This window comes from Pinus tabuliformis, chromosome 5_1 (genome assembly GCF_031772625.1).
Source record: "Pinus tabuliformis cultivar Carrire ecotype Pingquan chromosome 5_1, CPIR1, whole genome shotgun sequence".
In the NCBI taxonomy this organism is placed as follows: domain Eukaryota; kingdom Viridiplantae; phylum Streptophyta; class Pinopsida; order Pinales; family Pinaceae; genus Pinus; species Pinus tabuliformis.
The window spans coordinates 664,061,269-664,133,357 of record NC_142305.1 but is presented as its reverse complement, the minus strand read 5'-3'; the positions used below and the strand labels follow the sequence as shown (position 1 = coordinate 664,133,357).

General features: G+C 36.3%; 1 pseudogene; it reads left to right on the top strand.

The window, feature by feature from the left end:
• The first annotated feature begins 42,404 nt into the window (after positions 1–42,404).
• On the top strand, positions 42,405–44,280 carry LOC149166734 (uncharacterized; annotated as a pseudogene).
• Positions 44,281–72,089: the final 27,809 nt, after the last annotated feature.

The following is a 72,089-nucleotide window of genomic DNA, read 5'->3' as shown; positions in this document are numbered from 1 at the left end:
TAGATTCCTTAAATTTACTATTGGGTTAATTATTTAACTAAGTAAATAAATAGGTTATCCATTTAATAAACTTTTATTAATTTTTCTTATTATTTCATATAATATTAATAGTATAAATTTTTATTTATTTATATAGTTTTAATAAATAAAAGAAGTTCTATTAATAAGTTATTGATTTATACTCTTGGTAGTTAAATACAAACAATTACTTTTAATCAAATATCGTAATAAATATAAGAAAACTAACTTATAAATTAATTAATTAATTCTTTTTTCTTTGTTCCTATCGCTTGGTCCAATCCACTTTCCAAGTCAAATATAGTCGTTTCCTAGTCAAATATAGCCATTGGATAATGTGCTCTTTCTATTTAAAGTGCAGCTATGATGTGGTTCCTCAACTTGTGATGACTATGAACCACACTTGTTGGTTCTAAACACTTCCACAAATGAATTATAATGTGATTTTCGCCAAAAACTCTTCTCAACAAAGTTAATATCTTATTATTATTTATAAAAAGAATCAAGATATGTGTTAAATGTATATATATTTGAAAATAACATATAAGATTTTTAACTATAGAAATTTCTGGAGCTTATTATAGAGATTCTTAATTTTTCAATGGGCTCTCTTATGAGACCATAGGTCAAGACTATGATTTACTAATACAACATGCCAAAAAATTTATAAGTCATATTCATATAACACATATTCACATAATATTTTATTTTATAATTAATTAATTCAAAGGTAGAAACTACACAATTACTTTGAAAATAAATCTTAACCTTCAATCTATGAATAATACTATTTTTTTTTTAATATTTTGTGGACATTAAATTCTTACTATCTATCTAATAATGAATGATAATTAGATTAAAATTCTACTCTTCCTATTCCTTTTGATGTAATTACAAAATATTACACTTTAAATTAAATGAAAATAGTGTTAATAATAAACCTTCGTGTTATAGTGATAATGTACCTGTCTCAAATGACAATAGCTGCCTTTCATGTGCTTTGTGTTTCATGATCAGAGATAGAGTCAAATACAGATAGAAGGATAAACTTTCCGGAATCTTATTGACGGGAATGCGTGTGGTGTCACTACAGGTCCCCACTTCTTATTATTTCAGTATTATTTCATCTGGATCTTTCCTCTGGTTAGGCAACTTGGAGCCTCAAGAATTTTTGGACCTTGGCTCTGAGCTTCACTCGATTTGTCTTCGTCTGTTTCTACGGCAGTGGGATCTGATCTTGTTTGGTTTTGTGGTGAATTCACTTTGGCTCCACCAAACCGTACCTCTTATGATATTTGATTTGTGCTTTTTGGTTTTTCTAGAGATTGGATTTTATGATTTACGTGATGGGTGGAAAGATTGTTAGAAATAATTTGATAATTACAAGTTAATTTATAGTTTTCGCTAGTTTATGTTTCTCCTTAGCATATTTATCGTTAGTAGTTTTGAGTCTTAATCATGTAATTTTAAACAATTAATTAAATCAATTTATGGAGTAGCATCTCTCTAGTGCAGTGGCATGAAATACCAAAAACATAATAAAGTCGGATTTGATTTTCCAAACAGAAAGAAATCAAACGATAATGGTTTGTAAAACCACCACATTTAAAAAATATTTCACTGTGTCGTTTATAGGGCAGTTGTCATGCTCAGTATTCATTAAGCGAGTTGTATGTTTGTTGAGGTAGCTATAAGCAACATCTTGCATTTGAAACCACAGCCAAAGGATTAAGGAGAAGCTGCAACTGCCGTGAACGACCATCGCCACATCCTCCAAGAAGAGAGCGTCCCTATGGGGAATGCTAGGGAATGCTAATGCTAGGGAATGCTAGTTAGAAGAATTTTTGGGTGAGAGATTTTTGTGGAGTTCAAATTTTTATTTTTATTTTATACTGATAATAATTGAGTTGAGAGGGTTATTCTACAGGTCAGAAAAATAAAAGTTTTATGTTTATAGCTTTTTTTCTTTTTAGTTTTAGGAAAATTAGTTTTTTTTTTAAGATTTTTGGTATTGCTCTTTTATATGAGAACCAGATTATAAATGGACGAGTTATGAGATATTGTTTTGCATAGGTTTGAAGAACCCTAAATCAAGAAATTTATTCAATTACATCACAAGATCAAAAGGATTAGCTATTTGTGAAGAAGAAGGATGATGTAGTAGTATCATTTCTCATTTAATAAGGTTGGGATGAAAACATTCTTCCCATGATTGTAGGGACCACTATATCCACTTGGCATATTTTGGAAGTGACATATAGTGAATGGCGCAGAAACCCATTCACTAGACTGTTGTAATTATTAATGAAACAAGAAGTGGAGTATTTCTATATAGAAAATGTAATTGGAGATGTTGTAGAAAAGATTTATGATATAGAAGAAGTGTATCAACATGATGTAAAAAATGAGCTCCACATTAGAGATTCATCTCTTGAATATGAAACTCGAACTACTATTACAACGCCAGCAATGAGTGAGAAGAACCCATAGGCTAAAAATTAATGTTGAATTTGATTATGACACTGAATTAAAGTTTTTGGAGTGGATTGGAAAGTCAATGTGCCATGGAGAAAAAAGTGAGTTTGAAGCAAATGAAAAAGAACAAAATTCTATGGGATAGATTGGAAAGCCAATGTGTGATAAAGATAAAAGTGAGTATAAGGATGAAAATCTAGCAATGACACAAGTAGATTCATCATGAAAATTAACACAAGGTTGAACTCTAATGGTGAGGCGGCCATGAGTTAGGCAGCACTAGGAATAACCACACACTGCAGCAAGCGACAGACACAGAAACCAAGAACCAGAAGAAATGACAGAAGAGGAGAGGGGAGAGATCCCCTCCTATCGAGATGTAGCGGCAGGAGAAGGCCAGAACACCAACAACCAGGCAGGAGAAACAAGAAAACCAGGACATGTCCTTAGAGCACGATGGTAGGCAGGCAGGAGAGGCAAGTGTTTACCATGTGCAATGGGGAAACCAAGATTCATAATCCCAATGAAAAAACTCGAGCGATATAGAAGCTACATGAAAGACCATGTGCTCATATGCAAGTTCATTGTAGTATGGCCGACAGAAAAGGACCTCACCAAATGGATCCAGCAAAAATGGAAACCCCATGGCCACATCGAGCTAAAACTGGGAGCAAGAGGCTTCTTCACGGTAATATTCTCAAACTTGCAAGATAAAGAAAAAGTTTTTGAGAATGGCCCTTACTTTCATTATAATGTTGGATTGTTCATGAGATACTAGGAAGAATGTTATAACCCAGACAAGGAAAAATTCTTGGTAGCCCCGGTATGGGTTAGGTTATTCAGGCTTCCAATGGACTTCTAGGATCTGGAGATCCTAGAGGGCATAGGAAACACAATAGGCAGTTTTGTTAAAATAGTAGAAACGACAAAAAAAGGAAGATACACCTCATATGCTAGAATTTGTGTTTATATGAATATAGTTGACCCTATTCGAGACACAGTTGAGCTAGAGTATCATGAAGAGGTATGGTAGCAAACCTTCGACTATGAACATATTCCATTCAGATGCAAAAAATGTCATGAGTATGGACATCTATTTAAGGAATTCCCACTAATATAGAAGAAGAGGAGCACAAGAATAAACAACAAAGAAAAACGAAGAAGACAAGGAAGGGTTTCAAGAAGTGAAAAACAAAAGAAGACAAACAAGAGAGAACACCAGTGAAGGAAAGAAAGAACAACAAACGTAGCCAAGTAATACAAATAGTTTTGAAATCCTACAAGAAGAAGAAGAAGATAACAACGAGACCCTAATAATGGACTATCAGGGGGAAAAAAGGAAAGGAAGGCAGCACAAGCCAAGGCAAATCAAAACCCAAGAGGAAGGCACAGACCAACCTGACAAAGAAGGAGGAAAAGGAAGAGAGGGAGAAGATGGATAACACAATAATGGAAATTGATACAAGCAAAGGAGAAGAACTAAGCTCAAAAGAAGAAGTATTGCAGAAACTATTAAATGAGTGGAGACACCTTGACGAAAGATTCATTCCAAAAGAGCAAAAAAGACTGTACAAGGAAACATTTCAACAATACCAAGCGAAATAGGGACAAGGGAAAATGGAGCTGGTAGAACAACTAGGCCTTCAACAGGATACCACTCAAGACCATCAGAGCAAAGAAAAAGGCAGAAAGAAAAGAGGTCGAAGAAACCTACAGGAATCGATACGGATCATGGGAGAGATGTTAGTGAACACAAGGAGAGTAGTACGTCTATCAGCGGTATTCCACCAAACTAGCCAAGTACCCCAATGATAATTACATATTGAATATAAGAGGCCTTAACGGTAAAATAAAACAGAGACACTTAGCGGAAAGGTTAAGAAAAGAAAGACCTCAACTAATGTTGTTACAGGAAACAAAAATCTCAGGAAGGAAAATGGAGGAAATCTTAAATAAAATAAAACCGAAATATGAATGCATGTCCATAGATGCGAAAGGCAGTGTGGGAGGCATAGCAATACTATGGAACCCTGCAGAAATAATAGCAGATTATTGCATAGGCATGAAAAGAATACTCAAACATAGAATGGTTTCTAGTCTCTGCAGTATATGGCCCTCACACCCCAGCGAAAAGAGGAAGCTTCCTCCTCCAACTACACCAGCTTGGAAAACTTCACGAGGAGAAACTGACAACATCAAAAGATGAGAAGAAAGGCAGACTACAAAGAGAAGAGCCGGAGATGGAGAGGTTCAGGGACCTTCAAGTAGAACTGAAAATGGTAGATATTCCAACCATAAATGGAAAATATACGTGGAACAACCGAAGAGGAGGGGGAAAACAAATAGCATCCAAGTTAGATAGATTATTAGCAGTAGAACACTTCATTGGAAAAGATATCTTCTATGAAGCAACAATCCTCCCGTGTTTAGGGTTGGACCACTGGCTCATTAAACTAGAAATAGCTTTGAATTGACAGAACCAGAATAGACCCTTTAGGTTTGAGTCATTCTCGTTAAGAGAACCCACCTTTATTGATAAATGAAGAATTGGTGGAAGGAGACTGAGACTGGGATGGAAGGAAGAAACAAAATGCACACCCTCCAACTCAGATTACAAAACTTAAAAGGAAGGATAAAGAAGTGGAACAGAGAAGAATTCAGAAACATTCAGAAGGAACAAAAAACACTCGAGATAAAGCTGAAACAAATACAACAGAAAATCATAGATGAATGAAGAAGTGAAGAGCTCGCAGAAGTGGAAGGATTGGTGCTAAATAATCTGGAAGAAAGAAGAAAACAAGAGGAAATCCTATGGAAACAGAAATCAAGAATCCAATGGCTAAAAGAAGGAGAAAGAAACATGAAATTATTCCATAAGGTGATGGTACATCATAGACAGAAAAATCGTATCTTCTCCCTAAGGGACCACCAAGGCAATAGGTTAACTCAGAAAGTTGAAATGGAGAAACTGCTGGTGAAACATCTTAAAGAGCTCCTCACAGAACCCAATATCAAAAGGGAGGACAACATTGGTAAAATTAGTCAACATATCCCTAAACTAGTAACGAAAGATCAGAATTTGGATCTCCAAGAGTCATCATGAAAGAGGAGGTGGAGGAGGTAATAAAAAAGATGAAAAAAAATAAAGCACCTGGGCCTAATGGATTCACTTCAGAATTTTATCAAGCTATGTGGAACTTCATGAGCCAATACATAGTGAATGGAGTAGAAGAATCTAGATGCACTAAATGAATGCATCTGGCCTTGAACGCTACATTCCTAGCCCTAATACCAAAGATGGAGAACTTAGAAGAACCACAAGGATTTTGACCTATACCACTTTGAAATGTTATATAAAAAATATTAGCTACAATTATGGTGAATTGACTAAAACCAGTACTACCAGAGTTGATATCCCAGGAGCAGACAGGGTTTGTTAAAGGCAAACGAATAACAGATGGCATAGTGGTAGCACAAGAAACAATTCACTCACTGAAAAATTCAAAGACCAAAGGGATGCTGATAAAATTAGACTTAGCCAAATCTTATGACCGACTAAACTGGGGATACCTCCAAAAAATCTTAAAGGCATTCGGCTTCGATGACAAGTGGATAAGTTGGGTACAAGGATAATTTTAGGGGCGAATGTTCGCCCTTTGGTGAAATTAAGGGGTTTTAAATTTTTAATGGGCGAATATTTTGTATCATAGTACATTTTTACAAATCACCTCAAATAGCCCACCTTATTTTAAGGGAGAGGGTAAAAAAGGTAAATTTAGCCCTTGAAATTAGGACTTACAACCTTCCATTCGCCCATTTTCAAGAATAGGTTTTATTTAAGTGAATCCATTCGCCCATTTTCAAGAATAGGTTTTATCTAAGTGAATCCTATGGGCCAAATACCATATTTATAAAAGAGGTATGGTAAATTAATAAAAATATAAATAAATGAGAGGTATGGTAAATAAATAAAACATTTTTTATATTTACTCCATAAGTCACCTTATATACATGTAAGGGTGTAAACAAATAAAAATATAAGTAAAGTGGAGGTATGGTAAATAAATAAAACGTCTTTTTATACTTACTCAAAAGGTATGGTAAATAAATAAAAATAAAAATAAACTAGACGTATCGTAAATAAATAAAACCTCTTTTTGTATTTAGTCTATGACCCTCGTTCTATTTATGAAGGCTCAAGAAAGAGGTTTTATTTAAGTGAATCCTATGGGACAAATACCATATTTGTAAAAGAGGTATGGTAAATTAATAAAAATATAAATAAACGAGAGGTATGGTAAACAAATAAAACATTTTTTTTATATTTACTCCATAAGTCACCTTATATTTACGAACACTCAAAAAATGGGTTATATTTAGGTGAAACCTATGGCCAAAATACTATGGGACAAATACCATGGACTAGATTGTTATTAATACCATGCAAAAAACCATTATTAACCCTAATATTAGAATTAATAAAAATAAAAATGGCACATGGTATTGACCCATGGTATTCACCAAAATGGCACATCGTATTGACCCATGGTATTCACCTGGAATGTAGCCTATTTAAATGGGGGAATTAAACCAGCATGTAGCCTATGCTAAGATTCACTAGGACTTTACAAAGTTTTATTATTTAGTGAAAGACTCACCAAGATCGTACAAGATTTTATAATTTAGTAAAATATTCGCCATGCCTGGTGAGAGATTCGCCAAAAAATTATATATACATATTATATTATTGATAAAATCTCCTTCAATTTTTCTTATATACCATGGAGATTCGCCCATTTATTATATTTATAAATTTAGGGGGGTTCTTAAAATTTTCCCTGGTTGGGTAATGTCAACAATAACCATGTAAGTCTTGTCAGTACTACTAAACAGGTCACCTACAGAAGCTTTCAATGCGTCCAGATGGCTCAGGCAAGGTGACTCGCTACCCCTGTTCCTATTTATCCTCGCAGAGGATGGACTAGGAAGACTGATAAAAGCTAAAGTTAACAATGAACCAATGAAGAGCCTAAGACTATGGGGAAATGACCTCCCTCTAACCCACCAAAAATTTTTCAATGCGTCATGCTATATGGACACACAATGCTCAAAGAAGCAAATAACATAATGGAAATTCTCACTAATTTCACAGGGGCCTTTGGGACATAGATAAGTAAAGAGAAATCGGAAAATTTTTTCTTCAATACTCAAGCTTCCTTCCAAGCCTTCCTGGCAAGAACCATGGGATTTAGAATTGGAAATTTCCCTAGTAAGTATTTAGGCATCCTGTTAAATGATCAACAATATAGAGTGGCCAACTAGAGTACCCTGATGGGAAAGATTCAACAGAGAATGCAAAACTAGACATTCAGGGCGTTGAATATCCCAAGCACATCATTTTTTTAAAATTTGTGCTTCAATCCATTCCTATATATCAACATACCAGCCAAGCCACACCTAAAACAATATGCGAGAAAATGGTAGATATGTTTAAAAAATTCCTATGGCAAGGGTCTAGCAAGACAAAGAAATGGGTGCTCATATCATGTAGCTGGCTAAGTAGATCCCTAAAAGAAAGAGGACTCGGTCTAAGAGATCCATACATCTTGAACCAGGTAATGGGGGCGAAGTTTTGGTGGAGATGGACATAGGTAGGGGAAAACCTGTGGAAAAAACTATGGGAGAGAAAATATGAGATGCCCAGGTCTCCAGAAGGAAAGATGATAAGTCAAAACGAGAAGAAAGGCTTTGCAATATGGAATTTAACCAGTGCCAACAAGGATTTGACTATGGAGCACAGCTTCTGGGAAGTCAGAGGAGGGGATAAAGCCAACTTCTGGGAAGAAGCGTGGCAACAGAGAGAAAAACTCAACAACCAGCTACAGCTCAAAGAGATCAACCAATTCACCAGCCTAAATGAGGGCAACATAGTACAAAACTACCAGTGCCCAGAATCTGATGGATATTGGAGAAAGTGGAAACAACAGGAAAACTAGCGAGAAGCGCCAGCAACAACGCAATGGGAAATCTATGAGAAGGAAATGGCAACAAGGAAAGTAGCGATCAAAGAAGGGACAAATACTCTAAGATGGGGCCACAGAATCAAAGGTATGTTCACAATAGGAGAAGGCTACCAATTAAAAGAAGGATACAATAGACATCCAGAAGCAAAAAAATGGTAAAGTATATGGAAAACCAAAACTTGGCCAAAGGTAGCGTTCTTTACCTGGATCCTGAGCCATGGGAGAGCACTAACATGGGACCAGCTGAGAAAAAGAGGAATGCAAGGCTAGTTGAGATGTGTCCTCTGCAGAGAACAGGAAGAGACAATAGAGAATCTAACCAATGCCTGCAAAGTGAGCATAAAACTGTGGAGAAAACATCAGCAAATATTTGAAATCAGTGACAAAAATATAGATAACATGAGAACAACGATAGAGATCTGGAGGAAAAAACCTTACCAGAACACGATCCTGAAAAAGGAATGGAGACTCTCACTAGGCTTTGTTATGTGGAACATTTGGAAAGAGAGAAACTTCCTGATATTGAAGAAGGAAGGTAGAGAAAGAACAGAGATATGGAACCAAATTATACAAAATATCAGAGAGACCATTCTTACCGACAGGTGATATAAGGAGGATTGGAAAACTGACCCAACAGAAACAAAAATAATGAGACGCCTGAATCTAAAGCCAAACATGACACACAAGACAACCATGATACACTAAAACAATGAGGAGGAGGAGGCCAACCACTTCAGAAGTCCTCAGGAGGGGTTTATTAAGTTAAAATTAGATGAGGCTATGAAAGGGAACCTAGGCAAGGCAGGGACTGGTGGAGTATTCGGAGACGACACAGGAAGGACTCTCAGAATCTACGAGATGGACTACAGTAATGCTACAAACAATGAAGCAGAGGTCCATGCATTGAAAAAAGGGCTGGAAATTTCCATAAGGGGGAAATCCCAAAATCTACAGGTTGAAGGAGACTCGAAAATAGTAATTGATATAGTCAAACAACTATAGCAAGGAACCCAATCAGAGAAAATCAGCGACAGCTAGAGAACCACCTGGCTGGTGCAGGGGATCGGAAAACTCATAAGACAGATAGGCTACATCCTTCCCACCCATGTGAGAAGGAAAGGCAATGAACCAGCAAACAACCTGGCAAACTAGGGATTCAGGCAGGGAGGAAGAACTCTGGATGCAAGGGAGGAAGAGTTATTCTAGATGGAGGAGATGGAAAACTTAGTGCAACTCCTCGAACAAGACAAAGGAGGAGAGAGGAAACGCAGATTGAGGAACATCATAGGAAATCTAGAGAGACTAGGGAGACATGACCGGGAAGGGGGAGGAAGAGGACAAGAGGGGGAAAGGACAGAAGCGGCAAATGAAGTGAGTAGACAGGTTAGCTGGTAGGTGATGGAGTAGGGCAGAGAGGGTACAACTCCCAAGAGTATGAGGGCGGTGACGGATGAGAATGATAGAGAAGAGGGTAGGGCAGTGGGCAAAAGAATGTTAGCAAGTGGCAGGACAAGGACAACACATACACAACAAGAGCGGCCATGAGAAAGTGTGGACTAATGAGAGGAGATGGCAGTAAGGACAAAGGGGTAGCATCCAAAGAGGATGTTGTAGGGATCTGTAAAGGTAATAATGCCAGACAGGTGGTAGTAAAGGCAAGGGAAGGGAGGGGGAAGGACATAAAACTTAACGGAAATCAGGATGTAGCTAAATGAATGCAGATGACAACGAGAAGAATTGGTGAGAGGAAAGGTGGCCGAAGAGCGAAGATCCAGACTATAGACGAAAGCGGCATCAGACCTGCAAGTTGGTATGTAGTTCCTATGCTCTCCATCCTCATTAGGTCCAGGATTATTATCGATAGGAGAATAGGATATCTGAGATGGAACATGCATAAGTCTGTTAAGAAGAAAACCAGAACCTCCTACATCACTGTCATAAACAATATAGAAGTGCTTATGAACTCCCGGGGTAGGGATATCAAGAGGGAGGGTCTCACACCCAGGAAGGGAGGGGACCATAAATTGACAAAATTCTGTAGTAAACCCCGATAGAGCGTGACCCTAGGCAGCCCAGTGGGAATCAATGGGAGGGAACCAGAAAGCATAAAGGAAGCAGCTCGGGGGAAATATCCAATGAATATAGTGAACGAGGGAAACAAGTAACCTTGGGGGGAGGGATTTAGAGCTAACACCTAGAGGGAAGCTATTGACAAGCCAGGGAGACCCTGGGAATGGAGGAATAAAAAGCCAACCTCATCCAGGGAGGAACCCATGAGACTGGCCAAAATAGATAGGTCGTGCACAGACTGTTGCCACGGTAGGAAAATGGTAGGATATCCAAGCAAGGAACAAACCCTTAACAAAAAGAGGACTTGCTCTAAACCCCTTCCAACAAGAATACTGAAGGCAACAAACCCTGGAAAGGGAATTAAAATGGGTAAATGGGATATAGTTTTGATTTACTATTGTAATTGTGATAAATGTGATGGCATTGTGATAGGTATCTTATCATATCGAGGATAGTACAGGGAGGAGCACAAAGAACAACAAGAAGATGAAATTTGTATACAGGAGGGAGTAACATCACCCCTAGGAGTGGCAAGAGAGAAAACAAGAAGGAGGAAGGAACAAGCAGACTGACCAGGAAAAGAGGGAGGAAACCGGGCAGTGAACACATGAAGACTATTATTGACGCATACATGGTAGGGAACACACCGGACATCAAAGCCCAAATTGCGAGTTGGGAGAGGGAATTGAATGACAGTATCAAGCACCAAGACATCCCCATGGAGGAGTGGGAATACATGGTTCCCGATCCAGGGAATTCTCATGGAAGGAACTCCCTATTTAGGCAAACCATACAACAATATTGGGTAATGAAGAATGTGGTGGCTCGGGCCATGACCCTGAATCGAGAGCAAGCAGTGGGCGATGGAATAGAGGAACAAGAGAAGAACAAGGAGAAGGATCTAGTCAAGGCTAAACTACTCAAGGAAGTAGCGACAATTTAGATATAGAGCTATAGAAATAACATGGCCTTGGGAATAATAGAACAGACTCTAAAAGAGCTGAAGTGGATAATTGATGAGAGGATTGAGATGCCAAGCTCCAATCCCAAAATACCAGTCCCAGTAATATCCTCGGATGAGGATTGATGCAGTGGTCGAGTTCGAATTTGATTTTTTTCTAAATGCACTTACTTGTTTAATTTGTTTTATCTAAATAGTAATATATACAATGAAAACAATGATGCTAGATGGATAGCAATAAACATTTTTAAATTTTGGACACGGTTTAATGCAGACAAGTGGCTATCTGGTTTCCTTCGGGCAGGTATGCCACTTGGAACAAATGGAATTTAATGATTTTGGAAAAGTAATATAAATAGAGGAAGCACTGCCAAGTTTACAAAAAAAAAAGTGAGTATGGAGCAATAAAAAAAGGAACAAAATAAATGAGGGAAACCATCATAGTTTTGGAATACTCTATAAAAATAGAAGGGGAGATGAAAGGAATCAAAGATGTTATTTTCAATCCTAAAATGGTTGCTAAAAAAGTCACCAGTATTGTAACAAGAGTAAATGTGGAAAAATATCCAGATGAAAATGACAATAAAGATCATGAAATATTGAAGAAGAACATAAGAGAAAAGCCAAATCTAAAGAACAATATAATTCTTTGAAAATATAAAGATTTGATAAAAACCAACAGAAAACGACGACAACCTACATCAACATGCAAAAGTAAAACACACTTTTGTCTAGATCTCATGTATTGTAAGCTCACGGGAGATGTAGATTAGTAGGCACTAGTAATCTATATTAAGGGGGACTGTTAGAGGTAATTAGTATTCATAAATACGAGTTAACTTGTACTTTTTGGAACTTTACATTTAGTTCAAATTTATAAAGCGTTTGCTACTCATGTTCAAGATAAGATTATTCGACAATAGTCAACCATAATCAACCATGTTCAAGCATGGTCCAACATTGCATTGTGACAAGGATTGTCTCAATATGAAAATCAACCTTGCTCAACCATGTTTATTTTAGTATTTTTAATATTTATCTTAGGGTTTTTATACATTGGGTTTATCTTGCATTTAATATTATTCCATTGGGTTCATAATCCCTTGGGGTTTTAGTGTTAATTCCTTGGGTTTATTATTCCAGTGGGTCTATAATATCAATCCCTTAGATTTATAATTCCCTTATGTTTATAATATCACTCATGGTAAACCATTGTCAATCATAGCCAACCATGGTCAATGATGGTTGAATGTCACATTGTGACAAGTATTGTCTCACCATGAAAATAAACCATGTTTATTTTAGTGTTTGTAATATTTATATTAGGGTTTACCAATGTTCGGTTTATAATATTAGTCCCTTGGGTTTAATATTATTCCCTTGGTTTCATAATCCCTTCGGTTTTTAAATCTAAAGAAATTATTTCCCATTCCCATTCTGAGATCGGTAGTGGATTTACATTTTATCACATGTTGGGCTCATAATATTAGTAGTGGATTTAGCTTTTAGCACACGTTGGGTTTATAATATTAGTCCATTAGGTTTAATATTATTCCCTATGGGTTCATAATCCCTTCTAGTTTTAGTGTTAATCTCTTGGGTTTATTATTCCATTGGGTTTATAATATCAATCCCTTGGGTTTATTATTCCCTTAGGTTTATAATATCAATCATTGTCAACCATTGTCAATCATAGCCGACCATGGTCAACCATGATTGAATCACACATTGTGACAAGGATTATCTTACCATGAAAATAAACCATGTTTATTTTAGTGTTTTTAATCTTTATATTAGGGTTTACCAATGTTGGGTTTACAGTATTAGTCCCTTGGGTTTAATATTATTCCCTTGGTTTCATAATCCCTTGGGGTTTTAGTATTAATCGCTTTGGTTTTACTTTTCCCTTGGGTTCATAATATCAATCCCTTGGGTTTATTATTAACCTAGGTTTATAATATCAATCATGATCAACCATGACCAACCATGGTCAATCATGGTTGGATCTCACATTATGACAAAAATTGTCTCCATAAGAAAGTTATGGAGAATCATGTATAATCATGGTCAAGCATGCTCAGCGATGGTTGATCATGGTCAACCATGGTTAATCATGGTCAAACATGTTCGAATGTTGCCTTGTGACAAAGATTGTCTCGATATGAAAATAAACTACATTTAACAATGTGGACAGTCTTTTGGAATGTCTCATTGTGACAAATATTTTCTCCATATGAAAATCAACCATGGTCAACTATGGTCCAACATGGCATTGTGATAAGCATTGTATCCAAATGAAAATCAACCATGGTCAATCATGTTTATTTTAGTGTTTATAATGTTTATCTTAGGGTTTATATACATTGGCTTTATAATATTAGTCCCTTGGGTTTAATATTATTCCCTTGGGTTCATAATCTCTTGGCGTTTTAGTATTAATCCCTTCGGTTTATTATTCCCTTGAGTTTATAATATCAATCCATTGAGTTTATAATATTAATCATTGTCAATCATAACCAACCATGTTCAACCATGGTCAAACCATATGGATATGGAAATAAACCATGGTAAACCATGCTCCAATGTTGTGTTCTGACGAAGATTATCTCGATATGAAAATCAATCATGGTCAACCATGGTTAGCCATGGTCCAACGTTGCATTGTCACAAGGATTGTCTTTATAGGAAATCAACCATGGTCAACCATGTTTATCTTATGGTCTATAATATTCATGTTAGGGTTTATATACCTTGAGTTTATAATTTTATCCCTTAGGTTTATTATTCCCTTGGGTGTATAATATTCATCCCTTGGTTTTATTGATCTAAGGGTTCATATTCCTAGGGTTCAATACTATTCAACAATGGTAAAAAATAATCAACCATGTTCAATGATGGTCATCCGTTGCATTGTGACAAGGATTGTTTCAATATGAAAGTCAATCGTTCTCAAACATGTTTATTTTAGAATTTTTAATATTTATCTTAGGGTTTTTATACCTCAGGTTTATAATATTAGTCCCTTGAGATTTTTGTATGAATCCCTAGGGTTTATTATTCCTTTGGGTTTATAATATCATGGTTAACCATGGTCCAATGTTGCATTGTGACAAGGATTGTTTCTATATGGAAATCAACCATGGTCAACCATGTTTATCTTTTGTTTATAATATTCATGTTAGGGTTTATATACCTTCGGTTTATAATTTTTATCTCTTAAGTGTATTATTCTCTTGAGTTTATAATATCAATCGCTTGGGTTTATTGATCTATGGGTTCATATTCCTAGTGTTTAATATTATTGCCTCGGGTTCATAATCCCATGGGATTTTAGTATTAATCCCTTGGGTTTATTAGTCCCTTGTGTTTATAATATCAATCCATTGGGTTTATAATATTAATCATGGTCAACAATGGTCAATCATAGCCAACCATGTTCAACCATGGTAAACCATATGGATATGGAAATCAACCATGTTAAACCATGGTCCAACGTTGTGTTTTGAGAAATATTGTCTCGATATGAAAATAAATCATGGTCAAACATTGCTAACCATGTTCCAACATTGCATTATGATATGTATTGTCTTTATATGCAAATCAACCATGGTCAACCATGTTTATTTTAGGGTTTATAATATTCATGTTAGGGTTTGTGAACCTTCGGTTTATAATTTTTATCCCTTAGTTTTACTATTCCCTTGGGTTTATAATATCAATCCCTTGGGTTTATTGATCTAAGGGTTCATATTCCTAGGGTTTAATATTATTGAACAATGGTCAACCATTATCAACCATGTTCAACCAAGGTCAACCATGGTCCAATGTCACATTGTGACAAGGATTGTCTCAATATGAAAATCAACCATTCTCAGCCATGTTTATTTTAGAGTTTTTTATATTTATCTTAGGGTTTTTATACCTTAGATTTATAATATTAGTCCCTTGGGTTTAATATTATTCCCTTGGGTTTAGTATTCCTTTAGGTTTATAATATCACGGTTAACCATGGTCTAATGTTGCATTGTGACAAGGATTATCTCTATATGGAAATCAACAATGGTCAACCATGTTTATTTTAGGGTTTATAATATTCATGTTAGGGTTTATATACCTTTGGTTTATAATTTTCATCCCTTAGATTTATTATTACCTTAGGTTTATAGTACCAATCCCTTGGGTTTATTGATCTAACATTTCATATTCCTAGGGTTCAATATTATTCAACAATGGTCAACCATGGTCCAACATTGTGAGAGGGATTGAATCAATATGAAAATAAATCATTCTCAACCATGTTTATATTAGTATTTTTAATATTTATCTTAGGGTTTTTGTACCTTGTGTTTATAATATTAGTCCATTGGTTTTAATATTATCCCTTTGGGTTTATAATATCAATCCCTTGGGTTTATTATTCATTTAGGTTTATAATATCAATCATGGTCAATCATTTTCAATCATAGCCAACCATGGTTGACCATGGTTGAGTCTCGGATTGTGACAAGGATTGTCTCACCATGCAAATAAACCATGTTTATTTTAGTGTTTGTAATATTTATATTAGGGTTTACCAATGTTGGGTTTATAAAATTAGTCCCTTGGGTTATTTTTCCTTTGGGTTCATAATATCAATCCCTTGGGTTTATTATTAGCTTGGATTTATAACATAAATTATGGTCAACAATGGTCAATCATAACCAACCATGGTCAATCATGGTCGAATCTCGCATTATGAGAAAAATTTTCTCGATACAAAAATCATAGACAATCATTGTTGATCATGGTCAACCATCACCAATTGTGGTCAAACATTAACAATCTTGGGTTTTTAGTATTAATCCCAATGGTTTGTTATTCCTTTGGGTCAAGCATGGTGAATCATAGTCAACCATGGTCAAATGTCGTTTTGTGACAAAGATTGTCTTAATATGAAAATCAACCATGACCAACCACGGTGAACCATGGTCCAACGTGACATTGTGACAAAGAATTAATTATTATTATTAATTATTACAATGTAAAAATGAATTAATTATTAATTTATTTGTTTAGTTAATTAATATTAATATTAATATTATTTAATAATATTTAATTAAAAAATATTATTATTGTTTAACAGTAATTAACTATTATTTATTGTTTATTATTATTATTATCAATGGTTTGTGACATAGATAGAAATGAAGCCTTATGCGTATATCAACCACATTTACTAAAATAATTATTTTTATTATTAAATATTTATTGTTATTAAAATTGTTATTGCTAATTAATATTACTAATATTATTTGAATTACTATTATTATTAAATATTTAAATTATATTAAATAATTCAAAACTAAATAGGGTTATAAAGGGCTTTAATAAGTTTTTATTAATCAACTTATTAGTTTGTAATATCAAAAAAAAAAATTATTTCTTAAATTAGATTCTCTTACCTTTTCTGGTCAAAACCCTTTCTAATTTCTGCCCTTAGTCAAACTAGCTGTTAACCCTAACGGCTAGTTAGGAGCCCTCTACATCTATTTATTAAAATTCTTGGATCTGGTTCCTCATCTTGTCGTGAAGATGAACCACACTGGCTAGCTCGAAACGCGTCGACGAGAATTTTTCTTATGTGATTTTTACTGAAAGATGCTGGTACAATTATCATGGATCACAGAAGCCTTAATTAAAAAAAGTATTATAGAATAACTTAATATTATTTTAATATATAATATAATAATAATAAATATATAAGAATATGGTTGTTATTATTTATATAGTTATTAATAATCATAAATAGTTGGTCTTTAAAAAAATACACATAATAATTATTAATGTGGTTGATATATGTATATTTACGTATATCAACCACATTGATAAACATAATTGTATATATACTTCATATAAGACTATCCGCATATATCAACCACATTATCAAGATTAATTACCTCTAACATTCCCCCTTACCAATGCGGTTGTGCTAGTAGTAATTAAGGGGGAATGTTAGAGATAATTAATCTTAGTAACTACCATTTAACTTCTACTTTTTGGAAATTTACATTTAGTTCAAATTTATAGTGTTTGTTACTCATGTTTAAGATAAGATTACCATATCTATTTTTAACAATTTTGATTCTATCTAATCATATAACTTCAAATATTTAATTAAAGAGTTTATCTAATCATATAATTTTAAGTAATTAGTTAAATTAATTCAAATTATAGAGAAACAATTCTATTATATTGTTATATTATTTTATTGTGTGATTTCCTCCTCTGTCTATTATATTATTATAGTGTGTGATTTCCTCGTTTACCTATTAAAAATAAGTTCATATTTTCCCAAAAACCAGAGTTATTCCAATTATGCTACATTCTGAAAATAACAGGCGTCTATCATGTGAAATTAAGTATATAAAGAAAGGAGTAAATTATTCTAGAGGGAGATAGCAAAAGCACACAGTGGTGTGATTACTCCCCCTACATCGATAGACCAAGAGATGTTGTAGATCGAATGAACTCAGAGAAAGAGATGGATGTAATTATGGATATTCATCTCCACAGGAATATAATGGAGATATAATTACTGGTTGATTATATTAACCAGCTGCTCCGAAGAATGACATCTGATGTGAGAGTTCTAAAATCAACCCTAGTCCCCTCTTCATTGTCATATTATTATGTCAGAATCTTCTTGGGCATCTACAACCCTCTACAACTCTGTTCTCCTGTAGGTCAAAAAATCATACGGTAGACATCTTGGGAACATGGAAGGAAAAGACTAGGACAAAGAGTTGAGTTAGGGTGGTTCAGAAGAACTCATTTTCGGTTTCTATTTTAGATTTCTCTATTTTGGCATGTATTTTTGGATAGCTAACTTGTGAAGAGCTTTAATGATCATTTGTTTATCCATCATTTGTTTTTTCATAAAGTCTCCGTGGTGACCTCTATTTCCTCCTACCTTTTCTTGGTTTATTCATTATTCAATTTTTTCGTTTTTCATTTTTCTGTCGTGAACTTGTTAAAAATCTGAAACTTTACATTCAGAGATAGAAATTCATATGAACGATGTAAGATTGATAGTGAAACATGTAATTAGTACATGGGAAAACATTCATTCATATGAGCCTTCAAATTGGGCTTTTAATGTATTTTTTTGAGATTTTGTTTTGTTGTTTTAAGTTTTTTCAAAATTATAATTACTTTAGATTCTTCTAGTTAGTTTTACATACGGTTTTGATTTTTCTATTGTAGATAAAATGGGTTTATTTTTTATTGTAAAATATGGAAAAATAATAGGTTAAGGAAAAAAGAAGATTATTAAAATATATACACAAAAATTTTGACTAATAAAATTTGGAAATTTATTCTCCCGTATATATTTGATGGCTTAACCCAATAGAAATTGCAATTGATTTTTTTTACTACATTGAAAAATATATTTATATCATATCCAAGTTTTTCTAGAATATTGTTGTCATGTACGAAGCAATTTGGTTGGAATTTTTTGCAGTGCTCTAAGATAGTTTGAGGTTGTTACTATGACTCAATTAATAGATATTGGCTTCTCTCACGTCCCCGAGTGAGAGGAAGACTTAATTAATTTATTTTCTACAATTGTCTCCCATTAACATCACACTTTCCACTCTAGAATGTTCATTGCAACATTAGTTATTAATTGACTTGTTATGAGAATGGTCCAAGGTTATTCTTATTCTTGAATCTTCATATGTATGTCACAATTTTTTTATAGTCTCCTTGTTTAGAAACTATTTTATAACCTTCATAGATCATACACATGAAATAATGAGAATGTTTTACGAACTCTCGCGATGTGATCACCTACCATATAGCTATTTGAAGTTCTCGGGATTGGAAAATCTAATCTACAGCTCATAGCACCTAGGGTTTCCTCAGAATATTTGATGTGGACAAGGCGATTTTAGAGTAACCACCATCTCCCCCAGTGTTAGAGACAACTCATTCATCTTCTCGCTCCCCGCTACTCTCCGCTCCGCAACTACGGTGGAAAGAAAAATCTCCACATGACCAAACTCCTGGTTCAAATTCTCGTTTGGCATAGACTATAACAACTAACATTCATTCTCTTGAATTTTCTTTTCAACTTCTAGGGTGTTTTTTTTTAATTTCGAGTTCTAATCTTATTGTCCTTGTGCCAATAAGTTAATACCCATCTTTTTGTACAAGGGAGGACAACGATGCTGGGATTCCTGGAACAATTAAGCCATGACTGGGTTTCGAGAGTTCTTGCAAAGTTATAGTACTGAATGAATTCCATTACGGTATTATACGCCTTCCTTTAGTCCTTATTATTTGATATGAAACTTTGTATCATCTCTAAGGAACCCTAACTACTATTTTTCAAGGTTTGCATTGGAGGCGTCACAAGGACGAGAGGGCATTGCACACGTATCTCACTACTCAGAACAAATTATCACTTGCTTCAATGCATTACATGAGGCATGCAATGATTTCTAATCTTTCCCACTTCTTTCTATTATTTCTCATAGGTAAGCTATAGTTGGCAACAACGACAATATCATCCTTGGACAATTACATCTTGTTTCCAGCTTCCTCTTAACACCTGCACTTTAAAATTTATTGTAGTAGCTTGGAGAACTCATGTAGTTAGAGTTATTTCACGTGAATTTCATGTAAGTCCCTCCAAGAGTTTGAATCTTGAGTTGGGACTCACTAGGGTATATAATTGAGTCCTAAATTTAGATACTTGTCATGCATTGAGTTTTGAGTCATGATGGTCAGCCACCCTAACCCATATGCAAGTTAGTTTCTCGTTTCTGACTTAAATTATATTTACCCTTTGAAGGGGAGTTTCTTTTCAAGTTTATATATACTCTGACTGTGAGATTTCAGCACGGAGTTTCCAATGTTTTTGTTTAGTTTTACTTTCAATTGCATACTTGTAATGTTACAATCCAACTTTGAAATATATATCTTTTCCTCGAGTATAATGTTTCAATATAAATATATGTGTATTCAGGAAAAATCTTGTTTCTGAGACTTCTGTTTCGTTATCTTGTTATTCCTGAGGGTTCTATCATGGTTTTTGGCTTGAATTAGGCTCACGACCTCTTAAGATTGTAAGGAATCGAGCTATTAACTTCATAAATTGTTTCAGGTCCAAGGGTTATTTAAGTTTGTCGGCTATAATAGAATCTCCTAGGTGAGTTTCTGGTCTCCATCCTGAATGAGCCTATGAATTTTGTATTACCATTGAAGCTCTTTTATGGACTAAACTATTTTTAATACCTTTGATTGTAATTTCGTCGAATTATTTTTTTTCACTCGCATTAACTTTCAAACCTGAAATAACTGGTGTTTTGGTAGTTAATTTGAAATTCTTGTTTATATATATATAAATATTTGATGTTGTTGGAATATTAGTTTTGACTTAGTTACCAATGAAGAGATTTCTTAGTGATGTCGACCTATCCTACCTCATTTTATGTTATTATGGCATTGTATTTTACTACAAGTTTTCAGATTCCAACCTTACTTTACAGTTATACAAATATTTTGTAACACATAGGCACAGATTTTTGGAACACGTAAATACTTCTTTGCTGTAATATATATTTATAAATAGTTGAGTTTATATATCGATTTCAACATATTGTTTTCGTAAATCCAAGAATTCTCTGGGCTACTCTTAACAACTGGCATGATGTTAACGTACTTTATGGATTGGATTAGTTCCCTAGTAAGTTTGAGTCTTTTTATTTACACACAGTGCACATAATGAACATAAATAAAAACAACTTATATGTATAAGACAAAATAAAATAAATTATTGCAAAAACATTAAGTCAAATACTTGTTTCTAATGTTTCTAATCAATAGTCTGATCGAACCGTAAAACTACTAGGATAGAGGTGCTCCTCCCAACCAATGAGTACTCTATTTTCCAAGAGGACTCCCCTAAGCTATTTTAGTTTCCTCACATTGACCTAACAAGTTATGTCCATGGCATCAAGACTTTACCAGTATAGCCTAGGTATTCTAGACTCATAATTTTTTCTTAGGGATTCCACTAGCCACCTACCACCTCAAGAATGCCCTAACTAGCAATGTCCTGTCAACCTTCAACAACGTCATGTTTCATGTTCCATGGCTTGAAGCCTCCATTCATCCCTTGGACCTTTTACAACTAGGTACTAAGTTTCCAACATAGCCTCATGTTTTCTTCTCTCTCCCCTCTTGGTTCCCTTTTCTCGAGTTGAGACTATTTATTTGTAGGGAGAGGATAATTGTCTTCTAACTGTCTCGTAAGTGAAATTCTCATACAACACTTTTTTCCATATTTTTTTGGACCACAATTCATATTATTTATAAAAATAAAAAAACAATTATCATCTATGTTTGGCCTTTCACATGGCCGACGATTTTACCAAATCATCTACAGTAAAAAAAATTAATTACATCATTTTACTGAGGGGAGTTACATCTCCTCCCCTTGAGAGAAACACCATTCTCTGTGTCTAATTTGACTTTAAATGGTTGGAACATGCCTTGCGCATTTATTCTTCATCACCTCAGGTATCCCTTCTGAAGTTCTTCCACAACACTTAACCTAGGTAAATGTTTTCTTTTGTAGCTTAATATCACTCTGATGGAGAATGCACAGAGGTTTAACCAGGATTACTCCCCCTCGTTCCACCTACATCATAATTTATTATAGTCATTAGTTTCCATCAATTCATTTTTCCTTTATTTATTTATTTATTTATTTTCTAATAAATAAAAAATACATATACATCTTGTTTCAATCTTTGTTACAGCACCATCAATGGCTATTTATATACCCAAAAAGGGTTATTAATATGTATCACAACCCAGCAAGGGTTGGTAGCCCATACTCCAATACAAATTAACAATATCATTGGACACTTATCATTGTAAATTCTTTCCTTACCCAATGGTTATGTCAATCTACAAAGACCTCACATTCTGGTTCCATTATCAGTTTTAGATCCTGGAGGTATCAGTTTCATCTATACTATTTGCTTCACAATAATAATAATATGGTTTAGAAACTATTTATAATGTTTATCTTTTATGAGGGATTACAACTAGTGCATTCTAGTAATAAATAGCACTTTTTCTTACATCAAATATTACACATATATTAGTCATTCATACATAGCATTTAATATAACTTACTTTATCTTTCCATATAAAAAATGGCCATATTGTTGTCTACTTTTCCCAATTAAACTTAAATAGTCCCGCCTTGGTCACTTTGCTATTTTCCTTAGTGCCAATCAAGGGTCCATTTTGCGATATTCCTTTTGTTTTTGGTTCCCCTATCATCCTCTAGTACAGGTTGTTGATGCAATTTATATGCAATTTTTCTTCCAGTTACAGGCACCATCATACTATAATGAAACATTATCAAGTTATAAGATAATTACTTCATATTTTTCTTACCAATTTATTTTTTCCATAGCTTGAATGGACCTAATTGTGTCCACGTTACAAAGTAGGGTGACATAAGTTAGTTGGTTTCCTTATTTATTTATTTATTTTCTTCATTTTTTTGTGTAGTTCGAGTTACATCCCTCTATATTTTGCAAATTATTAATTAAGGTGCTTGAATTTCACTTGTATTCCCCATTGCTAGAGTGCAAACAACTATGGGGTGTAGGTCAGCTACCTTAGTACACTATGTTAGTGCAGTTGTCATTACATACTGATTTTATAAACCTATGTTCATTGTAACCAACTATTTGGGAGGACTTCATTTGTATCTATAAAATTAGTCGAGATTCTTTAAAGTACTCGGGTGAAAATGTGAAGTTGGGTTACACCTTTTTTCCCTTTCTTGAGAAAAAAAATATCATTTTTTGAACTTCTTCAACTTTCAGCAAGCCATAGTGGTTTTTTTGTTTAGAATTTCATTTTACAATAAAAAGGAAACTTGTAAGAAATTTTATTAGGTTTCTATTACTTATTTTTTTGAAATTGTTTATTCACATTTGATATGTCAACTTAGCAATTGTATGACTTTGTGCTCTTTAGAAATCAAGGGATTCATAGCACGCCATGTTTTTAAGCACTGGTGTATTCTTTGTTATCTTGGAATTTTTGAAAAACAAAATGTATTACAACAATCTAGACAAGCTCTACTTCGATATCAATATATTTACAAAACCAACTGATGCACATCATAATTACTAGAATGTTTTGAATTGAACCAATATGAAAAAACTATAGATTTTGAACATGTTTAGCTAAGTGTCCAATTTCTCAACATATTAGTTATAAACTAAAAATCTAAAAACTACCCATTACAGAAGACTCACCAATGTAATGAACCATAGATTTTTAATATTTTTTATAGTGTATATTGGAAGATACAATTTTTTATTTCATTGAATCATAATGACATTTAGAAATTTTTTGCACATAATTTTTTAGAAAATTTATATGAAATTCCAAAAAAATTGTGTCTATTGAAAGTATATTTAATTATGCAAATTATGGCTTTTGTTTTGAAACCAAATTCATCATATTTGATGTAGTTTAAGCATTCAAAAATTGGAAAAACATGACTAGAGTCGAGGTGTTGCAGAGTTGCAGGTTAAAACAATTCGGTGAAATTAAAATTACATTTGGCCGAAATTGTGTTTGTCGTCAACGCTTGTTAAAATAAATGGTAAAATAATTCAGCCAAATTAGTTTTGAAAGTTTTGCCGAAAATGTGTTGATATTTTCCATCGACAACAAAAATGAAATGATGCGACCATCCGAAAAAATGTTTCGTGCGAAACAATATAAATACGTGGAGCTGAAACTTTATTTTTGCAGACTTTCCTCATTTGGAGTGAAGTTTTAAGGTAAATATTTTTTTGGGGATGAACGCTTTCGAGGAACTTTTTTGGAGGAAGTTTCTTGGCCTTAACTTTTAGAGTAAGTATTTTATGCTAATTTTTTTTAAGTGGAATTTTTTAGCTTAATTTTTAAAGTAAGTTCTTTGGGCTAAATTTTTTAAGTGAGAATTTTTAGCTTAATTGTTAAAATAATTCTTTTGGGTTGAATTTTTAAATAGAGATTTTTTTATCTTAATTTTTAATGTAATTTTTTGGGGCTTAATTTTTAAAGTAAGTCTTTTAGGTTGAATTTTTAAAGTGACATTTTTTGTGTTGAATTGTTTAAATGAATATTTTTGAAGTAACCCTTTTGTGCTAGATTTTTAAAGTCAACTTTTTGGTCTAAATTTTGAAAGTGAATTTTTTTTGCAGGATTTTTTGAATTGACTTTTTTGGGTTGGATTTTAAAAATCTACATAGTTTGAATGGGAAATCAAAGAAATTGCAAGAGAAAATATGATTGAACAAGAGGCATTGAGGACCATAGAGAATACAGGAGAAACTATTACAAAAGAAAGGAAAAAGAACACACAAACATGGAAAGAGAGAATCAATCTCAACTAGAAGTTGAAGTAGGTATATAAATGTAAATATTATAAATGATATTTAAAATTAAACTAGCGTAATGTGAAATTCAATTTTTATTTGATGAACTAATTTGAAAAATATTTTGCAATGTAAGTAGAGAGAGATATTCCTCACAACGTTGATTATGAGATTGAAAATGTTGAAAGAGAAAGTGAAAAAGATAATGAACCAATGATTGATGATGTTGTTGAAAATGTTGAAAGATATTCAAATGAAGAATTTGAATAACCATCAAGTATATATATCTATATATATATATAGGTCATGTGTATTATTGAAGTTATACATATTTATTAATTTCAATTTCATTCAAACTCTATTTCTTAATTTGATTATTTAATGAATATTTATAGCCATTTACATTTAATTTTCATATGTATATATAAAATCAATATCCATGATGAGATGTTAGAAAATGTTGACACTAACATATATGGAGATAAAAAAGCTAACCATATTGTAAGATATCATGTTAAGGTCATTATTGAGAAGTTATTCAAAGATGAAAGTATGACATTTCAAACTCAAATTTTGAGAGGTCTATTAACATCAAAGTAATTAAAATATGCTACAACTCTATTGGGCATTTGAAAATCAACGAAAGATAAAAAGGTGAAGAAAAATGTGATTCAAAATATAAATAGTTCTTTAAAATCAGGTGGAAGATCTAGAAAGACTAGTAATATAAATCCACAAAGAGCAATACGAATGGCAGTGGTTTCATCAAGTAGTAAAGAAAATCGTTTGGTAAAATCTATGGCAAAAATATTAGAGAACTCTTGAAAAACATTGCACAAACATAGAAACTTTTGATTACAAATAGATGTAAATGATGAATTTGCTTTTTGGACAGTTATTTGTATGCAACCATAAAAATATAGACTTGGAGAAGATGTTAAAAAAATAATATATGAATATTGGATGAAAAATCCATATCTTTCATGAAAAGAAAGGGATGTGATGCAGCAAAGAATAGCTTGAAATAAATATGAAGAACATGCAAAACATATCTTGGACACCACTCACATAGATTTTTTCAATAAGTTAATAGAAGAGAATCATGGACTTAATGTCTCAATCAGTGCTTTTTTGTAACAAAAATCATGGTATGTTAAACTTATCACTGTACACGACACTTGTTGTTGTCATTATCATGTGGAATTTCAATTATATTATGACACCCTAATTTTGGTAAAGCATTTTGCAAAAATTCACCTCCTCCTTCCACTATCCATGGTTTCATTGGTAAAAATGCGTTGGTGGTAAAAAAATGTGATCATTGTAGAAATTTGACTTTATTTTACAAGAAATATTCTATTGATATAAATGATAAATCATTGTCTAACCTAAAAGTGAAATGGAAGAGATATGAATATATCACTAGTAGAAAATGATGAAATTAATGACTAGGTGACTATAAGCATTAGTCACGGCAATTATTTCAAGTGAATTACTAGTAAATTTGAGCAATTTTAAGTGATCAAACTAAAAATGAATAACTTAAAAGACTAATTTAGTGTAGGGATAAAATATACGACTAGATAATAAGTGACTAAACTAAAAGAGACTAACTTAAATGACTAATTTAGTCTAGGATTAAAAAATATGACTAGATAATAAGTGACAAAATTATTTCATGACGAGACTACCCTACAAGCCATCAAATTTCTATCATATCAATGAGGCCAACAATAATTTGTGGTTCATGATATAACTAATTTCGAACAAACTTATCTCTAGAGCCTAGGATTTGTTTCCACCGCTAATGTTTATGGACAAAGAGATCAATTTCTAAAGCATGTGGGAGCCAATCCATCACATTTCCCATGTTGACTCCCTCTATTCAACATCATGGAAAATCTCCATAAATTAGTTATCCTTACTAACACAAACATTTTGTTGGAAATCATCATTAATCCTATGACATTACTAATTCACTACATGTTTTTACCACACAAAACTTATTTTGATGTCTACCCTTCTTATTTCATGACAAGACTAACCTACATGCCAGTAAATTTCTATCATATCGATGAGGTCAACACCAATTTGTGCTTCAAGATATAACTAAATTAGAACAAACTTAGCTCTAGAACCTATGCCATTTTTCCGCCTCAAATGTTTATGGTCAAAGAGATATCAATTTTCTAAAACATGTGAGAGCCAAAGTATTACCTTTCCCATGTTGACTCCCTCTATTAAACATCATAAAAAATCTCCATAAATTAGTTATCTGTATTAAACCAAACTTTTAATTGGAAATGATGATTGATCATTACTATGACATTACTACTTTTTTGCACTTTTTAATCACACAAAACTTATTTTGATATCACCATAATTCACTTTTAATAAATCAACGAAAATCCCCTCAAATAATATTTAGTAACACAAAAACCTAACAATTTTCACACAATTAATAATTATTTATAATAAATACGTCCCATTTGATAACACAAAGACCTAAAAATTTTCACACAGTTAATAATTATTTATAATAAATACCTCCCATTTGATAACACAAAGACCTAAAAATTTTCATACAATTAATAATGATTTATAATCTGAAATACCTCCCATTAAACAAAAGAAAATACTCAACATTTTATCTAATGGAATTTAATTCCCCTTCACATTCTCCACGGTCACATTTTTTTCCCTCCTCTGGTGTCTTCTTTTATTTATGTATATTGTTTTGTTTGTTTTAGTCATTTTTTATTCACGCCTTCAGGAAATATCTTAGGCTCATATTTTTGCGTGTGGGATTGAGTAGGAGGCTATAGCTAGATAAATGGAAGCTCAAACTGTGGGTGCTTATTATGGTAGCCTGTGCTACTAGGTGCTATGGGTGATGGTGCCCATGTTTTCACTCAGTCAACTGAAACTCCTTTATATGGCTATCAAACTAGAATTACAACCCTATCATAGTTGGCGAGATCTCTACTTCTAGGGGACTGGGGGGTTATATGATCTCTACAAACCCCAAACTCAATCGTTTCACTTATATATCACTCAGAGCTCCTTGGATTTGGATCTACTATCTTTGTGGCTGAGTAAGCTACTGGACTATTCACTTGATCCAGATCAATTGCACCTGGCACTGGACCTACTGTTTAAGCTGTTGCAGAATCCATTGATTTCACGTAAACTCGATTTTAAACTTTATTGAAATTAATTTTCGAATTTGCACGAATTACTTATTTTAACCAATTGGTCCAAACTTAACTATCCTACCCGAGTCAAATAGTGTGGCATGAAAATCGTTATTGGGACTAGTTGCATTCAATATATTATTACTTTTTGATTGGATATTGAGAGATGGGTGAGGATTCTGTGCAATTATACTAGTTTCGAGAAAAATTCAGTTTAGATGTACTGGGTTGTGGACGCTTATCAACAATTGCTTGTTAGAAACATTTTATGACATATGCCTTAAATGTTTGCAAAAGTCATTCATTTATCCTCATTGTCTAACTCACGCAGTACTCATGAATATTTTCTGTGTTTGAGGTTCGAGCATTGCAAGCAATAGGTTCTAAGATACTTAGATATCAGTAAGGGGCTGTTACAACCATGCATAAATGTGTTTTTATAGACCCTTTTCAATTTAGAAGTTGGCTTCAGGGTGCATAACCCCAAGTGGATGTGATCGTATCTTTCCTTAGTCTAGAATTAACATCCTTAGCGGCTTCAATGCCATACCTTGTGTTGTGCCTTATGGCCCTCTTTAGCTCACAGTTGTCATCTTTGTGATGTCTAGGATAATTGAAACTATTACCACAATGGCATATCCACTTTGACAAATATGTGAAATGTGTTAAGACATTTAACCCCTCAAAATCATGTGATGCTACCTCTCAGTTAACCTAAGTACTCTTCAGGCTATAGATAACATAATCTACAACAAAAGAAACCTGCATATCAAATCATCAAAACAAGAAAAATACATACAAAATATATATCTCTCTTACCTACAAAGATTTTCAGATTATGTTTTCCCCTTCAAACTCATTAAAGGTGCAAAGAAATATAAAAATGTGGAATGATTGAGTAGATAAAATCATAGAAGCTTTTTTCACAGGCACTTGACCAGGTCACCAAAATGATCTGCAAGGGCAAAGAATTATCTTGCAATTTAGAAAATACAAGTAAAGACGAGTTCCCATGAATTGCAGACAAGGATATGCACTACAAAAAATCTAGCAATGCAAACTAAAAGAAGACAGAAAATGCTCTCTATCATTTCCTTCATAACACAAGTTCTTGAATGACCACAAGTGGCATGATCTCTTTGCTTTGGTTCATTTCATTTACAGAGAGCTACAGATATGCATTCAGAATTGTCAAGGTATTAGCATTCCATTTTCAAGGGAATGAATTCTATGATTCCTATAGTTAATTTTACATATTGTACTTATATGACTAACATTGATGTGCATACCTACAACTCTACCCTAATCATAGTATGCATTGCTCTTGACAAGTCAATATGACTGAAATCTTCAGCAACGATCATTGGGAGGCTTAATGGAACTAAGTTATTTCCTTGAAGCTATGTAGAGTGTTCTTTAGCATCAACCTGAGCACAAATAACTACAAATGTGAGGCCATTGTAGTGGGCTTTTGGCAAGATATTAACTACAGTATCAAGGGTATTTCTTGGCATAACCTCCATCAAAACTTGCACATCATACTTCGGTTTGTTATAATTGTCATTGTGAAATAATACATGATATGGTGGAGATGTCTTCCTTGATTTTATTTTATTGTAGTGACAAGAAAATAGAAAGAGACTTAGAAGATGCATTGAAGGAATTGGAAATTATAAAGACATCATATCTATTTCATTGACAATGAAAATAAAATTCAAGTAAAATTCCAATCGCATACACTCTAGTATTCATGTCCTTCGGAGTAGATATCTTTATTTGACAAAAGTTCTACATAAGACAATAAAATGAAACATGAATCTATTCATAAGTCATCATTCTATTTACTGTACATCAAACTCTGATTCTCGACCAGGTGTAGTTTTCTCAATTGTTGGCGTCTCGATCAATCTACTACCTTTTCCCATGGTATGGTTGATCTAATTCCGGAAAACACCTAGGTCGTGCATGTCTCTTTTGATTGTGATATTTTGTCACCTTGGAGACTTTGCAACATTGTTGTCTTGTGGTTGTTCTCCTCACATTTCCATATTTGTATATGTAGTATCTCACACATGCTTAATTGCTTATTTACCCATAAGGGAAATCTGACTTATGTTGATATGATTGGGGATGGGGAAGAATTAATCTCGCAGATATCGAACTGGCCATCACTTTTAACCCTGCTTGAGAGTACAAGCTCATGCTGTACACAATGAGAGGATAAATCTAGAATCATGGACCTCTTTCCATTATTCCTCTTTCATTGTTGTTTGTTTCCATGACCTTTTTCTTTCTTTACTGCTTTCCATTGATTTCTAGTTGGAGAATACTTTGTCTGTGCCCAGTGATTGAAGGTCTAGCTGGTAGTAAACTGTGGTTGAAATTTCAAACTTTGAGATTAGAGGATTAATCTTGTGGATAATATATGGGGGATATGGAAAAGGTACATTAAAAAAAATAGAATGCCTTGTAATACAACATTAATCATAATAACCCTTTCGCCAAGAGAGAGCCATTTATGGTCCCAATAAGTCATCTTTTTTTCAAATTTAGTTACAAGCCATGACTAATCTTGTATTTTATATTTGCATGGCTTTAGGAAGCATCCCAACTACTTGAAGCCGACAGACATAGGACGTATTTTCACCCCAAATAATGAAGCAATCTAAAAAATCGCCTCCGTGTCTGCTTCATCCGAAATAATCTCATTCTTGTTTTTTTTTATGAACAAACCAACATTTTTGCCAAATTTCTCAAAAACCTTGTGGAAGGACACCCATTCAAAATATTTTTCCTCCCCAATGTAGAGGACATCATCCACAAAGAAGATGTGAGACAATATGCAATTTCTAGAGATATTACAACCAAAATTTGAGCCCACCTTCATCATGGCTTTGATCCCTCTACTGAAAGAATCCATTACAAGGATAAAAAGTAGAGGTGATAACACATAACCTTGACAAAGCCCCTGGTGGATCTTGAATAATTGTGTGGGTTCACCATTGATAAGTACCACCATATATTTCGTAGATATGAGTGCCTTAATCCATTGGACATGTCTATGTGTAAACCCAACTTTGTATAAAATCATGATGAGAAGCTCCTAGTACACACATTCGTATGACCGATTGAGATCAATTTTAATAAGGCATGATTTTAACTTTCTGATTTTTATAGAGTGTATGCACTCTTGGACTATTACTACACCATCCTATATTCTCCTGATAGAAAAAAAGCCAAATTGCTCCAACGTAATGTCTGGAGATAATATCTTTTCTTATTATGTTAGGAATGAGCTTACAAATCATTTTATAAACCAAATTACATAAGGATATGGGTATATATTCTGCAAAAGAAACAAATTTTTCTCTTTTGGGAATTAATTTGACAAAAGTGGAGTTTATTACACCTGGAAAATGCCCAAAAATTATAGTAGCTTACACCATGCTGACAAGATAAGGACCCATCAACTTAAATAAGAACATGAATAGATCAAAAATCCAACCATTAGGTCCTAGACTCTTGTCCTTGGCCATTTCCTTAAGTGTTTGCAACAAATCTTCATCCAATATTGGAGCATCCATTAAAGAAACACACTCTTTATTGACCGTCTCCAATTTTTATGCCATATTATCACCTTCCACTTCTTTGAACTGATTTCTGAAATATCTAAGAGCCTCCTTTTCTAAATCTTTGACAAATTTTTGGATGTTACCAACTTCATCTTTTATAGCCCATATGGAGTTATGGTGTTTCCTCTTTGATGAAACCCTATGAAAAACATTTGTATTCCTATCTCCACTTTTGATCCAAAACAACTGAATTTTTTGATGCCATTCCTCTTCCTGTAGCTTGATTGTTTTGTCCTTCCTCATCACTAGATTTAGAATGGTATTTTCTTGGTTCTTAGAAATGTAGCCAGAGGCAATTAGGTTAAATAATACAACAATTTCGTTCTTAGTGGATAATGGTTCCCATATGATATCTTTTTTTTTATTGTATATCCAAGCTTTGACATCTTTTTTTCAGTCTCTTGAGTTTTAACCGAATCTGTAATAATTGATTTAAAATGGTCAAAGAGATTGAGGAGTTCCAAGAGTGATGGACCAACTCCTAGAAATCTGGGTCGCTTAACCATATAGGGTTTAATTTGAAAGGTATTTTAAGTTTCTCCAGCTCGTCATGCCATTCTAAAATTATGGCATCATGACCTGAAACATCTGAAAAGAGGGCCCAGGATTGTATTTGACTCACCCTATGATACCATATTGAATCCAATAAAATTATGTCAATCCTCTTCGCTATACCCTCCTCCCCATTACGCCCTTGCGCCAAGTCAGGCATATAGGTGCAAGAGATATATCTTTGAGTGCCATTCGTTCAAAGAGATCTTTGGAAAATGATGCCAGAGGATTCAAGACTACTCTATGACCCCAACACTCCCCAACACCAAAATATAAATTCATGTCCCTAACAAAATCATCGGGTGGATGTATAGGATCGCAATTGAATCCACCAATTCCCAAAAACAAATTCAGCTGTTGTAAGGGGAATATATGCTCATGATACAAAATCTATGGACTGTTCCTAAACTATAACTGATCAATATAATCCTTGCATAGGACCAGAATGCATGGAAGGTGTAAACTGTTAGATCCCAGATTGTAGCGAGCCCACTAGAGTTCCTTGCATTTGAAATTGTGGCACATCCACACCAAGAAGGACAAATTTTAAGCAGTGTCTCGAGGGCCATCTCTTTAGATATCATTATTTCCTACAACAAGACTATGGATAGGTGTTTTGATTTTATACAGTGTTTTAGAGATTTGATTATTGGGAAGATACCAAACCTCTAATATTCAAGGACATAATCCTCATGGAGAAGAGTTTGAAGCGAGATACAATGCTCTAAGTTCTTCGAGAAATGTGTTATCAAGTGATCCATTTGATACATTGGAGGGGCCTAGATCAAATGGCGTATATAGTGTCTCTTCCATAATTTTATAGAATCATGAATTTAAATTTTCCTCAATCTCACCACTAGGCATTAGCTTCTTATATTTGGTTGATTTTTTCTTCCTTCGACTTGGATAAATTTCTTTCAATCCCCTACCATTCGATGAATCCACATTTTGGAATAAGTTTTTCTTTGTTGATATAGGTTACAGTCCAAGTGCAGGATTTCTAGCTAAATCCATTAATTTCACATCTATAGAAATTGGTGATATATTTACTTCATGTTCTTTAATGTTGCAAATTAGAGACAGTGAAAAGAGTTTGCTCGACTTGTTTACCAATTTTTCAATATATTTGCCCTTCCTCTTTGTGGGAGCTGAAATTGGAAGGGTAGAGTATTTTCCATGCACCCGATTGGTTCTGTGACTAGTCTCTATCTCCAAATATGCTTCAAGGGTTGCCCCTGTACATGGACCAAAATGATTCTCATAAGATGGGTCACATTCCATTGTCAATTCCACCATAATTTGATGGGATTCGCCTTCTAAAGTTTTAGTATTTTGTCTAGAAGGAAGAATTTGTTCGATATTAAGCCTATTTTTCATCCATCTTCTATGCCCATAGTGGTTGGGATAGTCAACCAACAAATTCCCTGTTTTATGACATTCCAGGAACCTAAACGGGATTCCCTAGTAATCAGCGTGCTGACGGATAGAGAATGTAGCCCAATAAATTTCAATTACAGTAGGTAACCCACTTGATAGGTCCACCTCCACAAGAAACCATGTAGCCTTTATTATCAAGCAGACCCATACATCTTTCATCCCCATAATATAATTTTCCAATTTTACTACCAATTTGTCATATCGCTCCCTTCGTCCATAGTCTTATAAGGAGTCCAGGAAATTTCACCCAAATAATTTTTCTCTTGGGGACCTACATCACAGGATCAAAACCTACTTTCCAATTATGTAGTACGAGGAAGCCTCACTCTGTAACCCAAGGCAATGCCGCAATTTTAATTTCATCTTCCTCCTTTATGAAATGAAACCCAAACCAACCATTTACCATCACACTGACCTTTGGTCTGTATCCACGAAGTGAAGACCAACTCTTTTGAATCCATTCTTTTATCTGAACCGCGTTCATTCTGATAAACTCCCATCATCCCACCAACATCCTTTTCCTTAGTCTCACCATGTTTTCCTTGTATTAATCAACCCCTAATATCAATTTTTACACCTCTTCCACAACTTTGATAGGTTTCTTGCCTTTGTCCCTGATTTTTCTCCTTTTCATATGTTGATTCTGCTATGGAAACTCTTAACCAACCTGTACATTTTTGAAGGAATGGATTTCGAACTTTGGTGTGATTCTGGTTGTAGGGCTGAAGTTTCGTGGCCTGTTATCACCTGTTATGTCTAGGCCTTGAAGGTAATCCCCCCGATCCCCAGTGTTCACTGTCTTTGACTTACTATTTCTACTTTTGAAAGCCAATTCATTCATTGCTTCCACCGTAACGTCGATGAGTCTATCGATGTCCAAATCTAGATCATGGATAGGCGACTAACTCTCCATGGAGATAAATACAGGCCAATCTTGTTCAAAAACTGTTTTTGTCAGTTTTGAAGGAAAAATGTTGTCTCATTAGTGTTTTACATGGGAATATCCAATGAACTACACCAAAATATAGCAATCACCTACCAACAAAGACAAAGTAGACCAACAAGCAAACAGAATAGACCCTTTAGGACCATCAACGTCAACCAAGTGGGAGGAAAAACATTCGGAGGATAATATTCACTAGCCAACCGGTACAACTGACACTCCAAATGGTTTAAGACTAGCATCTCACAGGCCCTCGAAAATACCAACATACTCTAATCAGCAACTTGGGATGTAACCATCTTATCATGAATGGTCGATTATGTCTTATTCCCCACCAACATCAATCCTAAAATGAAGTCCATTTGGAAAGATATCACACAAGTTAAATATTTCAAAAAGCAACCAACCTACAAAATGACAATTGCATGCCACCCCTGCTAATAAGATGGTAGGATTCATGAAAGTATAGGAAAAAATGGGAGTCAGATCCAACACATATATTCTTTTGTGTTTTATCTGCTCAAGGCGCAAGGGAAAGTAGGAAAGCCAATACAAACTTTAATATTGTCTTATTCTCCTGATTGTTCATATTTGTATGTCATGTCAAAAACAAGTAATATCTAATGACGATACTAAAGTCACTGACCAGACTTAAAAGACCTCTGCTTCATGAGTTCAAATTTACATACCACCACCCACCCACTTAAATGCTGATAGAAGCCATGGAACCTAGTAACCTACAACAATTTTGTTTTGAGCTTTAACAATTGTGGCCATAGGTCCAAAATAGGTTTTAGGGTCCAAATTACATTGATTACTCCAATGAGAAGCCTTAGAAAAAAAAAAAACAGAGAGAACATTTTATTTAAGAACATAAATCTTGTAACCAATAACACCAAATGTTACACTACCAAAGACTACATATAAACCACTTACCTATAATTTTGTATTTGAAGTAACCAAACCTCTACTCTTCAATCTTCTCACTCTCGGGGTTTTCTTCCAAAAAATGTTTTAATGTTTTGGTGTGTTGCATGTCTCAGTGATCTATGAATAACATAACACAATGAGGCCCTTTATGTTGTCCTCGTATAGGCCTTAATAAGTTATTTGGAAACAGGCCCGAGTATCAAGATTAACTCCACCAAAGGTCACATTATATCTCCTATCAAAACTCTCACCATTGCCAAACCCGAACCTACAATCTTAATGACCTTTATGACCAAATAAAAACTTGGATTTTCCATTTATACAACTCGATTTTTCACAAATTTATATAAATCTCTAATCATGAGCTGTAAGATTAGAATAGTGATAGAAACCAAAAACACCAACAAAATACATTCTAATATATCATTGCTATCCATTTGAGCCAGGTTAATGTCATACCTCATACTAAGAACTTCCAAAAGAATACCATACTTTGATTATTGCCTAGCACAGAGAAAGAAACCATCCATCCAATTGAAACTTGACAAAGATCTTCCAATGCTTAGGCATTTCATTCCTCTTCTTCTCCAATGACCTCACAGGATTCTCCTTACTTACACCTCCAAAAACAACATGAAGTTTCCAGATTTGGATTTCATGCAAGTGCCAGAGAAAACTAGTATTCAATTCTCCACTTCTATTGAATACTCTATTATAGTTATCACTTGAATTTAACTTCAATATATAAATTGAATAACATTAAGATATGAATGAAATGAATAAGGAAAAATATTATATGTGTCTGACCTTATTTTGGTTTCATGTCATTAGATTTTAGCCCTCCAATCTTTATCAAAATTTAAATTATGGATTTTCTCAAATTGTTATTTTTAATGAAAAAGGGATTCAACACCCTACAATACTTCTAGCACAACCAGATTATGTAATATTAACATCAAACATCATCAACTCCATTAACCTAAAATCATTTTTTTGGATTTTGGGCCAAAAATGCTGATTTCCTTTCTATCTTGACTAACCTAAAAGGACCAAGTCATAGCATGTTTAGACAAGGGAAAACTAAATTTAACTCTTATAACATATGATCCTTCTTAATTGTCCCATTTTTCTTTGGTCTATATCAACTATTCGAAAATGAAGTCCGTTAATGTGATCCTTAGGCACCACATTTCACAAGATTGTTTGGAAAAAAATTGGATTCTGTCCAATCTCAAGTAGCGACTAATTTAATGGCACAATTAATTAACCTCATGGATTATTTTTTTAGGTACGACTTGTTAAAAAGATGAGATTAGTTTTTAACTTTTATAATGAAAAATGTAATGATGTTTCTTGGGTGAACATTTAAGTTAGCATATTTTTGGGTCAATTTTTGAAGTGAAAAAGTCTTTTATATCTGGTTTTGTTGATATTTGAAGCTATACCTAATTTTGAATTATCTTTACTTGACATAATGGTGAATTTTTTCACTAGTAAACTATTTTTAAATTTAATTTCCCTTGAATTTTAACCCAAACATGAACATGGTGACCTAGAAGTTACCACTGTTTCAGAATAATAATTTCACTCCTATTTTCAGTTTTGGTTTATCAATGATGATTGCAGGCTAAAATACAAGATTTTCTAAGTTGTGGCTTTCTTACAACCATATTATATATTTAGCAGCATTATAGGAGGGTCTCATCACCTGCTTAAATCAAGGTTGTGCTTCTCAAAATGGTCAGCAGTTGATTAAAATGCTGCTTCTATCAACTAAGCTATAGAAAATGGAATCTCCTCCTGGAAATAAGTGTAGTATAGCCCCTAGTGGGATGGGAGTGTTGTGAACTTTTCTATTGCATAGGAAGCCTTGTTCAGTAGGATAATTCAGTTGGCTAGGGAAACAAAAATCTTAGTTTGAGGTTTCTAAAATTCTAGCTAAGTGATTTTTTTCATTGCAAGTAAACTGCATACACCTAATTAGAGTAAACTGTGACAAATCATTTATACTCAAAGTCAAATCTGCAAGTTGCTAAAATAGAGAATCCCCCTCACCCTTAAAGATGATAGTGTGTCTCTTGCCTTAAAGGTGCCTGGACCAATTTTTATGTCTTTCCAACAAAACTAGATGAAATCGAATGCAATATTATGTACATTATTGAAAATGCTTTGATCAGGTAATTTGAACATGACAATTTAATGGGATTAAACAATAGCCCTTCATTACTATGTTGAGTTAGTCATGTGAAGTTTTAGCTAATGTACACAATTTAAAGGAAAATAGCTTGTTTGCTGATAGGAGCTTCAAGAGGAAGTAGATTAGTTATTGAACAAGACCAAAATGAAATGCAGGCAACCGTGCACTCACGAGGGTTGTCTCCTAGAACTGTGAACAATCCAACACAGCTTACATTTGGTTCAGACAGTATTCAGAATGTCTTGTTTACATCTCAGGTTAAGAGCAAGAAAAGGGACCACTTCAATCAAAAAAATAATGAAATGCTTAAATTTAATTGTTTCTTCAAGGGAGATGATAAAAAATCTGGGCATCTTAAGCTGGAATGTTGTTCAAGGCCAAAAGAAATTATGAATATAATGAACAAGGAAGGAAGTAATTTTAGTTTAGCAAGTGTTTAGCAGCTTGTACATCTTATGTGTTAGGATAGTGAGGTTTACATAAAGAAGGAAAACCATTTTGTCTTACACCTTACTATGCTTGTAGGAGTGGTTACTACCATTGATAACATGGATTGTCTCAAGTTAATTTGTTTTGTTGGGGGGCCTGTCTATTTTAGATGGATGGCTTGAAGAACTGCAGAGAGGAAAATCTCGGGATAGTGATAGTCTCAAGGAAGCTCAGAAAGCCTACGAAGATGTTGGGGGTCCTGGAGTCACCAAAGCTTAATAGATTCCAACATTAAAAAGTTGACAAATACAATAGGTGGAGAGAAAGATGGTAACATGTCTCCCATAAAGACGGTCCGGATTTTGAATATTATGCCTAAATATTTGTATATATTATAAAGACCAATTCTTTGATCAAAATAAAAATTGAATATCATAAGAAACGAGAATAATATAACTTATTACCAAAACATAATTTAAGTTTTTTAATTGTAAATATAAAATATGGCAATTATTGGTAGCTGGTTCACTGTATGTAACTAGACATGTATTTGAAAAGTATTTTATCACATAAGAAATCATTAAAGAGGAAGAAATGTACAGAAAAAGCTTGTTTTTTATTGAAACTTCTCAACATCATTTATCAATGGCAAAGGTATGTGTTTTGTAAATGATGGCCTAGTCAGTTGGTGAAGCATGGTGTTGTTATTCCTCCAACAAAATTCAAGTTTCAAATCCCCTAGAGATATGGGTGGTGAAGTGGGATATTGTTATTCACCCACCAAGGTTCAAATATCCTAAAGACATGTCTTCCCCTTGTGGGTTGTCCCATCCTTGCAAGCAGGCTATTGGGGTTAGTGCAAGGTGCAAATCCTCCACAATTCGGGTGGAATCAATAGTCCCATTCATCATGGCTCTTGATTGTCTATGCTAACATGTACAAATACTCAAAATGCAATTTGTATAAGTAACAGGTTAAGGCTGAAGTTGTAGGAAGCTTCCACATAATAAATTTACTATAACCAGTAGGAATATGAAAAAACCTATTACATTCCCAACATTTGAATTTTAGTTATTTTAATTTTGCATATGGATTTATGAGTTTTCACCTTTGTAGTGTGCAATTTGGAAGAGTACATTAAGCCTGTAATTATTTGAGGCTTCTCTGCAAGGTACTCCACATAAGAAGCTTATTATAACCGGGAGGAGTATGTGTACGACCACCTGTAAAATTCCCAAATGTTTAATTTTTTAGCTATTTTTAATACCATGCCAACTTTGGATTTGCAAGGTTATGACTTTCTGGTTGCAAGAATTCTTCTCACCTGGTTTACTAAGTGAAAAACTTTGAAATGTTGATGCATTCAATAAGAACATTTTTGGATTGTTACTTTAGGTAGGAGAAATCATTAAATCCTTTAGATGGATGCCATTCCTCCCTGTGCAACCAAATGATTCTATGTTGACTATGTTGCTGCTTCTCCCAAAATATCATTTAACAAGTGTGCCAGTTATTGAAGTGGATAAGCCATATGTTGAAAATGTGATTACTCAGTCAGCAGTGGTAAGAGGATTACTACAATGCAAGGGTAGAGATTGATTTGATGTCATTACGGTAAAATCTATCTCTGATGTGGGGCTTCCTTTAATGTCTCTAGAGGAGGTGTTTATTATCTTATTCCATTTCTCTCTTTGCCTTGTTTTCCTTACCTTTTAAAAATTTGGTTTCTTGTTTTTGTTTTGTTGGGAGGTCTGTCTATTTTAGATGGATGGCTTGAAGAACTGTAGAGAGGAAAATATAGGGATAGTGGTAGTCTCAAGGAAGCTCAGAAAGCCTACAAAGATTTTATTTTTGTGTTATTAGAGGCCCTTGGTAAATTTCCTATGGATCTTGAAGCTCTCAAGACATGTAATGTTGGAAAGTCATTGGATCAGTTGCGCACCCATAGGAACTCAAAGATTCAAAAGAAATAAAAGTATTTGATTGATGCATGGAAGAAACGTGTTAATGAGGGCATGAAGAATAGTGAGTCAAAATATTTTCTTCGACATGCTACTAAAATTACTTCAAAAGGCTTGGCTCCATTGATTCATGCTTCAAAAGCAATTTCAAATAGGATATGCCAAGAGGATACAGGAAAATCAACTTCAGTTTCTCTTGGGTCTACCAAGGTGTTAGTATCACTCTCCCCAATAAATATTTCTAAGGATTCCCATTGTAAGATGCCAGGTTTTAGTGGCACCACTTATCTTATAGTGCGTGCAAGTAAGGAAGAGAAAAGTAACAACTCTAGTCAATTATAGAATGACAGTCAAACCTGTTTGAGGAAGCATGCAAAACTTACTAGTCTAGTTCAAAAAGAACATACTCAGAGTTCTATGGTATGCTTACTTAGTAAGAAGTCCCGTTTTCTAGTTCACTACATAATATTTCAATCAAAAGTGTCCAAATTTCACTTCTATCGGAGAGCCACAAAGAATACATGTTTGGGAAAACATAGTTATGTAGTAGAAATGCATCAGGTGAGAAAGACTCACTCTAGAAAATTATCAGACAAGGGAACAAATATTTCTCGAGGGGATAACATTCAAAGGTTGACACTTGATACTAAGACTTCCTAACCCATCCCGTCTACTAGAAGTGTAAATTGTGGATCGAATGCAAATAAAACAATTCCTAGGAACCATGGGCTTTCTCCTGGAAAGAAAGAAAAATAGGATGTGCACTATGGGAAGATAAAATAATGGAATATTATTTTTTATGGTAATTCCTCTCTAGAGGTTAATACAGAGGCTTTCTAGAGAAATAGAACCAAATCCGTAAGTGCTATACCTATTGAGGGGTGTAGCATTAATGGTGAAGATAGTGAAAAAATGTTGGAAATGTGCAATACAACTCTAATTTTATCTTCAGACCTTGGTGAAAGGGAAGAGCGAAAGGAAGACATGGTAGAGGGGACTGTTGATATAGAAAGAAGAAAATATTGTGAACCCAGTGAAGGCTTCTCTATCCATTCTCAAGCAACAACAGTAAGCATGGATGAACGTGGGATGAATTTTCTAGCAAGCATAGTTGTGATTGAAATTTCAAAATATGAGAATGCAAATGTCGTAGGAAATTCTGTAACAACTTTCATGAGAAAATGAGATAATTTAGGCCATGATGGTTTATCAAGTTATGGCTCCAAACTCAATTCACCTAGGAGTGATGATGTAGTAGGTCGAAATGTGTTGAATATGAATAAGGACAAGAATGATCACTATTCCGTGGATCATCAAGATTCTTCCAAAACCAACTTGGATACAATTCAAAATGAGGAATCTACAGAGGATGCTTTGAATTCCTCTATTAGAGCTTTTGAAACTGGAAATGTTATTGTGGTAGAGGATGGTATAAAGGGCATTATTGAAGATAGAACACAAGAGCACTCCTGTTCAAACAAGGGTGGGGAAAAACCAAGGGATGAGTTCTCTTATGATGTTGAATAACTATACATTAGAGGAAAATGTGGATTGGATTTAGACTGTGAAAAAAAATCTGAAATAGAGAGAAGAGACAAAGAAGAAGGACTTGGTGGACACTAAATATAGGATGTAGTTAATTTACAACAAGAAAAAGTACATGTGAGGGACATTAGTGTACAAGGAGACAACCAAGGAAGTAGTGAACACTGCTTGGAAGAGGAAATAGAATTTAGAAATGAAAACCAAGACAATCCAAGTGAAGGATATGTTCGATGCATAGGGGCCTTCGATTCTGATGTCAGGGAGCCAAATAATTGTCATGCAGGACTTTTTGACAATGATTTTGTGCAAATTGCATATCAAGTGGCAAACAAGGTTGGCAAAAGAAGAGGGCCATGACAAGAAGTCTGGCTATAATAAGTTGTCTGATAAAGATGCAAAGGATATAAGTTTGTCTTATGAACAAAATAAAAATACTGATGTGCTTGATGCCTAGGAACATCATTCTACCTATGGACTTGAACATGAAGACCAAGGGAAGGGTAAAAACAAAGGTAATGAGCATATTCATGTTGCCAGGAGCATCACATATAAGGATGATAGTTAGGAAACTCTGATCGAAAAAAGAGAGTGCATGGAACCAGTGCAGACTGTGGCATCTGGAGAAGTAGCAAATCAACGAATCGGTGTGATTACTAGTTCTAACAAGAAAAATGTTACTACAGAGATGGGATCTTGTATTGTTCTTGATATTTGTGACATTGAAAGGAAAGTTCAAATCAAACGTAATGAGATTTTAGAGGTATCTTCTAATATTGGTTATGAAGTTCCACAAAGCATTACAGTTGTATCTTCAACATTTGTAGAACATCAAGAATTCTGTTTGAAAACAGAAGCAATACAAAGTGCATGGTCAGATGAACTGCATTCTTCTGACCAAATTATGGCAATGACCGTCCCTCCAACAAAGTATGATGGAATCAATGATTCAACAGAAAGACTTTCTTTTGACTTAAATGAATCTATTGAATTGGAGGAAGCAGGTCAATATGATGCAACACTATCCACATCAACATCTTGTTTATCAATTGTGCCTTGCACAAGTGGTTCTGTTCCCCTTACTGTATCATTGACTGGCTTAGCAACACAAATTGTAGTGGTTGCTAGGTCAAAGGGATATTTCATTCCCCCAATAAATCCAATTCAAATCATAGGATAACTAGGCTGGAAAGGATTTGGAGCAACAAGTGCTTTTCGACTAGCAAAACCTAGAGAAATAATTGCTCTGCAACATCCTGTCTCCAAAATACATTTTCAGATTCTGATGCATTTAATTCAATTGGAAAATGAAATAGAGCATCATTATATATTGATATTTATGTGAATTATGAGAAAACATCTGAAGATGGGGTAATAACAGTGCATTTATCTTCTCAAATATGTGAACCATCAACAAGCTTTGGATGCAGAGATATGAGCGGAAAATATTTTATATCTTCAATTGTTGAACCACTTGCTCCTACCAGGGCTTGTAGTCCTATGAAGTCATATTTAAAATTGAATCATGTTGATGATATTTTGGAGAATGAATTGATCAAAATGATACTTGGTACCAGTGCTAAAAACTTGGGATTGACTTTGAAGACTGACACGAGTGCATTGTCCATTGGAGATTCATGTGTTTTGAGAGATTTTGACTTGAATGATGGGCCCACTTTTGATGATGGTGGAGATGAATTGCAACCTCATAATTTTATCTCATATTCCCAGGCTGTAGCTGACCTGAGAGTGAAGGGCAAGCTACTCAATTCATTATCTTATTTTTCTACTGGAGATGTGTTTCCGTCATTTACAATATCTTTTCATTTTAATGATAGGACAGATCATCAAGTTATCACTATAGTTACATCTACATATTAGTCTAATCAGAGGTCATTACTTGGTTTTAATTTGTTTAGTCGCGATATATATATATATATATATATATATATATATATATATATAAAGGGAAGACATCATTCTCTTCAGGTCCTATTATTTCCTTTTCAAATGCTACTAGTAAATCCTACCCATTTACTGGATTTCGTTTAGGGTCAAGTTTTCATCTTAACATTGCTTGTTTTTCAAGAGACTCACCTTCCTATCCAGAATCATTAGGACTGGGATGTTTTCCTATAGTTTCCTCTCAGGTAGTCCCTACAGGGCCACTCTCATCATCACATGTGAAACCATACTTAATAAGCCCCATGGTGGCATCTGGGATAGAGAGCAATAGCACATGCACATGGCCTACACCAAATCTTGATGATTTAAATACAGGTCCTGAGATGTGTGACATCTCTTACAGGGAAGAGAGGTTAGTCACCAGGGAACCTTTAGTAAATTGTCTTGTTTCATTGAAGCAGATGAAAGAATTATGCGATGGATCAACTTCCGGTATGTCTTCAAAGAGAAAAGAACCCAAAGAAGTTTGGGATGTGCATAGATCTGGATATGAGCAATCTATCTAACAGTAAAAAAAAATTGCTTATGAGGTATTACATGAAATCGATTGTCAATTGATATGTTAGACAGGAAAATTTTTGTAAACAATGTTCTTGCAAGCTATCAACTTCACTGCCATCCTCATAATTGACTGATCATTTCCTTAATAAATTCTCAAATATTTCCTTTAATAAATCTATTCATTTCCTTGATAATTCTTAGATATTTTCTGGCAAGGATTGTAATTACTAATATCCTTATAATTTTTAATGTTTCTTCTTTGAGGTATGGACATGTTGGTAATTATTTCTCATGTAATTCCTTTAAAATACACTATGAATTTTTTTAGGTTGCTCTAACTTTCTCTGTCTGTTTTTCTTGTTTCTTTTTCCTTCTGAAACTCATAGTTGTCTTAAAATTGACATAGGATGGTTCCAATTATCTTAGAACCATATATTACTCTAAGTTTATTTTGTGTTGAATAGTCTTGTTTTTACATTTGCAGCTGATTAATTGGGAAGGAAGTGGGTATTTGACCTCAAATTCGCCAACGCTATGAGTAGAGATAGGTATTGGTGGTGTAATGTAAATATGGGATTTTTCAAGAACAAAGAGAAACTAATGTGTCCTACAAGGTGATTGAATTCTGAGACATAACTTATTTCAAAAATAAAATTTGTATTGATGGTTTATGCTCCTACATAGCTTGTATTGGAAAAGGTGGACAAGAGAGGAATGTGATGGTTCTATACCAGTGACATAGGGAGATTTCATCTTGATGGTTGCGTTTTGATTATTGACTGTGAAAAGATATAGTTAAGCTTCAACACAGGGAATATGTCTCTTTGGGCAAGGTATTAATGGTTCTTACAAAAATATTTCAACTCTGTAAGTCGTCAACTATGTAAGTTGCCACATCCCAAGACGTTTCCTTTGTGCAGGTGGAAGTAGCCCTGGAAGTGTGCCATTATTTGGACAATATCATGTTACATGCAAACCCATTCCACAATTACTGTGTGGCTCTTGTTGTTCCACAATTTCCACATTTACATGCAGATCCATTCCACAAGAGCCACAAAATGGCTAATTTCCACAATTTCCTTTTAGCACCCAACTAGAAATATGGAACATTTTTTATCCACTGGGGATGTGCAAGACTGGTCCTTACCATATTTAGCTTTGTACTTTATATCCTTTCAAATTCCTTTCTACACATGTTTTCCAAGAATTTTAGCATCATTTTTTTGGAGTAACATAGGTAATTTCAGTCCAACAATGCTACTTCTGGTGTAGCAATATTTCTTTTCATCAAATTGAGGTCAACACTTTGTTCACATTAATAGTGACATCAAGCCAATAGTTATTTAATTACTAATTGATGGAAATTTAAAATGACATTCTATTGATAACAAAATAGATGATAAAAGAAACAATACATTTTTCTAAAGTGGTGACATTTTTATCAATTAAACAAATGTTGATATGCACATATGCCATAAGCCACACAACATCAACAATTCATCATTGTACCCTTTTATGTACCAAATTTAGTGGAGGTTCAAATATGCAAAGCCATTCTTTCTACTCAATATCTCTCCATCTAAGCAAGTGAATTCATATCTTTTGTCTATAGCAAAAATATTCTTACTCATGCATGTTAAGGGAGTGTAGCTTACAAGCATGTGTTTTAGCTTTTTACCTATCAAGCATATGCTTTAGATAGCTCCTAACTTTGGGCTTTGTCAAGACATATTCTGCTATAGAGCATATTGCATATGGAGTTCTAGTGCATCATATTTGATTGTTTAATTTATTCCAATGAGTTTTGCATGTATTATATTAACTTGTAAAAGTTATTTTTAATGCACGCTCCTTGGTACTTGATTAGTGATGATAATTTTTCTTACTACTTACATCTCATTTGAGTTAAAAAAATGTTAATTATTTGATTGGATTGTGTTGTTTAGGAGCTGTGGCTAGCACCTTTTTGCATGATGAATTTGGAAGTGTTGTTGATTAGAATCATGGCACTAGATTCTCCTCTTCACCATCGTCATCAGGTGGGTTCATTGGGATTCTTAATGGAGGTCATTTTTTTAGGAGAAACAAACAACTTTCTTTCATTAAAAACAAAGTAAGTTACATTTACGTATTTCTTTCTAGTACTCAGTCCTATTCTCTTTCAAAAAGTTACTATCTCTGATTGACCCATTTGGTATAGCATTGTAAACTCTTTTATGTCTCTACATATTATCATTTACCTTTGAAAAACATTTTTTCTTTTCATCATGCTAAAAAGTATAGTTCAAAAATATATAGTCTCAACTAAGGCCAAAAAAGAAAAATACTAAAATATAAGTTGTAGATCATTTAAAAGACCTGTTTGTCAACATGGAAAATTATCCCATGAATTTTTGAAGAAACCTATTTGCATGAAGATTCCATATTGAAACACTGAGAAATTGATTTGTCCCTACTCTGATTAGCAGCCTTCTTTGGACAAGGAATATGCAACATGGTTTGGTTCTCTATACATGTGGGAAAACGAGATATTTTTAAAGTACCAAGATTGAAATGAATATTTTTTTCTATATGCCTTTAGTTTGTATGCACATATCCTTTTCACCAGTAATTAAATTTATCCTTTACTGTTAATTTTAGATAACAATGGTATGTTCTATGCTTAGCACAATTTACTTCAATGTTTCTTTGGAAACCCTGTCAATTTTTGTAGTCAAACTTCAGCCCATCCAGAAAGTCAACGTTTGTCAAAGAAATAGTCAAACACCTCCTTTGAATCTCGGTCAAAGTAAATCAAACACAGCCTCCAGTAGTGGTCAAAGTCAACCTAGAACAGTCACAATTTTTTTGGTCAAATTCTGTGGTCAAAGAGGGATGCGGTCAGCGTAGGTCAAATAACCCATAAAACCTCGATTTCTGTGCCAATAAATGCATTCTAAGAAAATCAAAATTATACCCCAAAAACCATAGTGAAAACTGGTTAAAATCTCCTCGGTCAATGCTAGTCAAAATGTCCATGAAGTCTGAAATTTAGCCTCTAATTTCTACCCAGAAATTATGTCCTCTTAGTCACACATGTGAGAGAGAGAGAGAGAGAGATCCTACCTAAGTTGTACGAACCAATCTGATGAAGAGAGAGAAAAGAATTTGTGAGTGATGGATGTGCAAATGACGTGTGAAGTATCTTGTATTTATACACTTCGATGTGGATGAAGAGACACATCCATTGGGATTATTCAGCCTACATAATGATGAAGCCGACTTTATCAATTTGCACATGTGTGGTCATAAAGTTAAAATCACACTTCTGCTTATCCGAATGAGATGACATTTAGATCAATTTTGATCCTCTCGAAAAGAGAAATTTAATGCAAACATCAATTCCATCAAATGAGTTGTCCTAAGGTGGAATTTTTCCCTAGTTTTCAATTTTAACACTACCTCTTAACTATGGAGAATTCCACCTGCCAATCCATCTATCGTCATGTACCATCTGTACCATATCTACTCTGCTTTGTCCTATTCTTTTGAACCATGAAGTAATAATGAAGAATAATTGATGAAGAGTGAGTGAAAATACCTTACCTATCTCCACTGATAAAGGCTAGTCCTCATTTTATCCCAGATCAAGTTGTTGAACACCATGCATCCTAAACATAGGGAACACAAAAGTACATTATGTGTCCATCAGTAGTGCTATGGTCCATATCCACGTTTCCCAACTCATTGGCCAAATGAGAGGTACTTCCCATGAGTCCCAGACTACATGGGTAGGATGTATGTTGGGGCATCAATAGGAGATGGTGAACCACTCATCCTGATCATATTCCATAGGAGAAGGTGAACCACTCATCCTATGCATATGTTAATCATAGGGGAAGGTGAACCACTCACCCTACATACATGTGTCCACAATCGAAGGGGAAGGTGAACCACTCACCCTATACACATGTCAACCATCATGGGGTATAAGAGGGGAAGGTGAACCACTCACCTTGTACATAGCACACCACTAGGGGAAGGTGAAACAATGACCTTATGGTCTCTCATAGGTCCAAGAAGTACCCCAAGTCCGCAGGAGCTCCCAAAGCTCAGTGTCCAACTCATGCGAGACCCTCAAAGGAGGGGCTTTCCATGACTCCAAGTCTCTCATAGAAGGCTAAGAATTTTACCTTCCCTAATGGCTTCGTGAGAATGTTTGTGACCTGCTCATCCATCCTAATGTGATTGAGCCTTATTTCTCCCTACTCTACCATATCCCAGATAAAGTGGTACCTGATATCAATGTTCTTGGAGCGGTTGTGGAACATGAGATTATTTGAAAGGCGAGTCCCTCGTTGGTTGTCACTGTAGATCACGGTGGTATTCATCACATGCTCAAATAGCTAACTAAAGAGCTTCCTCAACCAATCAACTTCACAACATACCATACTAGCAACCATGTATTTAGCCTCAGTGGTGCTTAAAATAACTAATTTTTGCATCCTACGCATCCAAGATATTGAAGCAGATGCCAATGAGAAGTGACATCTAGATGTGCTCTTACAATCCACCACACTGTCAACCCAGTCAGCATCAATATATCCATGTAGCCTCAAATTTCTTGCGATGTATCTCAAACCATAGTTCACTGTGCCACGTAGATATATCAAGAGATTCTTGGCAATATTCCAATGTATGTGATGAGCCTCGACCATAAATTGACTCAATGTATTCGTAGTGAAGCTGTTAATTTTTGGTATATTCTATGCTTAAGATTAATCTACTTCAATTTTCTTGTTAGCCCAAGATCAATGTCCAGTTTAGCAATCACATTAAAATGATAGTAAAATGTAGATAGAACATAAACATAAACAGTAGAAGACAAGCCAAGACAAGAGGACACAAGATGTGGCACTAGCTAGGGACAAACCCCAATGTGAGGATGTTATGAAACCAGCTCACAAAAAGATAGAAAAGAGAGATCCACGCCTTAGAATTCAGCCTCTTCGAGGGGGCAACCTCCTTTACATTACATAAATGAACAATTCTTGGATGATACAAATGACAAAACCTCCTTTCTATATATAGGAGTCTAAGGAGTCACAATATAATCCAGCCGACCTAACAATAATAATATAAAGCCACAAAAATAACAATAGAGGGATTCTATGGGGCACAGAAATAACAATATGGGGGTAATAGGGGCACAACAATATAAATAAGGGGTATAACTACAATAGTAATGGGGTAATCACTAGTATTATAGGGACCCAACATGCCCCTCTCCTTCAAAAAAGTGTTGTCCTCAACGCTTGAGTAGTTCTGGATACTTCTGCATAAAATTCTCATCCTCCCATGTGGAATCTTCAGCGGATAAGTTCTTCCACTTGATAAGATACTCTGAAATTGATCGATTTCGTAGCTGTCGAGTTCTTGTTTCTGTGACTGCTTCCGGTTCCAATATAATTTTTCCTTCCTCGTCAAGTTCTGGCAATATTGTTTGAATTGGGAGCTTGTCACCTATAACCTTCTTTAAACATGAAACATGGAAAACTGGGTGCAATCGAGAAGCTGCAGGAAGCTCCAATTTGTATGCCATAGTACCAATCTTTTGCAACACCTTGTACGGACCATAATACTTTGGTGATAATTTATTATCCTTCTTAGCTTGCTTTAGGGACATTTGCTTATATGGTTGTAGCCGTAGGAATACCCAATCACCTACATCAAAACTTCTTTCACTGCGATGTTGATCTGCCTGTTGTTTCATTCTATTTTGTGCCAACACGAGGTTATCCTTTAAGAGTTGGAGGACTTGTTGTTGATGTTCGATGTGATGTTCCACTGCCTGAACCTTAGAATTTTCTCTTAAATATGATGTGATGGATGGTGGTTGATACCCATAAAGTGCCATAAATGGGGTCATTTTTGTTGCTGTATGGAAGGAAGTGTTATACCACCATTCAGCCAGAGGCAACCATTTGACCCATTGTGTCTGTTTATCAGATACAAAGCAACGAAGATATCCTTCCAAACATTTGTTTACTATCTCAGTTTGCCCATCAGATTGAGGATGATAAGATGAGCTATGAGCTAACTGAGTACCAAGACAAGAAAATAATTCTGTCCAAAAATTTCCAGTGAAAATGGGATCTCTGTCACTTACAATAATCTTTGGGTTTCCATGTAGCTTTTGAACTGTTTCCATAAATGCAGTAGAAACTGTACTGGCTTTAAATGGATGTGATAATGCACAAAAGTGTGCATACTTGGTAAGTCTGTCAACTACCACCATGATGACACTCTTTCCCTCAGACTTGGGTAAACCTGTGATAAAATCCATTGAAACCTCCTCCCAACGTTGGCTTGGAATGGATAAAGGTTGTAATAGACCTGGTGTCTTAATTGTTTCAACTTTATTTTGCTGGCAAACCAAACATTCCGCCACAAACTTTTGAATATCTGATTTAAGGCCATCCCAAAAAAATTCCTTCTTAACCCTGTGGTAAGTTTTTAAAAATCCTGAGTGCCCTCCTAAGGGAGAAGTGTGCAATTCCATAAGAATCTTTTGTTTTAGCTGGGAATTCTTACAGAGGTATAAGCGATCTTTGTACCATAACGAATCATTTTCCAGCTAAATGTATCAGAAGTACTGGAATCTTGTTGTAGCTTTCGAATAAGTGCCCACACTTCTTCGTCATTCTTCCATTCCTCCCTTGCTTCGTTTATCCAATCTGGTTGGATAATAGAAATGGCACACAACAATGCTTCCACATCCTCATCCTTTCTTGAGAGTGCATCTGCCACCACATTTTGCTTCCCTTTTTTGTAGATGATTTCAAAGTCATAACCCAACATCTTTGTGACCCACTTTTGTTGCTCTTCAGAGGATAATCTTTGTTCTAAAAAGTATTTAAGGCTATCATGATCCGTTTTTACCTTGAAGTGTCTTCCCATTAGGTAGGGTCGCCATTTCTTAAGTGCATGGAGTATTGCCAACATTTCCTTCTCATAAATAGCTTTGCTTAAAAACTTTCCCTTGATTGGACGACTTTCAAAAGCAATGGGTCTTTCATCTTGCATTAGAACAGCACCAATTCCATTTCCTGAAGCATCACATTCCACAATAAAGGTTTTTGTGAAGTCCGGTGTAGCTAAGACCGGTGCTTGGCACATTGCCTCTTTAAGATGTTCAAAGGCCTTTGTTGCTTCCGGAGTCCATGAAAATGAATCTTTCTTCAATAATGTTGTTAGAGGTGCTGCTATTCTCCCATAATTCTTAACAAACTTGCGATAATACCCTGTCAACCCAAGAAATCCTCGCAGATGCTTTATGGATGTGGGGATTTTCCATTCCTTAATGGCTTTAATTTTGCTAGGGTCTACCTTAACTCCTTCATGAGATACAATATGACCCAAATATTCCACCTCCTGGACTCCAAAGAAACATTTGGATCTTTTTGCATATAATTGTTTCTCCTCCAATAGTTGTAGCACCCTGTCAACATGTTCAACATGATCCTTCCAAGACTTGCTGTAGATTAGTATATCATCAAAAAATACTAACACAAATTTTCTAAGGAATGGTTTGAAAATTGAATTCATCAAACCTTGAAATGTTGAAGGTGCATTGGTAAGGCCAAAAGGCATGACCAAAAATTCATAATGACCCTCATGAGTTCTAAATGCCGTTTTGGAATGTCTTCAATCTTCATTCTGATTTGATGATATCCCGAACGAAGATCCAACTTGGTGAAGTAAATTGATCCATGCAATTCATCCAGTAATTCATCAATAACAGGAATGGGGAACTTATCTTTAATAGTGAGCTTGTTGAGCTCCCTATAATCTGGACACATGCGCCATGATCCATCCTTCTTGTGCACCAATACTACTGGAGCTGAGAAAGAACTTTGACTCGGTTGAATTATACCAGCCTCTAGCATTTCTGCAACCATACGTTCAATTTCACTTTTTTGGACATAGGGATATCTGTACGGCCTGATGTTTGGAGGAACACTTCCTGGAATCAGATGAATAGCATGATCATGATCACGCATAGGTGGGAGACCTTTGGGAGTCTCAAATACCTTGGAATGATTGTCCAAGACTTTTTGGAGATCTGGAGAAATAGATGATTCCAATGTGGAAACATCTAGCGAACATAATTGTGCAATTACACCTCTTTGCTCCTTTTTTAGAAGCTTTGTCATACCATTAGAGCTGATTATCTTTCCTGGTTTCCCTGCAATACCCCTTAATTCAACTTCCTTTCCTTCCGAAGAAAATTTGATGAAAAGTTCTTGAAAATTAAAAGCTATTGTACCCAAGGATTGTAGCCATTGGACTCCTAGTACAACATCAGCACCTCCCATTGGAATGGAAAGCATTGGGCTAGTCAATACATATTCTCCCATGGATAGCTTGATATTATGGCACTTTCCAGAGCAATTTATTGTTCCTCCATTTGCAATCATCACTTGACACTCTGGTGCTGGATATAGGAAGCAATTCAATTCTTTTGCTACCCTACAATGAATAAAATTGTGGGTGCTTCCTGAATCAATCAACACTATTACCTTTTTTTTCTTGATTTGTCCTTCTATCTTGATGGTTTGAGGAGTGGTAATTCCCGCCAATGCATTACAAGATATGGTCGGATTTATTTGTTCTTCATCTAGGCTTTGTTCCTGGAATATATCCTCTTCTTTTGACCTTTCTTGCTCCTTTTCTTCTTCCTCTTCACAATCTATGTAGAATAATTTCTTCTCAGCACACTTATGACCTTTTGTGTATTTGCTATCACAATTGTAACAAAGCCCTTTTGCTCTTTTTTCTTCCAATTGTTGTGGTGTCAACCTTGTAGGTTGTGGAAGACTATGGGCAACAACACTTCCGTCTTTATAGTTGTGAGTGGTATGCTTCCTAGTTGCCATAATTTTGCTTTCCATTTTTCTTGCTAACCTGAATGCCTTCTCTAATGAATCAGGTTCCCAAAGGCGCACATCATGTTGGATATTATCCTTTAAAGACCCTATGAACACATCAATCCTATGCTCCTCTGGAATATCTTTTACCCTTATGTTCAATTTTTGGAACTCCTCAATGTGCTCCATTATTGAACCCTTTTGTTTGAGACTTATCAATTGGCTAAAAAAAGTGTTGCTTTTTGTATCCTCATAATGGGCTATCAATTCTTCCGTAAAAATTGCCCAAGTGATAAATTGTTTACGAGAACAAAGCCATTGATACCATACAAACTGATTTGGTTCCAAATATAAAGTTGCCGTACGTACCTTTTGTGGGTTTTGCACATTATTGAGATCGAAGAATTGCTCCATCTGTAATATCCATGTGGCGGGATCCTTGCCATCAAACTTCCTCATATCGATTTTTGGAACATGGTGAGTCTTCGATCCAACATTAGAGTCTATGGAATCATGATTAACATTTCTTTTGTTCTCATCATGAGTTTCCTTTACTACCTTTTCACCATTAGTGACCCTTTCTTGTAGCAACTTCTTCAATTCATCCATCTTATCATCCATGCCATCAATTTTAGCGTCCATGCCATTCACCTTAGCTTCCATGCCATCCATCTTAACTTCCATGCCATCCATCTTAGCTTCCATGCCATCCATCTTAGCTTCCATGCCCTTTATCTTAGATTCCACGCCATTTACCTTAGATTCCATGCCATTTATCTTAGATTCCACGCCACTTATCTTAGCTTCTGTTAGCTTTTGTGAGCGTGACATTTGTTGCACTTGTTCTTGTAATTTTGATATATCATGTAGCATTTCTTCCTCTTCTTCATGAGTCATGCTAGAGCTTTCAGGTTCCTTACTAGGTGTTTGCATTTTCTTTCCTCGGGGCATCAGTTACCGATAATAATGCTTTACTATGCCCTTTGAATTCTGTTAAACCAAGCTTACACAAAAATTTAAAAAAAAACTACACACCTTTTTTCACTTTATAGAAGCCTGATATTGAATCTGATGTATCTCTGTAATTTCAGATCATCCAGTTCTGAAATTTCTATCTGTAGTAGCCTTCTGCGTCCTCTTTCCAATGCCACAAGTCTGAGCCAAATTGGATTCTCCAAGGAAGAGTTATGTGAAATCTCCCACAGTGACTTGCTTTTAGACTGGTTCAGTAGAGCGAACTTGTACGACGTGCCACGAGTCACTGTTTCAACCTTTGAATCTGAAACTCACCCACAAGAAACTACAGTCCGTCCTCTTTCTGTACCTTTTACGAAATTTCAATCCGATCCTCAGAGAGAGAGTTATGACGATTTTCCCCAGGTCACCTGTTTTGAATGTAATTCAGGAGTCTGCAAAAAGGCCAAATTCCTCAGATCATATCTCCGAAACTATTGCGCTAAAAGCTCTGAAATTTGGACCCAAAGTTCAGCACCAATTCTTCTCAAATGGGTTTTTTTTGCGACTTCTGAAACGTTGCAGAAAAAAAGTTATAGCGAAAATTCCACGATGACCTATTTGGAGCAGCGAAACCCTAGAATCCAAAGCTCTGATACCAAATGTTATGAAACCAGCTCACAAAAAGATAGAAAAGAGAGATCCACGCCTTAGAATTCAGCCTCTTCGAGGGGGAAACCTCCTTTACATTACATAAATGAACAATTCTTGGATGATACAAATGACAAAACCTCCTTTCTATATATAGGAGTCTAAGGAGTCACCATGTAATCCAGCCGACCTAACAATAATAATATAAAGCCACAAAAATAACAATAGAGGGATTCTATGGGGCACAGAAATAACAATATGGGGGTAATAGGGGCACAAAAATATAAATAAGGGGTATAACTACAATAGTAATGGGGTAATCACTAGTATTATAGGGACCCAACAGAGGAAACCCTTGATCAAATATTCTTTAGTCTTCTATAGTTCAATAGAGAGAAAGAGATAGAGTACACTGATTTGAGGTCAATACTTCACTTGTAAAAATAGGAGATCTGACATAAAGAAATCTTCACCATGAAAGTGTCACAATGAAGTTACAATTCTGGCACCAAGGAATGCACTTCTGAATATTGGTGAGGGCAAACTTATCAGTCCTCATTCTTTAATTGATTTCTAGAGCTATGGTTCTCCAAGGTAATTACACCACCATGTTGCTCCTTGCTATCTAACTAATCCTCAATGCAATATTTTTATCCCTTAACAATGGCTCTGCACCTCTCATTGAAACGACATCATATAACCCTTAGAACGGGCGCAAGGTAGCCATTCTGGAGGACTATTCCATCCTTTATGAGCCCTCAAACAACTCCCTCTATCCTCTTCCTTATAGAAAGATACATAGTCTTCTCTCAACCCTTCAATCTTCCTAGAATAGCTATATAACAACCCCATTTCACCCACATTGTACACCTCTTCTTTCTGTGACCCTACGCTTCAAATTTCAATTTTTCTCCCTCTAATAATGACACTCAAAACAACCTCTCTTTCACAAGTTCTACCTACAGAAAAAAATGTTGTTTGTAGGGCTTCTCTCTTGCTATCTTATGGCTCCTTGCAATTGCTAGAGTCTCCCTTTGACTATGGCTAGGGATTTTCTACCCACATCTTTAGGCTTTCCTTGACTGTGGTTTAGGATTTCCTTAACTATAGGTTACTGCTCTTCTTGACAGTGAGTTGGAGCCTTCTTCTTGACAGTAGATAGGAGCATCCTTTGATTGCACATATAAGCCTCCCTTTGACTGCGGCTAGTTGTGGATAGGAGCCTCTTTGAATGGTGGATTAGGGCTTGTTTTTCACTATTGATTAGACCTCTTTTTGCTATGGATTAGGCCTGCAGTTAGGGCACTAGGTCACCTTCAAGGACATGGCTATGGATTCTTTATGACTGTGGCTAGGGAATGGCTAGATCTCCTTCCTTTAGGACTTTAGGACTGCGGCTAGGGCTTCTCCCACAGTGTCCTCTTCACCTACGGCTAGGGCTTCTCCCTCTTGACCTCCCTTGCCACCAAAGCCAAACGAGTGGAGAGAGATCATGAGAGAAGTGTGTGTAACAAATGACCTGAGGCCTCCTCTATTTATAATGTGACATTGAGGTTGAGATGGGGGTAATTTTGTTTTTGTCCGACCTTGACAAATTGTCAATAATACAAATAAATTCATATCTCCATAAATACATGTCGGAATTGGATGATATTTCGATCAATCCTACACCTCTCAGAGAGAGGAATCCAAGAAAAATATCAACTTCGATAAATAATATGACCCACATGGAGTTTGGCCCTAGTTTCCAATTTTAACAATAGCATATACCCGAACAAGAGTTTTCCAAGAACATCAGCCCCCCCACAAGTTGTTGATCCTAGAAAATATTTGCCAATTCGGTCCCAACAAAACATCCACATAGTTTCCTGAAGTTGAGTTTCATCATAGTAAACACAGACTTGCATTCCACCATCCCACATCTCTCGAGTAGCTTCACAACTTATTTTCATTGAGAAAGGAATTTCTCACTTGGCTTTTGCCAGACCTCCAAGCCTAGGAATTAGTGTATCAAACCTAGGTCCTTCATCTCAAATTCAGAAACCAACTTCCTCTTACATTGATAAATGAGAGGGTCTATACCCATCAGTAAAAAAATCATCCATATGAAGGACCAGAATGAGAGGCTTGTCCTTTTCAACCATGAAGTATAGGTTCAGGTCAACTTGACTCCCTGTAAAACCCAAATTCATAAGATAGCTATCAATCCTCTCATACCAAGCCCTACGGGCTTAATTCAACCCATAAAGGGCTTTCTCCAACCCGCATACATGTGTCTTACGATCTTGAACCTTGAACCCCTCAGGTTGTTCTACATAGACTTCGTTCTTAATCGAGCCATGCAAGAAATCAATTTTGACATCCATTTGTTGTAGGCTCCATCCTTGAGAGCCAACAAGAGCAATGATGGATCAGATGGTGGTGTATCAGGCAACCATTGAAAATATCTCATCATAGTCCACTCCTTCCTTTTAAAAGAAGCCTCGAGCAACGAACCTAGCCTTGAACTTTCAACACTCCCATCATCTCCATGTTTTATTTTGTAAAGTCATTTTGAAGTGTCCACTGACTTGTCCTTGGGTCTAGGAACCACATCCTAGACACCATTCTTCATGATAGATTCATTTTCCTCATTCATTGCATCCTTCCATACTTGGTGCTTCATGACTTCTTCAAATGTACATGTCTTAGATTAAACAATGGTACTCATAGTAACTAAGTACCCTTGGAACCTATTCAGCTTCTTGCTTTCATGAAATGTCCCCCTTGGTGAAACATGAGTTTTAGAATATTTGAGAGTATATTTGAGCCACAAAGGTATTTTCCTTGAAGTAGAGTGCACACCAGGAGGTGGATTAATGGGATCCCTCAGATCTTCAATATCAAGCATTGGTTCATATGTCGAAGATTCATCCTTCTTTCCTCCATCATCATCATTGTCCCTGGGATAGGAATATCTCTAAATTTCCCAAGGGAATAATCTTCAACAAAGGTGACATCATGGCTTATCTCTACTTATCTATGACCAGGCACATAGATTCTATATCCCTTCGAAGTTTCACTGTAGCCCACAAATGTTCCTTTCTTCCCAAATTCTTCTAGCTTGTTTCTTTTCTCTTTCGGCACATGAAAATATGGGACGACCAAATATTATAAAATTCGAAACATCAATTTTCTTATTGGTGAAAACTTCTTTAGGTGTCTTGAAGTCCAATGCTTGATGCAGGCTTCTATTTTGAAAATATACAACAATTTTTGTAGCTTCTCCCCATAAGAACTTCAGTGGGTCTTGGTCATGAAGCATAACATGATTAGCTTCTATCTTTGTTTGATTCTTCCTTTTGGAAACTCCATTTTTCTTAGGAGTATATGCGATAGTGGTCTCCCTCTTAATTCCCACTTCTCTACAATAGTCATTGAATTCATTCGACTCATATTTGGTTCCATTATTGGTCCTCAATATTTTTATCTTCTTCCCTATTTGATTTTCAACCAAGGCTTTGAAAGAGTGGAAAATTTGAACACTTCGTACTTCTTCTTCAAGAAATAGGTTCATGTTTTGTGAGACAAGTCATCCAAAAAAACTGCATAGTACAAGTATGCTCCCAAAGATGTTACAAGAAACATACCAGATAGCTCAGAATGGATTGATTAAAGAATGTTGGTAGTTTGACTTTCACTTGAAGGGAATGGTCCCCTTGTATGTTTTCCAACTGCACAACCCTGACAAACTCCTTCATGATCTATGTTGAATTCGAGCATACCTGTGACCATCTTCCTTACATAAGGTAAGGCTTTGTAATGAAGGTGAGAAAATCTTCAGTGCCATAATTTGGATTGAAGAGAAGTATCACAAGTCATAGCTCCCAAAGGAGTTCCTTCTACTTGATAGAGACCTTCAACCCTATATCCAAGTGTAAATACATCTTTCGGGTTCGTTTGCCAAACATGTACCTTCCCATCAACAAATGTTACCTTGAAGCCTTTATTTTCCATCACAGAAATAGATACCATGTCTCTTTTAAATTAGGTACATACAATACTTCTTGTAGATGAAGGATTTGACCTTGATTCAAGTGAAGAGTGATAGTCCCAATCCCTTTCACAGGGTAGGTGGCATTGTCCCCAAGTATGATCTCCAAATTTGTCTTCCTTTCAACCGAATTTGAGAGGGCATCCTTGTACCCAGTGATGTGCCTTAAGGCACCACTATCAATCAACCAATTATCCAAAATGTCTGGAGGAGAGCCAGTGGTGAGGGTAGAAGTAAGATAAAATTATTTTTTCTTATCTACAACATTAATTTCCTCATATCTAGGTTTTCTTGACCTTTTGGGAGGTCGACTGTTTCCATATCGAGTAGGAGGAGCATTCCCCTTTCCTTTGTTGTTGAACTTGTTGTTACTTTGATTTCCATTGCCTTTGTAGTGATTGTTATTGGGCGAGGAATCACCCAAGGGATGTTTTGGGGCTTAGAGCCCTGATTTTGGTCAAAAATTGTAATTATGATGTAAAGACTCCACATTTGGTGGGTATGGAGCGCGTAGTTTGTAAAAGAGTCATAGGGTTGTCTGCCCTCAATAGAGATCTACCCATGGTCGGCGGACCACTGGATTGTATAAATAGAGCGAGGCTCTAAGTAGTTAAGGGATCAATTAATCATGATAAGGATGAAGAATTGAGTCATATATGTGGAGAAAAGTCTACTATTGGGTCGTAGAGTACTAGAAGGCTCTGCAACTAAGTGCACAGAGGCCTAGTAGTCTGCAGCTGAGTGCGCGAACCCCTGCAGCTAAGTGCGTAGGGCGAGTCGAGTCTGTAACTGTTGGAAGTATTAATAAAGAGAAGTTTCCTACCATTTAGGTGTATTTACTTCCTGTTTTATGCATCTATTACTTTGGATATAAATTGTAATTTTAATGCTTCTATGATGCATGAATGTGTATAAATGTGTTGATTAAGTGAACGCAAGTTAGAATAACTGTTTACACGATGATAAGTAAGATTTGTTAAGAAGATAAGTAAGGTACGTGGTGTATTTTGGGGAAATAGTGTAGTTCCCTGCCATAGTAGCACGGAAGCATTTTAGCCCCTTGTTAGGTCTGCAAGAAAGATGATTATAACAGATCATGAAGTTATCGAAGGTTAGAACAGTGCGTGAAATTACCTACATGAAGGAAAACATAGTTTGACTAAACCAACATCATAGACATCTCAAGGGTGTGGAAACTCGGTTCCAACATCCCCCCATACTGCTTCTGGTGATACTTCAGTCCACGCTCCGTGAGCTGATGCCAAAAGGGACAATAGTGTAGGGATTTGTTGGCTTATGGGGGCTAATAAGCCAACAAATGGTTTTGCAGCCAAGGAAATGTTGCGCGCCCAGACAACCAACACATAGTGCTGCTAGATGGAGCACTCATTACAGAAAATGAGGTCGATAGGCCTATGGTTAGTGGGTTGAAGGGAATTAGATTCAATGTAGTTGCACTCCCTTGGGAGACACTCTATATTTTGTAGGATGGAGTCGCTGTAGAAAAATGAGCTAGGGAGGGTCGTGCGCTCCAGGTAATGAGCAAGCAGTGCATCAACATTGAATAGCTGATCCTGCAGCGTGACGATGTAATGGCACAGAATAGACAAATAGTGCAAGTGGTGGAGGAATCTTGCCAGATGGACCTGAAGTTGGCCATCCAAGCAGAAGAACTGGTGGATATGCATGCCTGGAAGTTAGCAGCAGGGGTGCACGACGCTAGAGAGGAAATGGCCAGGGTTCAACTAGAGCTCAACCTTCAGATGGTAGAACTTTAATTGAAGGCACAACCTTCAACTCTACCATAGGTTAAGGAACAACGTGCCACCACGATCACAACAACAATAGCGGCAGTCAATACTACAGTGACAGACTGCACAAAGTTGTTTGAGTTGTCATTCGAGGTTCTCACCACCCTATAGGAGGACCCGAACATAAAGCACCTAGAGATAGAGTCGTGTGAGCTGCAGCAGAGATACGAAGAAGTAAAAGGGACCACATAGATGGTTTTCCTTACATAGAGACTTGCGAGGATGCATCAGGCTAAAGCGCTCAAGGAGTAGGTGGATGTTGCTTGGCATAAGGAAGCAGTTTTAAAGGTGTGCTCAGAGTAGTGGATCAATGAGGCCTATACCATTACAACCTCCATTGAAGCAAAGCTCACATAGCTTCAAGAAATAGATGAGAGGATTTAGGGTAGCAGTTCAACCACAGCAGTCATTGAACAATGCGTCGAGGAAGTACAGGAGGTAGCCACTCAATGCACTGTCAAACTTGCAGCGATTCATTCAGAGTTGGGAGGTCTTCACGCAAAGATCTCCACACCAACAGAGTGACTTGAGGGTGAATAATGATGTTTGTGTTGGGGGATTGTTGGTCGCGGGATCCCCCAAGGGATGTTTTGGGGCTTAGAGCCCAGACTTTGGTCAAAAATTGTAATTCCGATGTAAAGACTCCACATTTTGTGGGCGCAGAGCGTGTAGTTTGTAAAAGAGTCATAAGGTTTTCCACCCTCAATTTTTTTATTGTAACGTCGGCTGTAGAGATCTATCCATGTTCCGCGGACCATTGGATTGTATAAATAGAGTGAGGCTCTAAGTAGTTAAGAGATCAATTAATCATGATAAGGATGAAGAATTGCATCAAGCCTATGGAGAAAAGTCTACTGTTGGGTCGTAGAGTAGGAGAACACTTTGTATAATTGTTTTTATTATGTGAACCCAAGTTAGAATAAATATTTACGCGAGGATAAGTAAGATCTGTTAAGAAGATAAGTAAGGTATGTGGTGTAGTTTGGGGAAATAGTGAAGTTCGCTGCAATAGTAGCGTGAAAGGATCTCAACCCCTGGTTAGGGTTGCGCGAAAGACGAATATAATAGATCACGAAATTATCGAAAGTTAGAACAGTGTGTGAAATGGCCTGTGCGAAGGCATACATAGTTGGAATAAACCGACATCACAAACATCTCAAGGCTGTGGAAACTTGGTTCCAGCATCCCCCTATACTGCTTTGGGTGAGACTTCAGTCCATGCTCCGTGGGTTGATGCCGAAAGGGCCAGTAGTGTATATATTTGTTTGGCTAAATAACTCCAAACCTGGGTCAGGCCCCCATAAGCCAACAATTATTGTTATCATTATCCCTTGGAGTGTCCTTAATGTGAGGACATTGTCTAGCATAGTGGCCAAACCTATTACAATTAAAGCATCTTCCTTCTCTTCCATCTTTGGATCCTGACTTAAATCCTTGGCCTTGTCTTCTTGGACCAACATTGTTCTTCTTTTTAGCATGAGCAGAGAAAGCGGTAGGATTATTTCTATTTGAGGGATTATCTCTTTCCATCATCCTTATTTCTTCTTGAATGTGTTATCACCCAGGTTGTTCCCTATGACTCCCAAGGGAATACGGCCGGGGTAACCACTAACCAATCTTTGGATCACTGTTTCTAGCCAAACTGTGATCAGAGAGGGCTCTCTCTTTATGATTTGTAACTGTTTATGATAGGGTTTTAGGCTAGCTATTATGCACAGGTTTTGTTTATGCTTTGGTTGAAGAGTTTCTTTTAGGTCTTATGATGTAATATTCAAAGAGTCAAATATCATTGGGCAATGGGGTCTATGGCTGTATAGGTGTCTAGAAACCTTGAGGTGAACTGGTGAAACTTACAGGGCCATTTGGATACTTCATAGAACAAAATTTTTTATTTATAACACAAACAGGTGAAAAAACCAGTGAAAGCAATTAAGAATTTTCACTAAAGTATTCGAGTATTTCCACCAAACTAGGTATGAGAAACAGATAGATGCCTCAGGAGCAAAACTTGAATCCTGGGGATGTCTATCACTGTAAAAGATATAGTTTTAAAGTGCAGCAATTAAGAATTACACTTCATTCACTGTATCTGAAGAAAACATGGATAATAGCTCAGATTGAGTTCAGGGTAATCAGTGATTAAATCCTGTAACTATTCTTCTACTTTGCTATTAAGTGTAAAACATTTAAACAACAAAAGAGAACAAAAGACTCGAAAACATGTAATGCAGAGATTTAAGAAAACTTATTGTTTTATGAAACACTCTGGAATCCTGCAACATTCACCATTCATCACAACGCATCACATACACCAAGCTTTTGGAAATTCCATTCTCCCTTTGTATTACTTCTCTCAGAATCTTACAGCAAGTGAGACTTCTAAAAGGAAAATAACAACAACCCCTTCAGCTTCTGCGAGGGGTGAATATATACTTGCGATTGTTTACAAAATATCTGAGTTCTAAGTTATCTCAGACTTTAATATTCTCACCAACTTTTAAGATATTATTATCAGAAATTTATTACCGCATTGAATACAAGATAAAGGCGTCTTAATGTTCTGTCAGAAGATATTTTGGCCTTTGGGATCTGCTGAGTCGGTTGAGATACTTTGATTAAATGCTGGGGAACCCGACTTTATGGCTTGTACGCTGTATTCTGGGTTTGTCACCTGTGATTGTGACTGCTGCTGTGGTGAGTAAATAGCTCTGCTGAGTTGGCTCAGCATCTGTCTCTTCCTTGTAGATTTTATCTATCAAAATTCTGCCTGTGCATGACTGCCCATAAACTGGAGAAAAAACCAACCTTACGGGTTCGGGCTGATAAGATTACCTGTGTCAAATTCCTCCACTCTTCCTGTGTGGGCAATTGATGATTTATGATTGCCCCCATAGTCTCATCTGCTTCAGTATACTTAAAGAAATTTGGTGGTGTATCAAACAGATGATCAATTTCATTCATGATAAAAAACAAGTTATCCACCCTATCATACAAATTCTGCCCTGATGCTGGCCCTGTGTCTGCTGAGGTACTGGGCTGTTTTGCAATCTGTGCTGCAGCATGGGCATCAACCCTTTTGATGTAATTTTCCAGGGTGAGCAGTCTTCCTACACTGCTTAAAATGTTGGGGAGGCCTCTGTTCTGCAATGCCACAAATCTGTCCAGGAACTTGTTGATCTCGGTTTGCATATCCTGTGTCCTCCTCTCCAGCGTACCAACTAGACTTCTTAGTGTCAGGACTCTTTTAACTACTGAGATTGTTTCAGTCCTGTTAGTAATTCCCATGGTAGCTAGTTGAGAGCTAGTTTTGTTATTTAAAACATTGATCATTCTGCTGGCAGCATCTGGCATGTGGCCAAGGCTTGCTCTGGCTCTGTGTATTTCCTTGTTTGCCTTGGTGATGAGTACTATTTGCTCATCCATAGTCTCAATATACTGCCATTGATTGGTGATGGACCGCCCAATGTTACCCCAGAGGACTGCTTTCAATTCTGCTGTTAATTTTTCTAGTGCAAGCTCTTTTTCTAGTTCAGCTATTCTCTTTTTTAGAGCTTTTATCTCTCTCTCCTTTGCTGCTTCATTCTGCTTGCTTTTGTCAAATTTTTCATTCACCTTGGCCAAAGATTTCTTGACTTCATCAAGCTCTTTCATTTGAGATTCAAGAACTTGGATCTCAGCTTGCAGCTTCTGCATATCCAGACTGGGAGTCTGTCCTGGTGTTGGTGTAGTTGTTGCTGTAGATGGTGCTGTAGTTCCCGTTTGCTGAGGAGGAGGAGTAGTTGTTGGAGGGACTTCCTCAAGATTAATTATCACAGGAGGAGGCTGGGAGGGTTGGCCCTCTTCTCTTTGCTTCATTGCTGTTTGTAGTGCTGCCTTTGCAGCTTCTGATTGTCCTAGCTGGTCTTGAGTTCGAACCAGCTCCTTGTACAGGGATATCAGTAGGTCTGTAGCATCCTTTTCCTGCCTTTGCTGGGCAACTTCATCTGTTTGAGGATGGATGGTAGCTGGAAGCTTGATTTTCTTTCTTAAGGCCGCCAAGTCTGCATCCCTTAGCTTCAAGAGTTCTTGGATACCCTTAACATCTTTAGGATCATGTCCTATTTCTATAATTACCTCTTCCAAGGACTTAATCCTGTTGTCCTTGGCTTGTGATGATGCTCTCTCCAATTCCAGCTGAGATGCTGTGTTATCAAGGCTGCTCTTCAATTTGTAGTTCTCCAATGTTTCATCTGCCAAGGAGGCATACACCATTTCACCAGTTTGTTTATGTAATTCAATCTTATCCATAGGGTGTATGTCTTTGGCCAGAACCTCCATGTTGATTCTTAGGTAATCCGAGGTACTTTGAGGATGCAGCGTTGTGGGCATGAAGTGACTCATGATCATCTTGCCTTCACTTACATCAAAGGCAGGCATGAGTCTTTGCTGATTGGTAGGAGCCAGGTTCAGCAAATGATTGTACAGTTGTACTTTAATAGGATCACTCCTCCTCTTAATGTCAATAAATTGCTGTTTGATGCTTGACTGTCCTTCTCTATGCTGGCTGGAGGAGCTGACCTCTCCTCCCACGGCTCTATCATGTTCATGCTGAAATGAACTGGCTGAAACTTCTCCACTGGGTGGGCTCATGCCCATTGCTTGCCTCACTGCTATGTCATCCTCTTGAGAGTCATTTAGTCTTTGTCTTTTCTCTCCCCGATTGATGGATGAAGTCAGGGGAGTCTCTCTATCCCTTTTCCTGGTTAAGTCCTCCTTTTGTGGGGTTTGGAGGACTGAGGTATCAACAGTAGTTTCTGCCCTAGGAGGCACTATTGTTTGAGCCTGTTGCTCAGTGGAGCTTGGAGCATTCATCACTTTTTCTTGCTGCAAGGGCTGCTGTTCACTAAACTGTTCCTCTTCTTGTTGCTGCCCAAGTTCCTGCTGCTCCATCTCTTCTTGCTGCTGTAGCAATGTGTCCACTTGTTCTTCTGTCAATGGAGGTGGCTGTTCCACCTGCTTCCCTTTATCCTTGCTTGCTGTCTGTGGTGCTTTCTCGGCAGTTTGCTGCTGTGCTGTTGATGATGTAGCAGCTGCTCCAAGTTGCTTTTTGTAGGAGAGGGGCACCTGTCCACAAGTTTCCAAGTCAGCTTCCTTTTGCATATTTCTAGCCTCTCTCTCAAGTAACTCTTCGTTAGTAATTTCCTCCTCTAGGGTACCCTCTTCCCAATTTGATGCATTGGCATACTGTTCAATCTCGGGTTGTCTCTTGTGTGCATAGCTACCCAATTTGTATCTAATCCTCCTGAGGGAGATAGCATGATTGGGGTCATAGGGTATCCATTCAAAGCTGGTTTGCAGTCTGAGGCCTTCCAGGATAGTGTTTGCCTCTTTCCATCCCTCTTCTTTTCTGTTATATAGGAAAGGACCCAGCTGGTTCCTTACCTTCAACTGTGACTTCTTGTTGTTGCTCTGAAAATGAAGATAGTCTGAGTTCCCAAACTGTCTGAAATATTCCAAGGCAAAAAGCCTCATGGGGACATACCTTGGCAACCTAAATGGGTTCAACTCACAGCCATATATCCTGATGACTGTGTGGTTTTGGTAGAAGTACCAATTACCAATGCTGTAGGACTTATTCAAATGGATAATTCTTCTCATGTCATCAGTTAGTCTAGGAGGAGGAGTACCATGCAATACTGTCATGACTGGATAAATGAATAAGTCAATAAACTCAGTGTATGTGTAAGGTGATACAGAGGTATGATGAAAAACAGAAGTGCAGAACACAACTGATCTTGGATTTCCCTGGGCATTGAGTTGCTTCAAAGGAAAAGAGAAGGTGGCTGGCTGATAGAACAAGAATAGATGGTATATATATGAAGTATACCTGAATAGTCTTTCCCTCTTCAAGTTCATAAACTGCTCATGGATTTTATCTGCAATGTAGGTTGCATAGTCATAATGTATAGCTGGGGGCTTACCAGGAGAGAATATAGACAGCATTGCCATTAGGCTATCATCCACGTCCTCCATCCCCCTGAATCCTAGGACATAACTGATTAAATCCACTAACATCCTGCCCAAATCATTCAAGTAGTGATACCCAATAGGAGGGGTTCTGACTGTTTCAGAGCCTGGTCTTACAAACAACTGATTGATTTTAATGATTTGGTCATTTGACAGCTTGGTCCCTTTGTTTATCAAATTCTGCATAAAGATGGGGGTCAATTGCTTGGCAGTTTGGAAGTGCAGCATTCCATTTATACTCTCTGGGGTAATCTGGAACAGGATTGAGCCTGTGGGGCTGATGACAGCTCTTTGGTTTGGGTCATAGCATTCCTGGCAGCTGTAGATCAGTTCTGGCATAGGATTTACTTGGGGAAGGTTGTAGATGGGCAAATTTGAGTCCCAAATTCCCAAGATGTCTGCCCCACTCAGGTGCTGGGCTTTTAACCCATTCATCATCTGGATATTGTATTTGGTTCCCATAGGGAACCAGTCCAGCATTTGGTAATCCATGTCTCCCAGAGCTTTCCATGCTAATTCCTGGTGAGGAGCATTGAGGGGCTTGATATTTAGAGCAATAGGAGTCTCCATAGTTCTTCAAAGTGCAACAATTGTAGGTGAATAGTCAAAATGGAAGCAACACAGAATAGAGGTGATTCTCTGTGAAAACAGTTTGTATTTTGGATACCAGAGGGGAATTTACTCAACAGCAATTGAAATACTATTTGTTTTTAGGAGCAGAGCTTCTCTAAGGTCTAACTGTCCCCTTCCAGCGGGTGAATTGTATTTATCAAGAAATCTGCAGGGAAATGCAGAGGGACAGTGGTTTTGAGCGAAATTACAAGTATTAAGGCTCGGCCGGTGCTTTTTTGGACTTCACAGTTACAATGGTGGACGTGCAGAGGGAAATGGGCGGTGTAAATGTAGTTCAAGGTGTCTTAAGCCTTCTGAGCAACTTAAATTTCAATAACAGTCGTATGGAGGGCAGAACAATGGTAAATACCTGTTAATTGACGAACAGAGGTTGCGCAGGTGTGCACGGTTGATGCTGAGGAGGTCGCCCGGGTTAACTCAGCAGGTTGGCGGAAATTCGAACGTAAACGGTCATGCAGAAAGAATAATAGCAACAGGAGTGAAAAGTGGGAAAAACAGGGTTTTTCGGGTAAATATAGACTTTTTTACCATTTTGGCGCTTTTTAGTGATGACGTCAGCATGACGTCATTGGTGGGTCAAGGTGAGGTGACGTCAGCTGACGTCATCGGGTGACGTGGCGGTAGAGTATTGGTCCAAGGGGGCGATGAGGTGGCAGCCATGTCAGCGGCCAGGTGGACGAATAGCGGGAGCGAGCACAGGTGGATGTGACGTGGCGATTCGTTGGCGGAAAACAGTTGGCGGTTAGGACCGTAGCGGTTACGGTTAAGCTTAACCGCTACGGTTTCTCGGGGCGGTTTAGGTACGACGCCGAATGTGTCAGGCCTTGCTCCGAGAGGCTTTAGCGTTTGACGCGTGGAGAGGTACTGACGTGACGCAACGTCACCTTCTCGGGCGGTAAAGGACAGCAGTGGGGGCCGCTCCGATATTAACGTGGATCGTCGGATCCTCGGGCCTCGATCCGACGGTGGGCGGAGCAGCAAGATGCTCGAGTTGTATGCGGGCGGAAAACTTTGGGTAGAGGGTTTTTCGTTGGTTTTTCATTGGTTTTTCAATGTTTTTTATTTAAAACAAACAATGCGCTAACCTTTGGAAATGCGCCAGAGGCGGGTTTTTTGGCTTTGGTAGTTTTTTGCAAAGGATTTAAAGGCGGAAGAGGGTTTTATAAGGGTTTTTTCAATGCAAATGATGGTTTGAGGAGCAGTTTGACTTGCAGCAAGGGGGAATGGGATGGGACAGGTTCACCAAAGTGACCAGAGGTCATTTTGGTCCCTTTTGAAGAATATAGGGCTATAATGCCAAGGGGAAGGAGTATTTATAAGATTTGGGGCTTTATACACCATAGTGTTAGTATTATTAGGGGAAGGGGTAGAATAGGGGAGCTATATAGTAGAATTAGAGGTTAATATGAATGAAGGGAGCAAATGAAGGGGATTTTACTGAGTTTATCTGAAATTGACTTGGTTTTGAGAGTAGATCAAAATGAAAGATCTTAGACCAGAAATGTGGATTCTGAATGAACTAGAACCACCGTAAAACCATGATCTCTCTTCATAAATCTCAGCTAAAGAAAGGGAGTGTTAGTAATGGAATAGAGGGGAAGAGGGAGGTTAGTCATGCTCCTTGCTGTAATATGATGGGATTAACCACTTTGTTCATTGATAGATTTTGCCTTGGCAAAACACCTCTTGACATATGTGTAATGGTGAAAATACCCTTTCTGCAACCACAACTGCCTACCCAGCTATTTTCCTAGCATTTTTTGTTTCTCCATAGAGGGTGCATTTGGACTTGCAAACCCTTACTTGCCTTTTCTTTTCTTTGGCTTTTTCTTTATTCTTTACTATCTACTTCTACCCTTATTTCTTCCAAGGTCCCAGATTAAGCTGTTGGGAACCTTTACTCCTCTACCTAAACTACTTGTCTGCCAAGATTAAGCAGTTTGGACAGACTTCTTTCTCTATTCTATAACTCAAAATTGAAACATGGCATGATCCAGATTAGACTGTTGAATCATCCACAAAATTGAAATAAGGTCCTCAATACTTGAAACACTTTACCCACCTCTTGTTCTCTAGGAAATATGGGATCTTTGTAATACCAAAGCAGAGCATATTTGGACTTTCTTTGGTCAATCATGAAATATGAAACCTATTAGTATAGGTATCCAACAGTGGCTCCACATGGGGATGGTTTTTCTTCTGAAAGACCAAGAACAGCAGGTCAGATTGCCTTGTTCTTTGACTGCCCATCTCAATCTTTGAAATCTGCTGCATAAATGTGTCAAACTTGTGTGCTTTTTTCTTGGAAGACCTCTGATTCTACTTGCCTCTAGCTGTTTGGTGAATCACTTGGGAAAACTGCTTTTTACAATCTAAAACAGAAAACAATATGTACATCTGCATATATACAATGAATCCTTGGATTCCACTCATAGTGAACAGTCAAAGTAGTGCTTCAGCATCCTGCCATTGACAGGACCTTCATCCAAGTCAGTTTCAGTCAAACTTTTGAGGAAGTAGGTGTTATTACCTTGCACTGCTTGGACAGCAAATGGTCCTTTCCATAAAGAGTCAAACTTTCCATGTTTCCCTTTCTCTTCTCTTCTTGCATCCCACTTTAAAACTTTGTCCCCTATATTGAAATCTTCTGCTTTGGTTCTTCTATCAAAGGCCTTTTTCAGTTTCTCTTGTAGTATCTGTACTCTGCTGAAAACTTGTTCTCTGGTCTGTTGTAAACAAATTATCTGGTTAATCCTTCTTTGCATGTCATTTGGCTCTGCTTGGCTTTCTTGCAGAAGTTTCATAACCGGCACTCCTAGTGATGACGGAAATCTGGCCTCTAATCCATAGACTAACTCATATGGGCTGGTCCCAATTGATCTTTTAGTTGTTAGTCTGTCTGCCCATAAAGCATTTACTAGTTTCTTATGCCAGTTCTTTTTGTTCTCTTCCAGCACTTTCTTTATGATATTTATCAAACTTTTGTTTGATGATTCAGCAAGGCCATTTCCTTGCGGATAGTAAGCCGTAGAATGGCCCAAAGTAATGTGAAATTTATGGCAGAAGTTCACCATTTTCTTGGATCTGAAGGCAGCAGCGTTGTCTGTTATTATCTTGTCCGGACAGCCAAATCTAGCCAGTATATTGTTTTCCAAAAACTGAATAATTACTGAATCATTTGCTTGTCTGCATGGGGCAGCTTCAATCCACTTGGTGAAGTAGTCTGTTGCTGTCAGAATCCATCTGTGTTGCCCTGAAGATGAGGGATGAATTTCCCCAATGAAATCCAAGCCCCATTGTTGGAAAGGTCTCTCTGTTGCAATGGGCTTCAAAGGGAGTGGCAGCAACTGTCTTTTGCCTTCAAACAGTTGGCATTTGTGGCATGAGGCTGTAAATTTCTTAACATCAGAGAACATAATGGGCCAGTAGTACCCAGCCCTCAATATCTTGTCCACAGTGGACTTCCAGTACAAATGTCCACCGCAATCTCCAGCATGGAAATCTTGCATGATATTGTTAGTTTCATTCTCTATTAGACAATGCAGTAATATACCTTCATGGTTTTTCCAAAGTAAATTTCCATCCATCACACAAAATCTAGATGTTTTCATTTTTAGGAACCTACACTTAGTTCTGGACAGTCCTGGGGGAGCACACAGGTTTTGTAACACATAACAGATGTCAGAGTACCAAGGAGATTGTTCAAAGGCTACATTGATCTTTGGAGTCGCCAGCTCTGTTTCACTGTCCAGTTGATTGATATCTAAGGCTTGGAAATTTGCTTCTGTCATTAATTTGGCCAAACCTTGCCCTTTTATCAGCTTTGTAGGTTTTATTTCAATGTCAAATTCTAGTATATTGGCAATCCATTTTCCTCTTCTGCCCTCTAAGTTTTCTTGGGTGAGAATGTCTTTGACAATAGGACTTGGTACATAAGCCACAACATGGGAGTAAAGGATGTAAATCCTAAAGTCTTTAATAGCTTTGATCAAAGCATAGGCTTGTTTCTCCATAATTTGGTACTTTAGAGGGGCATCTCTGAGAGCTCTGCTGAAAAAAGAAATAGGTTTCTCACTCCCGTGGTCATCTTTCTGTAATAATACAGCAGCAATAGTATGTTGGGAGGCAAAGGAGAAAATGATAAAGTCTCTGTCAAACTGTGGATTGGTTAACACTGGGGTTTGAGTCAAGGCCAATTTTATGCTTTCAAAGGCTTGTTTTGCTTCAACAGTCCATTTGACCTTTGAATCTTTCTTTAGCATATTGTTTAGTAATCTGATTAATTCTGCTAAATTCGGGATAAACCTTCTTAAAAAATTGATTTTCCCTAAGAATCCTTGCAATTCCTTGACATTCCTTGGATGAGGCATTTGTAGGATAGCTTGTATCCTATCTGGATCAATTCTTATGCCATCTTTTGAAATAATGTGTCCTAAAAGTTTCCCTTCTTCCAAGCCAAATAATGACTTCTTGGGGTTTAAGGAAATGCCATATTTCCTGCATGTTATGAAAATCTGTCTCAAATGTTTCAAGTGTTCGTGGTCAGATTTTGAAAAAGGTGTGAGGTCATCCAAATAAATGACAAGGAAATCATGAATTTCCTTAGCGAAAGCAATATCCATTGCTCTTTGAAATGTTGCCCCTGCGTTTTTCAATCCAAAGGGCATTTTCACATACTTGAAAGTTCCCCATGGGGTTGTAAATGCAGTTTTGTCTTGATCATCAGGGTGTACTAGGATTTGGTTAAAGCCTGAGAATCCATCAAGCAATGATATCCTTGAAGCCCCTACTACTCTTTGAAGAATATGATCCATTTT